The sequence below is a fragment of the Corvus kubaryi genome, unplaced genomic scaffold (genome assembly GCF_017639235.1).
Source record: "Corvus kubaryi isolate FWS band 111438036 unplaced genomic scaffold, C.kubaryi_AGA036_p1.0 137, whole genome shotgun sequence".
Lineage (NCBI taxonomy): Eukaryota > Metazoa > Chordata > Aves > Passeriformes > Corvidae > Corvus > Corvus kubaryi.
In genome coordinates, this window is record NW_024580671.1 from 8,050,356 (window position 1) to 8,122,105 (window position 71,750).

The following is a 71,750-nucleotide window of genomic DNA, read 5'->3' on the forward strand; positions in this document are numbered from 1 at the left end:
TACAGCGCTAGGAACCCCTTGGAGACACTCCAGCAGGCCAGGTCCAAGGGTGGGTTACCAGGGCAACCAGTCTCCTATTGGATGTACTAATTAGTTGAACTTATAAAAATTGTGAAAATTTAATGCTGCCTGGGGACATAGGGATAATCTGTGCACCTGAAAGCTTTCATTAAAAGACTGCTCTTTATGTTAGCCATTCTAATATTGTTTTTCTTCTGCTTTTAGGCAACAAGAAGTTAGCAGGAGAGCACCTGAAGAGCAGCACAAAGGAATTCCAGCTACTCCAGCCAGTGAGTTGGCTTCATCGGGGGGGTCCCACTTAAATGGCTCTATGCAAATGCACACAGCATGGGGAATAAACAACAGGAGTGAGAGATGTGCACATGCCTGCAGGGCTACAGTCTTACTGGAATCATGGAGACATGGTGGGATGGCTCCTATGACTGGAGTGTTAGAATGGAAGGATACAGACTCTCAGACATATCAGAAGGATGCATCTCTTCAGAGACAGGTAGGAGCACCCTCACGTTCACAAGCCCTCACCTTCACAAGGGACTTCAACCATAACAATATCTATTGGAAGGGCAACACAGCAGAGCATAAGCAATACAGGAGGTTGCTGAAGTGTGTTGATGATAACTTCCTTCTCCAAGTGACACAGAAGCCAACAAGAAGAGGTGCTTTGCTGGGCCTTGGTCTCACCAACAGGGAGGGGCTGCTGAGGCACATGAAGCTGAAGGGCAGCTTTGGCTGCAAGTGACCATGGAATGGTAGCTTTCAAGATACTTAGGGCAGTGAGGACAGTGCAGAGCAAGCTCACTGCCCTGGACTTCAGGAGAGGAGAGGGATCTCTTCAAGGATCTGCTTGGTAGAGTACCACTGACTGACATCAGAGCTGCATCTCTGCTGTGTGATGTAAAGCATAGTCTATGCTGACAGAATTACAGCTATGCAAGGAACAGGATTGGCTGGCTTTAAGATTGAGAAAACATTTAAGTGATTCAGAATCATTAAGTTACATTTTTATCCTGTGAAAACTCATGTCCTCCACATCTGCACAGCAAGTAGGTGTAGCTTATCATACATAATGATGCAAATCAGCAGTTCAACTTGTTTAAGTAGACTGAGAAGCAGTGATGGAACTATGCACATATATATTTTTCCCACACTGATCATAATTAGATTTTAGGATCTTGTTGGGGTTTAAACCCAGATGGCAACTAAGAACTCTGTAGTCGCTCACTTACCTCCTCCCCACCCTGGTGGAATGAGGAGGAAAATCAAAAGCAAAACTTGTAGGTTGAGATAAGAACAGTTTAATAATTGAAATAAAGTTAAAAAAAAATAGTAAGTAATAATAATGTCAATAAAAAGGAAAAACAAGTGATGCACAAAGCAATTGCTCACCATCTGCTGACCGATGCCAGACACCATCCCCGAACCCCAATTAGCCCCCAGTACAGGTAACTCCCTTAGCTTATACAACAGGGCATGATGGTCCATGGTGTGCAATATCCCTTTTGCCAGTTCAGATAAGCTGTCCAAACTATGTTCACTCACAGTTGTTTTGGGGCTGGGGTTTTTTTGGGTTGTTTTTTTTTTTGGTTGTGTACCTCCTCACTGGCAGAGCATGAGACCAAGAAAGTCCTTGGATAAACACAACTTAGCGACAACCAAAACACCAGGGTGTTATCAACATTATTCTCATACCGAATCCAAAACACAGCAATGTACCAGCTACCAAGAAAAAAATTATCCCAGCCTAAACCAGGACAGATCTTCAGCTCAAGAACTCTGTCACATTTACCTTTAGGGTGTTTAGCATACAATCCTGGTAAATACTGCTGAAGATTTAAGATTACTAACTTTCATTGTGCTTAAAATAATTTGTAAGAGATATTGGGAGGTGAGGCAGTCAACCAAAGCTAAATCTAGATATGGAATAAAATCTTAATAAAAAAATATCACCTCCAGTGACCTGGCCTGTATTCTTACAGGCTTGCCAAGAATTTTTTAATTTTTTTGGTCTTCTGGTTAGCAAGATCAAATGTAATGAGCTCAAAAAGACATCTGACTGCAGACATGACAGTTTTATCCATGACTTGAGAATCGCTGGGCATGTAGAAGACCAATGTTTACCAGTCTTTACTTGTCAGAACTAAGCAGAACAAGGATGGAAATTTGATTTACTATTTTAAACTATTCCAACCAGCAGACTAATGGCTTTTCTAGGGGATGTCCCTGTTACAAGAGTTTTGTTCACATTCTGTACTGACTTCAGAAGCTTTCCAACAAAACAAACAAACAAACAAACAAACAAAACCAAACAAAATCAGTCACAACAGGTATGTTTTGATATTAGCTCAGTAGCACTTAGCAAAAGGAAAAAAAATTTGTAATATTCCTAAACATTTATTCCTAATAGAGAATCCACATTAACAGGCTATCAAGTCCAACTATTTGTGAATTTATGTTTCGTTGTAGAGGTTCAAAATGTAGACCACTCTGTGAGTCACTGGAAGATGAAGAGAAATGGAAATGTGTGGCTCATTGCAAAAATAATCTCCTTAATAGGATGGTAAATTATGCTTTCTTTGAACAGTGGCTTGAGTACCAAAATGCTGTGTCTATGTAAATAGTTTTGGACTGAGACTTTTCAAGAAGTTGCTCATCATGTCTTTATCTGGATCTGAAATAAAAGGGCACTAAACTACACAATGGCTGCTTGAAGGGTAAACTCTGCCAGTGTAATCAATGGGTGATAGTGTTTCATCTGTCACGTCTCCAGTCCGGATATGAGTTTGTATCTTCCCCATTGCCTTTTGCCAACATTGTTTTCAGTTGCTCTAAACTACAGTGACTCCAGTTCTCTGCCTTTTCCATGTGAAGAGGGTGGGGTGTTTTAGTAAAAAAAGCAGACTTCATGGACTCTGGCATGAACCCTTTGAGGCTGTACAATGCTGCGATGCCATGCAAGTCAGGGAAGATGTGGTGATACTATGTGAAGACTGACCCAAAAACTCAAGAGAGATGATATCAACACCATCAAATGGATGAATAAAACCATATGATGAATCCTGATAGAAAAAATACAGTAACCATCACTTCACTTTGTCCACTTTTGACTGTAGTCCTCATTTATGACTGTTTCAGTTGATTAAGACTGGAAGCACAATAGAGGTTAGTGCATGTGTACTTAATTCAGTTCTGACTAGAAGTATAGAAGTATAGAAAGTATAGAAAAATAGTTGTCACACCTCTCTTCTGCAGTTATATTTATTAGATTAAATTTATAATCCATTATATAAAATCTACTAAAGCATGTAAAATGCCTCTTAAATCACCTTCAACTTGATTTCATCTTTTTATGTTATTGAAAGCATGGAATAGTTGAAAGTGAAGCATCAAAATTAATACGAATTTTAAACTGAATAAAGGCACTATTAGTGTTACCCACGGCTGGGTGTTATATACAGATGAGAGGCACAAGCATCAACTATGAAGACACAGCATAAATACTGAGGATATTGTGTCTTTCTGAATTAGCAAGTACTTTGTGTTTCTATAGCAGTTAATCATAAGAAGTTAAAAAAACTTCACAAATGGGCAAAGTTTAAGGAAAGGAAGTAATATTGGTCAATGCCTTGTTCCAGATCACATGAAAAACTTAATCTAACAACAGATTGATTAATCAAAAACAGATGATCTGCCTTTTTTTTTTAATACATTGTGAAACATTATATTAAACGTTTTATTGAACATTTGTAAAAGTTGCCTTGAGCCCTAATCAGAGTCTCTGGATCCTGTAATAAAATAAATTATAAAATTATTCTTCAGTGGTTACCCATAGAACTACCAAAGAAGTTGTAAGGCAAGTTCATGAGGGAAATATCCAGCTGTGGGATAAATGCAAATTCAAATCCACAGCTCAATGGGACCTTCCACATGTCATACAATGTAGAAACCTTGTATTGATTTGGTCTTGTGTCACAGAAGACCCTATACTTTAGTAGTAGCTTATTAAAAACTACTACAGACAGCAGTGGTGTCTCATGTTTATGAAGAGAATTATTTTTCTTACATACACTGCAGCATTATCATGAAGTTTATAATATAAATTAAACCTCATAATTCTTAGATTTACTGTAGATTGTAAATTTGTATTTGTAAGGTTGTATCTGAAAAATTATATGTTGTGTCTTACCTGGGCAGATGTTCAGTTTTTTGTTAAACCAGATAAATATTATTTCCTCAAAGAGATAAATATTAGAGGATAATGCACTTGCCAAGTGCGCTATAGATTTGGCTGCATTTTGCAGATAGACAAAAGCAGCAAGTACTTTGTGACCAATAAATTGGATTTTGGGAAATTTACTTTTAAATAAAGAATGTATTTTGCATAATTGAATATTTATTAAATCCATACATTTACTCATGCAAATACAATATTTTGACTTTGGCAGTACAGAATTTTGGTCCTGGTTCTCCCAGGGCAAATACCCAGAGATTCAACTTCAAACACTGCTAAGGAACTGAAGACTTTTTCAGTTTAGAAACTGGGTAATCAAGTATGAAATGTGGAAACAGCCTGGAAAACTAAAACTACAGAGTATGTAAGGAAAGTTTTACCTAAAAGAGGTGGCTACATGTGTACAAAAGTTAAGCAGAAATATCCCTTACCTTTTTCTCTTCAGTCCAGGTGCAGCAGAACTGGCGCAGAAAAAAGTATTTAAAAAGTAAGATGAGTTGAAGTCCTATGACAAAGAATTGCAGATTCCCAATGATTTCAGCAACTGAAGTATCTCATCAGAAAGAATATTGCACTGCCTATTCTGCTGTTTTTCCATGATAATTTATTCCCATTCTTTCAGACGACAACAGTAAAGTGATGCCACAAGAAATCATTCTGTCCTGAAGCAGATTAAAAATGGAGAAATCAAGACGGTAACAAACAGGGTGGAGCCCAATCCACTCCTCTCATGCCAAAACAGTGTCAATTAAAGATTTATTTTCTTGTTCTTCTGACTTCAGAGATCCACCCAGTGTCAGAAGTTGGTATTGAAGTCCCAGAACACCAGACACTGTACTAAACACTCCAAGGTAGCACCACTGTTTTAATCTCTGAAAAAAAATGTTTTGACAAGCTGGGGGTGGGGGGGTGGAAGAAGCACGTTCTTAATCTGGGAAAGGAATCTGCATTTATGCCTTATTTATGCCTTTGTCATAACAAACATAAACCTTGGTGCTCTGCTTTTCAGTATATGAAATCCTTCAGTTTTATGAAGTCTAGAACATCACCATACCAACAGGATGTTATCTCCCAGTTGCCAAGTCTTGCTACATTTATTTTTTCTTGATGACATTGACATTTGATAATATGGATGCAGAAATGAGAATGACTAGGATTCAAACAGAATCTTGTCAGAAGAAATCTAAATAAATTTTAAAAAGTGAACATTTTTAACATCCATAATTATTTCAGTAGAATGGATTATGATTTTAAAAAAAATATATTTTGCAGTCTTTTGTCTTGAGATTTTACCAGCCTGCTTTTATGTTAATTATTTGAGACTTCCCCTGTAAATATGTCCAGCTGTCTGGAATTCATCTTATATGTTTAATTTATGTCAGACACTGATTTAGCTGTAAGCCTTAGGCATGCTGGAGCTGGTTTTCATTTTTTCCCCCCAAAGATTCAAACCCAAAAGAACTTATGTCAAAAGCTGTGAAAATGAGAAACTCGAGAACTCTTCCGGAGTCAGATCTGCCACATGGAGAGCTTCTGAATTTGTTATTTTTCTTCCTGAAAACTGATCTTACAGTTCCACTAGAAAAGGCTCACATCCAAATATGACTAGTAATGAAAAGATTTTTGTACAATAAGCAGGCCACTAGTAACTGCTGGCTGACATAAGGTACTGAAACTTTTGCAGGAATGGCTCATGGCATGATGTTCAAGAATTCTTTGTCTTAGGACATTTTCATATATAGAGTCAATTTGAGGCTATAGATGTCATCATCCTCCTACTAATTAACACAATGAGATTCCTGCAATGTATCTCCTCTCTGAAATCACTTTACATTAGGGGAACTGAAACAACCAGTAAAGAAAGTTTTCTTTCTCCGTTCACTAAGAGAGAAGACTTCGATGATATATTTATACTGCTAAACGAAAAAAAAATAAATAGCAGCTGGGAGCAGCTGAAGCACTGACCTCTCAGTAATTGACACTGCTTAACTGTAAACTTACTCTCCAGATGTATTTGGACTCTTCTGAGGAGACGATTCCAGGAAGTCCCTAGAGAGTGGGCTAGTCCTAAGCACCAACTGGTCTTGAGGGACTGGATCTAAGCCCAGTTATTTGGCAGCACAGGCAAAGTCAAATATCAACCCTCTGTGCCTTAAACTGGGGCCTTTGTGACTACCATCCCCTTCAACTTGTTTCCTTGCCAAGTTAAGGTTCCTGAACTTTCCTGAAGATAGTATAAAGAAAAGATATTTGGAGCAGGACAAACATCTAAAATTCTTTGATTTTCCTACATATTTATAGTAGAGATTACATTTAAAAATAACAGTGAAGTGCTGCTCGAAAAGCTGACCCTCTGGCACTGAGGGTCATGTCACACCTCTTTACATATCAGTTTAATTCTCTTTCACAACTGTTTTGCAGGACCCAGCCCTGGGAGATGAAAACATTCCCTGGCTGTGCCAGTTACACCTTGATTCCTCATGGCCCTCCCCGGATAACCACCTTGTTGCACCTCAGGTTCTTCTCACTTACTTTGCTGGTGTCACTCACCTAGTGGCTCGCCTAGCAAGGGAGTGTGATTGCATCAGTACAACAAGCTTGGTTTGCCCCAAGTTTTCTGTAAGAGCGCAGCAATGCTGCAGCACTTTTCCAATTTAATTAGAGCTCACCTAATCCACCACATAGATCCAAGATACAGGTGAGCTCTAATAGTGGGAAGACTATACACTCACAGGTTGAAAAAAATCCTTCCAGAACTTGCCTCTGAATGTACCACCACTGGGGACCACAGACCTGAGTCTACACCCAGGTGACATATGCACGACTCAAGATCAACAGCATCAGATCCATCAACAATCCAGACTGTTTGTTCTGTCCTCAAACAGTTGAAAGTCTTTGTATCTTTGCATAAACTATTAAAATACCTTTCTTCTGTTGGCCTACCATTATGCTAAAGACTTAAATGTTTCAAAATGTTGGGTGTGTTCCAATATCCCTCTTCACTCTAGTGAAGGTGTCATCATGCTTCCCATAGCATGTAATTTGTCAGTAAAACAACCAATCTGAAAAACCCTGAAGGCAAAAATTCCTTTTCCAAGGTCACAAATGGGAACTGTTCTAAGCTGATCCAATAGAGATATGCATGAAGCTCCAACTCCTACCCACCACCTGGGATTAGTTGCATCTGGGAACACTTGTTACTTGAAAGCAAATGCAACATGCCACATGGGACAGAGTAATTCCCAAAACTGCAGGACATGATAGGATATTGCTTCTGTACGTTTCTACAGTGTTTTTAACAAAAAGAAGGGTATTGTACCTTCCATACATAGATGACAATGCTACAGTATAATTTCACACTCCTCATCAGAAAAAAAAGTCTCAGGAAATTATTGTGAAGTTTATTTTTTCACTTCTTTCTCCTTCCAGCATTCTGTATGGAACCAAATCCATTGCAGTATTTACCTGTCAAATAGAAAAGTTACAATTGCTTATATTATTTTAAATCATGCCAATTTGAGCTTTTAGTTTCAGACTTTATGTTTTGAGGAATATCTGAAGTGTTTAAAAAACACTGAGGAAAATACCAAAATAGTGGAAAGTGCTGCATTTGATCTACTATATATGTACTTGCATATCTATCCAAGCATGAAAAATTACCACAGCCACTTGATCTGTTAAATATCTCTAACTGGGCTGTAGCATCTGCACCCTATAAATAACAATATAAATAACTATTATCAATCATGTACACAATTTGAAGAATTAAGCAAGACCAAACATCCCATCAAAGGGCAAAAAAAAAGCATTACATACTCATCACAGTCTTTGGGGTTAACATTGGTCTAGGTGTCCAATGCAAGTACAAACTCAACAGAAGAAGCCCACAGTCTTCTTTGCCTTAAAGAGGGCACAAGTTCTATGGTTCAGTTTCTGACATTGCTTGCTTACTTCTCTTCAACATGTTGCTCACTTCTAGGAGTCCTTGCTCAAAGGCTTATGTAGGGTCTCAAGTACCAATGAAGATCCTCAGTTGAAAACCTCTGGGGATACAGGAAATGGTGCTGAGATTCCTGAGAGGGAATTGCCATTCTTTTTAGCAACATCTAACAGGAGGGAGTTAACTGCTACTTGAATGTGTTCCATCTGAAGTTATCTGCAGTGACTATTTCATGTTCCTAAAAATAAAACCTCTTCCAAAAGAAAAAAGCTTCTTGTATGCAGTTTGGGAAAGACAGAACTCTCAGCTCTTCCATCAGACTATTAGTACCTGAGGTGAAAACCTAAAATAACGTTTTGACATCTTCCAGATTTTAAAGAAGTCTTCTTTAGTAACTGATAGGTACTAAATAATTGCACAGTCATAAAAAGGAGATTTTTCTCATCACCAAGTGCATGTCTGAGAACATAACAATGTCACTGATTCATATTTTAGCATTAACTCACCATAAATACCAAAGTAAAGATTACAGACTACTTTTTTATTTGAAAAGCTTTTGTAAATAATCTTCTGTAAAATATCTCATTTTAATCTCCTATCTCAAACAAATATCTCGTACTTTTACCTCATTCAAGAAAAGATTCTTTTAGATATGTACTATACTCTGTTCAGATATATCTCTTGGTGAAATAATATTTGATTTTAAGCATGTCATGAGGCATTTCAATCTATCATTGTCCAGCTCTGCCTGCTATTTGAATGTGATCCTTTGTTCCGTTTTTCAAACTTATAGTCTCCTCTAATTTTTACTTCTTTTTACTTTCGTATGTATTTTGAATACATTGTGTTCAAGACACTGTGGTCAGACTGTTCAATAAGAACTTACCTACATTTAGTGTTTATTTTGAAACTGGGTGTTGGATGTTCCTGCTTGGATAGAAACTGCTCTCTTCTTTGGAAGATTGCACACAGGTTTCTGTTAAAAAAAGAATTAAAAAATCCAGAAGAAATTAGTTAAGAAACAGAACAATAAAATTATGTGAGATCATGCAACGAACATATCAAATTATCGATTAACTGGATAGCGTGTCAGCTGGCACAGGCACAGCACAGGATCAACCATGAAACTGCAGAAGAAATGCAAAGAATACATAAATCTTTGTTACCTCACCAACCAGGGGATCCACCCTGAACCTATGATTGTAATTGACACTTGCAAAACAAGAAGAGAAAAAAAAATTTTGCCTAAGCCATGTAGTACCAAAAGATACTGAACATCTTTTATATTCTGAAATCTGGCCCAGTCCTTATAACTCAGACTGTGCTTCTGTAAAAATAAAATTCACTTTACTTTTTATCATTGAATTTAATTTACATGGTAAACATGTTACTAATTTCCTGCCTCAAATTTTGAAACAAGTCAAATTCTGTGTTCCTGTATTAAAATGTATGGTCTTCTGTATTGTAAATGATTCTATTTGTCCTTTACTGAAAATATATTCAGTATTTAATACAAAAACTTTTTCTCCAGCATCAATATAATCTGTTTCAAAGGCATGAAGTCAAATGCAGCTAAAATAAAATTTCTTTATTTTTTGTCTTAAATTCACACATTGCAACGAAACCTCACAAAAAATTTCTTAATCTATTACTCATGTCATAAGCAAGGAAGTTTCTTCATATTTATTCTTTCTATTTGAATGACAGCTCCCTTGCAGTTTTCAAATATTTATGACCTTTGTTCAAATGTGTAGGTAGCAAAACCATCCGAAAAAAATATTCTTTTTACACATGATATTTTATACCCTTTACAGAAAAGAATTTAACACTATCAATTTCTCTATTGATTAACTGTGGTGAATCTGCTTGTTTCTGAAAATTTAAAATTCCTTGCATGATAACCCTAGATGATAGGAAAAAGCTAGGAGTATCAGATGACTGAAATGAAAGAAAGGATATATGATACCACAGGATATGCAAAACCACTGGAAGATTCTCAGGGTCTTCTTTTACAGATGGTTAAGCACAGATGGTTAAGTTTTCTCTTAGATAGAAATTTATAATACAGATCATGTAGCATTGTTGAATAAACTCAGCACACTTGTTGGATGAACAGTAGGCAAACATACAATAACAATCAACAGAGTGGGAATACCCACGTCAGGGTAATTTCCCATAAAAGAGCTGATGTTTTGCCAATACCTTACAGTTCTATAAACATTTTCCTTTCTAGTCTAAAAGATACTAATTTCCTGCTACTGGTGTGTGAAAACACTTAGAAATAAAGGTAACTGTACAAAGGCAACTGGAATCAGATGTATGCAAAGCTCCGGGATGGCCAAGTAAGGACATGTGTGGCAGGAGGGAAATTTCTGCAGCTTACATGTAGTGATACTGAAACTGCTTTGTAACTACAGTGGATTAGATTTCAGAGATGGACATAGGCACCTAGCAATGTTTAAGAGACCTGTCCAGCTGCTACTTGAAAAAGTTTTTAATATGTCCTATGTCACATTTGCGTGTTTTTAGTACTGTGAGATATGTAAAAATGTAAGCCTGATTCCTGGGGATATTCCTAGGGATACCAACTATTTGAACAGAAGTACTGACACAAATAGCACATTAATGTAGAATGATAAATATGTGGGGTGAGGAGGGGGAGTGAAACAGCAAACCTTTAACTTGCTTCCCTGTAAATATCTTCAAAGAATGCACAGTTTTAAACAGAAAAAAACTGAGAAATTTTGGATATTATGTACACATTACATTACTCTACCCTGTTTTGCATGAAGTCACTGGAATCTATTTTGAGTCATGTCGTTTGTCCAGTTAGACCAAAAAAAGGGTAGAAGTGTTTTGAGCAAAGAAAAGTAAGCTTGTTTAGCATATCATTTTGGACTTTACAAAGCATATGTATTATCCACTCCCTCTATACTTGTTGGATTTAAACTAAGTCTAGAGAGGAAGGCAAAGGAAAATAAATAGTAACATGATACCGAGTTTTATTTTGGTGCTTGTGATTTCATAGCATGTTACTCACTAAAAAATACCCAACAAAACATTCACTCTCAGGAAAGGCACAAAGATGCGCTCATCTTTCTCCAAGTTTAAAAATCATGGCAAATCTGCAAAGACATTTAGCATGCATAATGGAAAAGAATCTCTCATGTTTCTCAGTTTCAAAAGTCAGGTTTTGTGAGTTTTACAGGAGACACCGATCTAACCTAGAAAGGCTTTTTTTAAAATGAGGTTCCTTCTGCACAAGAAAGTCATCACTGCTCTCCAGTCAGCACTCTTGGTAGGATGTTGCATCCCTTAACAACCAACTAGGTAGCAACAGAATGCTACTTAGAGATATGAAAATAGAACAAATGATTGAAGTGAAGGTGTTTATGCAATTGCTTTACCCTTTCTGATGCTTGCTTGTCACTTACGTCACTGAAGGCATTAGGGCCAATCTGAACTTCTAGGCAATTACAGGTCTGGAAAGCTGCACAGAAACCTCCGTCTTAAAGATTTTAACACTAGCTTAGCTACTGGGAGGGTGCTGGGGGTTAATGCCTGAACACCCGCTGCTTTCCCTTCTTTAGCAGCCTGTGCACTGTTTGGGGGGAGCAGTAGGACACGGGCCCAAACAACACAGGAATGGTAGCCAGCACCCGCAATGAACACCCAGGAGGCCCAAGCCCCCGAAGCACCTTACTTGGCGCAGCCTGGACAGCGCCAAGGAGAGCTGCCGCTGACCGTCCAGCGGGAGATGAGAGGAGAGGAGAGGAGAGGAGAGGAGAGGAGAGGAGAGGAGAGGAGAGGAGAGGAGAGGAGAGGAGAGGAGAGGGCAAGGCAAGGCAAGGCAAGGCAAGGCAAGGCAAGGCAAGGCAAGGCAAGGCAGGGCAGGGCAGCCCGCAGCCGTGCCCCGCCACCACTCCCTGCCCACATAGAGCCGTGCCCTTCGGTAAGATGGCGGCCTCCTCGCTCCCCTCCTCTACCAACATGGCGGACCGCGCGCCCATTGGCGCCCGCCGCCGCCGCGCGATAGGCTGCGGCGCCGGCTATCCCCTTGCGAGGCCTCGCCCTGAGCGGGAAACTACATTACCCAGGATACCCCGCAATAAGGGCGTTGCCCCGCGCCTCTTCTTTTCTTACGCGTCGTATCTCTGTCCCCTTTGGGGTGGGAGGGACGGGGCGCGGTCTCGCGAGAGTTCGCGCGGGCCGGTGGAGGGGGTGCAGGGCGCGCCGAGACCGTTGTCGTGGGTCCATGGCGGCCGCGGAGGCGGCGGCCGCGCCCGACTCCAGCGGGCTCTCCCCGAAGGAGGAAGGGGAGCTGGAGGACGGCGAGATCAGCGACGATGACAACAACGGCTTCGGGCCCTGTGGCGGCGGCTCCGAGCGTGCCGGCGGCCTCGGCAGCAGCAGCAGCAGTAGCAGGCCGTACTCGAGGCGCCGGCCGCCCCCCGGGCTCCACGGGAGCAGCTCCGTGTCCTCCTCCGGGCGGCCCTTCCCGCGCTCGCGGCACCAGCCCCCGCCCGACACGGGACACGTGCACGGCCACGGCGGCTACCGGCCTAAGGACTCATTCCGTTCCCACCCACCGGCACCGCGGATGCCGCCGGGCTCGCACTCCGACACGGGCCCCCGGCTCTCTTTCTGGGAGCGCAGCCACAACGCCCTGGACCGGTTCCGCTTCCGAGGCCGGCCCTACCGGGGCGGTGGGCGCTGGGGCCGGAGCCGAGGCTGCAGCGATCGGCCAGGCAACCCTCCGGGGAGGCCGCCCGGAGGGGGAGGCAGCGGCGGGTTCAGTAGCAGCCAGGGCTGGAGGGAGCCCTCGCCTCGAAAATGTATCCTTGAGACGTGAGCGGGGGCGGGGGGCCTGTGCTGCTGCGGTGGGCCTGGGTGTGGCGGTGCCGCGCTACGTGGCCGAAAGCCCTGGGAAGGGTCGCGTTTCCCTCTCGCTCTGGCAGTGGGATTCCCGAAGCGGTAACGCAGAGGAAGGCTCTCAAGCTAATCCTGGGGGTTGGCTGGGGCAGCCGGCTCTGCTCAAGGAGAGGCTGCTGGGAAGTCGGATTACTGCCGTGATCTGGCTTGCGGCTTGGCCGATCCGTCGGGTGTAAGGAAAAAGAAAAAGCATAGCCTGAAAGGAAGCTTTTGTCGGTTGGATTCCAGGCGGCTGCTTTTCTAGCCCGAAGTGTGAAGATTGTGAGGTGGGGTCAGTCTTTGGTGCGGCAGTGTTAATATGTATAATTAGTGTCACAATTGTAAAGCTAAAACGCTAAGCTTGTTAACTTCCTATATTGTGCAATGAAGGATCTACTGTTTTTTTTCTTTCTCACTTTCATCCCTTCAGAGGCTATTGTACATAGGTTTAGCTTTAGTCAGTTTTAGCTAAGCTGAAGTGGGTCTGCATACACAAACTGTGGTTTATGTGGGCATTCAAATAAAAGCCATATTCATATTCCTTGTAGGATGTTCTCCACTGATTGCTCTTAAGAGGTTTAGGTGATTCTCAGAATTCTGATATTTCATCCTTTTAGGAGCAGGAATTGTGAAAGTGGTGGGAAAAGCTTCCCCAATTTTTCTTGTTTGCTGTAACAAGTAATGTAAAGAACTGACGCTGAGTGTAGCTTGGGGCAGCCTGGTTACTTCATGTCACTGCATTGTTGCCTAACTGAAGCTGTAGATGAGAGGTAAAAAACACTGAGCAAGAGAGATGGCGGTTAAATCCTGTTCTCCAGAATTTTGCAGTGTTTTATTGTCCTTCATATCAATATCAAAGGATGTGTGTTTGCTGGACTGTGCAGGTTGATCCCTCGGATCCTTGTGTTTTATATTATTATTTATGTCATTAATATTTTTTATTTGTTTAAATGTGGATGGAATATGTAAAATAGCAATAGAGATGTTTTTATTAAGTCTCGTGGTAAAGTTGCAGCATTATTGAAGGCTTCATCCGAACCTTTCATTCAAGGGTTTTATCTTGAGAGGCAACGAGTGAAGATGTGATTTGCCCAAGTTTTCACAGTAAGGCAATTCTAGTGCTGAAAATAGTTTTCAAGACACTTAATTTGCAGTGTTGCTCTGAGTAGCCAAAAGTGGTTACTTTCTGTATAAGCAGTAATTTGCAGAGCAAATGTTTGTATTGTCCTAAACAGACCTTGCAATGTTTCTTAATACTGATGCAGAGTCTCCTTCTCCCTTTTAATTAAAAGAGCATTCAGAAGCCAATAATTCCATTTTCAAACCAAAAGCAGAGAATGCGGATGTTAGATGTGTTTTTACTCCTGGCACTTAAGATTCGCTCTTCTGTTTAAACATGGTAGATAATGTTCTGTTACTCTTGCTCTTTAATAAGTGAACATTCAGTTGTTTATGGATCATGTAGTTAAGGAAGGTCCATGATTTTCTCTCAATATGAGCTACTTTCTGTGTTTGTCACATCCTTGCCACCTAATAGAGTCAGTATTAGAGAATTCATAAATATTAAGGCACCTCCATGTTGCTAACATTAATGGAGTACCAGTGTAGTTCATTGGCATGTGGCTTCAGAGGGGACTTTCATATCAACTGGTGCAAGGAGCCTCATGGCCTGGAATGGTATTAGAAGTTCCTCCCAGAAACTAAAATGTTTTAAGTGTATTGAGTCCTGGTTTTGGCTGGGATGGAGTTCCTTTTCTTCTTACTAGCTGGTGCAATGCTGTGTTTTGGATTTAGTATGAGAATAATGTTGATAGCACACTGATGTTTTAGGTGTTGAGTAGTGCCTACACTAAGTTGACTTCCAGTGTCCCATGCTCTGCCAGTGAGGAGGTGCCCAAGAAGCTGGTAGTGCGCAAAACTGAGACCCAAACTTAGCCAAAGTGGTGTTGCATACCGCAGAACGTCAAACCTAGTGTATAAACTGTGGCTGAGAGCCACTGATTGCTGCTTGGGGATGGGCTGGGCATCTCTCAGTGGGTGGTGAGCAATCGTATGTTGTATCACCCTCCTTCCTTGGGCGTTATTCCACTCTCTCTTTTTGTTATCTCCCTTTCTGTTGTTATTACTATTTTACTTGATTTCCATTATTAAACTGTTCTTTTTTCAACCCACTTTCCCTCAACCTACATTACCTTTTTCCAAGTTCTTTCCCCATCCCACCATGGAGGGGAGGGAGGAGTGAGAGTATGGCTGTGTGGTAATAAGTTGCTGACTGGTGTTAAACCAAGACAGTCTGGTAAGACAGATTTTTTTACTTGATTTAACCTATGAAGTTGTGCTTTTCACCACGTTTTGGCGGAATATATATGTAAGTGGAGTAAAGGACATGGTGGAGCACTTCAAGAATTCTTGTTACTTTTTTTGGGGTGTTAGCTTTTAATAGGCTTTTCTCTTTCAATTCTTGGCAGCGTTAGTGTGAAGCTGTTATATAGTAATTCTCCAGGAATTCTTGCATAGAGAAGTGTGGAATTTGAGTCTGAAGTATAGAACCTAAATGGGAGTTTCTGTTTCCATTGAATTCTGAATTTTTCACAGTGTACATTTTTCTTCATTTCTAATGCCCCATTTTTTCATTTTGGTTCTCAGATGAAGTTGGTTGAAGCACCATTGTTGTTTTAATATATATATGCCTGTCTGCCTTTCAAAGCACTTAATGGAGTCTTGCATTCTATATGTAGAACCACATAAAAATATTTCTACATATGTGAACCACAGAATTTCTGGTTAACACCATTGTGGGAGCTCCTAGCAATTGTATTATTGTGAGCACGAAAAACATCTCAAAACTGTCTTGTTAGCCATTTCCAGATGACTTTAGAAGCTGTTGAAGCATTTCAATAGCAAATAGCAGTGAGGCTTACTTTTATAAATTATGGTACGTCAATTAACTTCAGAATTTCCTGTGATTTACAAAATTACAAAAGTAGCTGGCTCTTTGAAAGTGGAAATGTGTTGGAACAGAATTTCACAAATATGCTTATTGCATGATTTGGTGTTATATTGCACATAGTTTTTAGTATTTTCAGCATATTTATAGATTGTTTGATTGCTTTTTGGATTCTATGTACTTTATCTTTGCTAGTTTCTGCTTTTTGTGCTGACACTTCAGAAAACACTGTATAGCAAAACATTTCCTGGTATTACGGAAGTAGCTTTTGTAGTATACATATCAAGATTCTTCATACTTATGTTAGAACTTAACATAGCAAAACATCCAAGTAGTTGATGCTTGTTATGAGCAGAAGACAAAAATGTTTTCTTCTGGATTCAGTATGTCTGTCTTCAGAGGATACCTATTTTAGCTTATAGTTTTACTCTGTTTATTGTTTTAAGACATGCTGTTGTTGAAGAAGTATTTCACGTAACTGGGTGTGAGTCAGCTATTATCACAGTGGGGTTGATACTGTGAGTCAAATGAGTAAAACCTGACTTGGTATCTTAAAAGATTTCCCCTTGAGCATGATTATTTTACAGGATAGTTTTCAAGTGTCAGGTTAAGGTAAGAGGAGTTGAACCTCTAATAGTGACAACTTTTGTTGTGGGTAGAGGTGCCGCATGGAATATTTCCACTGTTTGCCTTGGACATTCATAGGCAACCTTTTCTGAGTAATTCCCAGTCGTCTTCAGCATTTCTGAATGTTTTGATCACAAGTCTTAGTCCCTTTTTTTTATTCCCTTCAGTTGCTCATTGATTCTTCTGTGCCTTACCTCATTTGCTGTACTGCATATATGATAGTGTGTAATGGTGCTATGGCCAGACTTAGTATTGGCTAGACGTGGCATTTTATGAAAGGATAAAATGACTGAGAAGGAATTTAACCTGTCTTTTTCAGAATGTTAGATGGGGAGTCAATACTGGAGTTATGGACTCCGGAAGTCTGACTTTCTATGATAGAGAACCATCTCGGCATTATAGCTATTGTTTCCAGGAGGATGGTGTGAGTAAGAGATGAGACTTCTCAGCAATTCATGACCTTCTTGTCATAAGTAGGATATTTGAAATTGTTGGTTTGAGAAAATGTTTGTCAATATGTAATAATGGCTACAGCTTTTGCATGGTACTCGTATTTATTAAGGCTATTTTTCAAGCTAACCTTAAGATAAAATATACGAAAATGACCTATAAGTTAATGTTCGTCTTAATTTAGTCTTCCGTGGTAATAGTGCCACTGTTTTAAGATTATGCAAATTCTCGTCTTAAGTTTCTTGACCAGTAATTCAGCCAAAACTTTTGGAAGGTCCCCATCTAGAAAGCAGAACTACTCTTCTAAAAATGAAAGCTCTGTGGAAGAAAGTTTTGAGGATCTGCTCTTGAAATATAAACAGATACAATTAGAACTCGAACACATTAATAAAGATGAAAGACTAGCTTTGAGCAACAGGGAAGAAAATGAGAAACAAGATGATGAAAAAACAGTGGACACTGAGGACCAAATAACTGTAGAAAATGACAGTATTAAAACGGATGCTATAAAAGAAGTACCTCCTGAGGAGAAAAATCCGGTTATGGGCTTTCAAGCATTTGAACTGAAACCTCTCAGACAAAAACTGCCTACTCCAGCTGAGAGGAGCAGATTGAAAAAAGGCAAAGAAGGAATGAAGCAGTCCTCGCAAAAATCTGAACTAACAGAATCTGGCCAAGGTAAAGAAATACTTATAAAGTTATTTTAGCTTGTTAAGTTCTATTTACTTGCTATTATCTATTGTATTTATTAGGTGTCAGAGAAAACTTCCATTAAAATGTTAAAAGTTACAAGTTAAAGATTCAACATACTTAACTCTTGTGTTTTGTAATTCCTTGAATTACATAAACATCTTTGGAAGCATGTTTTTGCTTTGGATTTTAAATAATGTGGTTCTTTTAGACCGATTGGCAGAAAGCATGAGGACAAGACTTGAAGGTTTAAAGTGCTGTTCACAGCAGAAATCACCGATTTTTTTCCCTGAAAGTTTTACTTCTTTATTTGCCTTGTTCTTTTCTGCAGAAGCAATATGTGGTTATTTTTTAGCTGAAAAGAGAACATTTAGAGATCCCTTTTTCTGCATTTCATCTCTGTGTGTTTTCTGAAGTGGAGGACTAGGATCATGGAATATTCTGAGTTGGAAGGCACCCACAAAGATCATCAAGTCCAGCTCTTAAGTTAATGTCCCCTACAGGGATCAAACCCACGACCTTGGCATTATTAACACCATAAGATGTTTTCACAAGAATTGTTTTCATCGTTGTTGATATTCACAAATAGTCAAGAAATCATAGGCCAGAAATAGAAAGGATTTATAGAAGAAATGCAGCCAAAGAGTAGAATAAGTGTTTTGTCAAAGATTGTTCTGGACTGCTGACTGAAGAGGGTAATTGCTGAGATGCATTAGCCAGTTACTGAAAAAGAAGTGATCATATATATTCCAGCTGACTTGTGGTAAAAGCACTTGAGCTTACTACTAAGTCTGCTGCAAAATAAGGCAGCTGACTTAAGCTTCCTACTCTGAGGCTTCATTTAGTTTAGTAAGTGATTGCTGTGGTTGAGGGTGGTGCTTGAGGCTATCACTTGTCATCTAATGTTCCCTAATTTGCCAGTGTGTATAAACTATCAATTTGAGTGGGAAGAGACAAAGTAGTTAATGGATTGAATAAGACTCCAGGTGAGTAATTGGCAGGAATATGAAGAAAGGTTGGACTAGAGCACTGAAAGTCAGAATGATTTATGTGTAACTTCAGAATGAGAATTTAGGAGACAGATCTTATAAAGAAAACAAAAGAGAAAACTGATAATTAGTAGTCAAACCACCTTATTCTAGGTAATTTCTCCCCATCCTGTGTTTCCCATTAATAATAAACTTTTCTTGTGTTCTTTAAGAAGTCATACAGTTCTTATTGACAGAGATGAAGAAAACGAATAAATTTTCGTGATAAAAGAAAAACTAATAGCCTGTGGGAAGAGAACGTAGCAGGACAGGAGTAAAGCAGCTATTTAAAAAGCAAAACAGTCTCAAAAATCCAACTTCCAAACTTAAAAGCACTGGAGTTGAGAATACGGTTCATATGGTAGTGAAAAATAGATGCTGTAATATGCATATTAAGAGCATTTAATTTTTACATGATACTCAAATCTATGATACATGAATGATGTGAAAGCAGACAGGTTATGTATGACTGAATGTTTATGACAATATAAGGCAGGCTTCCAAAGAAGAATTCAGCTAATTGGAGTCATTGCAGATTCATGTGTATTAAGTGAATGTATACTACATTAATCTCCTTACTGCCACTATACATGCTGCATGTATTGGGAAATCAGCAAAATTTGATTTTCCCATTTTATTTATTTTTAAATGGTGTACTGGATGTTTCTACAGACCTGTAAAAGTTGAGGAACTTGTCTTAAAACTCAGGGAAGTTTGAGTCTCTCTCAAATGAATTCTCTGTGGTTCAGCTGCTCTGACAGGCTTTGACAGTATTCCGTACTTTCCTTCCCATGTTGTGCATTAGCTTTTTGTGTCCATGTTGTCCCCTTCTGGTGTGTACAGAATGTCCCTTCATATGCCTGCATCAAAAAAAACTACTATCTGTCTTCCTACTTCCATCCTGTGAACTGGATGGTTAGGAACTTTACTTAGTATAATAACTTTTTTGAATTTTCTTCTATAGTTCATATGGGTATTAGATATTACTCTTTCTTTTGTATGTGCATTTTTAACAAACACATGCATGTGCAAGGAGGTTCAGCATTTTTTAAGTTTCATATTCGTTTATGTATAAGATCTTGGTGTACTTTAAGCCATGGCTTTCTGAATGAAGCTTTCATAAAATGCTAGGAAGAATTAAAGCTGTACAGAATCCGAATTTATTTTCCACCAATTTGAATTGTGGGAAGGAATCTCTCTTTGAAGAAAGACTAATATAGGAAAAGAACTCCAAGTTTCTCTAAATGTTTCCTCCTTGCCTGATGCATATAAACATATATGTATGGTTATATAAAAAGTCCATAATTACTTTTTTTGCTGCCAATTATATTACTATAATATAATTGTGCTATAATAAAGTAGGTAATACTGCAATATATACAGCATTATATACTATGTGTAAAATATAATATGTTAATATGTGTGTATATACATATATACACTATGAGAATTGGCTGTATTTTGGGAAGTCTAAGAAATTAATATTTTAACATCTAAATGTTTAGTGGGAAAGGAGTACTGTACTATGCATTTCCATATTATAACTTTTTTCTGTTTTCCTTTGGTGTGAAATGGAGCAAATGTGTTCTTACTGCTGCTTTGGGCCTTTATATTCTGCAAAAGAATGACCAGTTACTCAAAATAGCTGCCAGTGAAATATGAGATGCCCAGGACAGCAGCTGCTATGAGATGGTAGTATAAAACACATGACAAGAAGTCTTCTTTTCCCCTTGTCTGCAAATCTCTTTTTCTCTGCTTCTTGAGGAACTACATGCGAACCTTAAGACAGGAGTTACTAAGAAATGACAAATCTTGCCTTAGGCTTATGGAGTTGTGAGGATGTGGATTTTATCAGACATACCAACTTTCTACAAATGTTTGTTCATGTAGTCTTACATGTACCACTGCTATTGTTTTATACTGTGTGTCAGTGATACTGGTAGAATATGTTTGTATAGATTAAATTTCATGTATCATTTTAATGTAGCTCTGTCTGAAGAGAAACAGCTTGTTCAAAAATACGGTATGTTTTCTCTTGGAAGGTACAGAAGACAAAGAACAAACATCAGTGCGAAAGCTTAGCAGTTCCGATGTTGCATCTGAAAAGGTAAGAAAGTATTCCTCCATAGATGAGGCATGATTGCATTATGAATTTCTGATGGCTTTTTCCAAATGGCAGTCCAGAAACAGTCCAGTAATAGGAACTGTCAATTTTTAACAAATTATACTTACCAGTAAAGTAGGATTTTTGAGCTTTCTTTTAGTAAAAATATTTGGGAAAGATTTCAAAGGACCTTGTGAAGAAAAAGTTGTTAAATTATGTTTCTTGACTTCTTGTCTTGTCCTTTCTTCTGTTTTCTTCTCAAGAAGCTGCTTGATGATGAGGAGGAGATGTCTGAATTGCAACTTAGGCTTCTTGCACTTCAGTCTGCTAGTAAAAAATGGCAGCAAAAAGAACAACAGGTGATGAAGGAAAGCAAGGAAAAATTAACAAAAACGAAAAGTGTAACACAGAAAGTCAAAGCCAGTACAAAAGCACATTCAACAAAAAAACCTAGCACTACAGGTAATAAGTTTAATGTTACTGAAATGGCTGTCAGTGTTGTGGCCTCAAAAAAAAAAAAGTTACGTGAGCAATGAGCCTTTAGTCATTCTAAACTCTTACATTTACTCAAAGCTCTTGAAGAATCTAGGAATAGGTGGAGCCAATTAGGTAAAATGGAGTTAATCACATACCTTTTTATTTAAAGGCAAGCAAACTTTGAGGAAGCAACAGACAAAGACATCAAAGAAGATGCAGCAGCAAAAGGAGCTAGACAGGCGGCAGAAAGAGGAAGACCAGAGGAAACAAGAAGAAGAGGAGGAGAGAAGAAAGAGAGAAGAAGAAATAAGAAAAATTAGGGACCTCTCAAATCAAGAAGAGCAGTACAATCGATTCATGAAGCTAGTTGGAGGAAAGAGGAGATCAAGAAGCAGGGTAACAAATTTCTTACATGGTGTTCTGGTGTTACATTTAGGATTCATGAATGATTTCTATCTTGCCCCACCTGGTTTTGTGTCACCATCCTGTCTGCATCCCCCTGTTCTTCTCCCTGCTTTCTCTACCCCTAGAATAATCAAAACAGAGCAATGAAAGAAAAGGTCAAAATACTTCAGCGTTTACCATGTTTTAATCCCATGCTAGACAAGCGTTTCCTTTGGATTTGGAAAAACAGTTTTGTATGAGTTGTACATTTGTAAGTTACTGGTAAAGCATTTTTCTCCTAAAGACATTTTGAACATTGTGATCAAAGAGCAGCCTGTAATTTAACACTAACCAATCAGTGAAACTTCTTTGGCTTTCTTCCCTTAGATTTCTGGGTTTTCTTCCCCACATTTTCAAACTTTTTCTGTGTATACAACTTCAGTGGCTTGCTTCTTTTGAAATGTCATTGGAGGGCTTGGTTGCTTTGTAGTATTTTTCAATTGTAGTATTTAATATATTTTGTTGAGGCATAAGATATGCCCAGACAAAAGATAATTAGTTCAACCTCACATAGCGTCAAATTGATTAAGTACTAGAGTCACTGCAGTGGTCATCATGCTACACTTGTAGGCTGTACTTGTTCTCTCATATTGAGATTAGCAAAAGGCACTTGAGTAACCAATGTTCTGTCTCTAAAACATTGGTACATTACAGAAAAAAAAGGACTGTTTCTTCAGCATTAATTGTTGCAGCCTGGAAGCAATACAGCTGCTGCAGCTGTATGCTTCAAGTGCTTGGTGCTTAATGCTGTAAGAAGAAACAGCATCTAAGGGAATTGGGGCTCCCTGTTTGAGCTTGTGTTGTAGAAGAATCATATTTACAGTAATACTGAGTGGAAAATTGAGACTAAAAATGTTTGACTGTAAACTAGATATTCTAAAAGCTACCAAAATGTCTTCTGTAGGCCTCTGAAAGATACAAGTTAAGGAGTCTAAGAGGTCATAGTTAGGTGTTCTGCATGTTTTCAGTCTGGAACATTGATTGGCATCTGTACAGTGTTAGGAGTTCTTTAAACAACCTGATTTATAAGTTGACAGTCTCTGGATTTGTCTCAGTGTGGTATATGCCTCCTTCTGGGACAATAAAAAGATTCTTCACCTGAGAGTTGTTTCTAGCAAGGGTAGTTCAAGCATTCTTGGTAGTTAACATGGCAGATTACCAGAAATAATAAAGCGTTTAATTCTCTTGCAGTCTTTCAGAAATATATAACCATGCCAATTTAACAGATATATAAGGACCTACTAGGTATTTAAAAATTCTTTCTTTCTATCATAACACGCCCCACCCCATCATCCTGGAAGAGATACAGTTTTAAAACTGCCTGTCAATTTGTCTAGTCGCTACTTGCAGTGGATTTGATTAAAAGGTAATATTCAGTTTCATCTTCTTGTACAAGATAAGTAAATTGTATTTATAAAGCAATTAGAGGAAAAAATTGTAAAGGCCTTTTTGCAAAATTTATTTCTTAGCGGTTTACTCTGAAATAATGATGTAAGACCAGCTAAATAAAATACTTTTTTTGTGTGTTTAGTCTTCAGATACAGACCTGAGATGGTCTTTGGATAAGCAGTCTACGGAGAGTGCAGGAGGCATATATCAGTATGATAATTATGATGAAGTTGCTATGGATACAGACAGTGAAACTAACTCACCAGGTAAGACTTAGTTACAATTTTCTGTTATGGTGATTGGTAAAAATAGGTAAGATGCTGGAAATAAGCCACTGTTCTAGAAAGGGTTTGTTTTGAGCTGTCTGAATTATAGAACTAAAATTTTAAGATGAGCCAATTGTTTTAACCCTGACTCTCTGTCTCTGCTGTAGTGGTATTTTTAAGGTCTTCAGGGTATTCTTTTCTCGTTGCAGTACTGTAGGTTTTATGCTTGTATATTCTCAATCAGCTGTGCAGAAAGTGAGGGCCCCAGGGTGTTGACTGGACAGGCAGCAGCTTTGCAGAAAAAAGGGCCTGGGTGTCTCAGTGGACATTGAGTGGCACATGGGTCAGCAGTGTGGCTTTCGGTGACAGGCAAACCGTAGCCTGGGTTGTAGCACTGTGACTGTCGGGGGGTCAGTGATTGGAGGGGGCTGTTAAACACTGTCAAGATTGCCAGTTTTCTGGTTTCATGGTACAAAAGAGTGACATTCTAAAATGAGCCTAGCAAAAGACCTTTTTGACTAAGGGAGACTGTTTCAGGCCTGGTTTTCAATAAAGTTCATTGGGAGACTGAAGCACTTGGCTTACAGCATGAGACTGAGAAAGCTGCATTTGTGTTGAGAATGCTAAGGAAGGCTTTTTGCTCTTGCCTTCAGCTACTTAGTGGACAGTTACAGAAAAGACAGGACCAAACTCTTCAGTCAAGTAGGCAACAGAAGGACAAGTAGCAACACTTAAATTGTAACAAAACAAATTCTGCATAGATAGAAGATGGTCAAGCACTAGAGCAGGTTTAAATATTGTGGAATCTCCATCGTCAGGTATACCTGGAACTTAATAACCTGACTTTGGGGGCAGCCCTGCTTTGGGCACTTGTGTTGGGTCATATATCTTCCAGAAGTCTCTTCCAGCCTAAATGATTAATTGACTCTTGAGTTTGAGGTACATTTAAGGTAGTCGGGTTTCTGTGTTCCATCTCAACATGTGGAGAGTTGAGAAAATTTCATTAAGCATACTACGTGATTGGCTACTTCTTTTCTCTTGCTTTTCATCTTCCACTCTTTTTTTTTTTTTTTTTTTCTTATTTTTTCTCCTTTCTGGTCAGCCTTCCTTATACCTTACATTGCTAAAATATGCACCTGGTGTTTTGTATGTGTAAGCTACAAATCTCTCTTGATAAAGCATCTCAATCTCTCATTTAATGTTTCAGAATTTATCAGCTGTGCTTTGGGTCTGCTTCTGTCCTAGTTTGTGTTGTATTGTCATTTTTGGTAGACAGTAGTCAGGCAACTGAGATACCTTGTTTTAGAAGGTAAATTCTTGCAATATAAATCCAGTATGAGGGCTGCGTTACCTCAGCAGTACTGGTTGGCTGCACTTATATTTTGTACGTAAAACAGGAAAAGCAAACATAACTACTCTTTTTTAAAATATACATATGTGTAAAAAAAAATGCGCTGTGCTGTGTCTGGTGTTAAGTTTGAAATTAGTGCATAGTAAAAACATTTGTCTCCTCCTGCTTCATTTAATCAGTTGACTTAAAGTGTGAGTTGTTGTTTAGTAAATACCTGTCAGATTTCTTACATTCAGTATTTTAATTACAGCTTCTTCCCCAGTGCAGCCTCCTTTCTTTGAATGTCCAATAGGATATTTTCCACCTCCAGTACCACCAATTTCCTTGCCACTACCTCCTCCAATTCCAGTAAGTAACCCTGATAATTCTCATTTGGTATCTGATTTCTAATGCTAAAGCTAGGATTAAATTTAGATTCTGGTTTTGATACAATTCTCTGTTTAATGATTCCCTTGAACTATCTGTTAGACTTGTGGTTGCTTTTTTAAAATTTTATTTCACCTATCTTTTGGCTGATGCAGTTGTTGGTTAATGGAGGTTTTCCCTATTGAATTGAAATTCTCTTCATTGTTAGAGCTGCGTTTTTTCATACAGAAAGCAAAACTTGTCTGAAGCACATAAAGAAAAACGAATTTGACTGTTAGCATAAGGCAACTTTGCCTCTTATCTCTAGGCCATGTATGTAGGTAGACAAGCTTATTCTCTGACTTGTTACCTAGAGGGGGGAAAAGCCAAGAAATACAGCTCATCACTCATTCAAACTTTGTGCTTTTTGGCTGTGTTTTCTGTCTTCTCACCTAAGAGTCCACATGGAAATTGAATTAGTGTGGGGGTTTTTTCACTACCAATTTTTTTCACTGAATGATTGTTACTCTTCTTAGAAAAGCGATAGAAATGTACCATTCTCTCTCACATACAGCTTCTGAATTTTTGACTAAAGGAAATTGTAATTTTGTTAGCTAAGACAGTTTCATAAAACCGTTTAAAGACTGCTGGTCAACTATGTTTCCCTGGCTAGACTATCTCTGGTTCCAGTTCTCATTTACATTTAGTTTGTATGTCTCCACAGCTTCCACTATCCAAATCTAACTTTATTGCTTCTGTTAACCACTGTGAGACATTACTAACAGTTCAGTGACAGCCTTTGACAGTCATGTAAATGCAGTTTGAATGTTAAACTGACACAGTTTACGTTACTTTTAAACCATGGAATAATTTAGGTCTAAACCTCTGCTAAAGTAGTAGTTATTTTCACATTTCAAACCCTTGTTTTACTTTTTTGTTCTCAGCCTGTACCATCTTTGAGCCATCTTTACATGGAGGGTATTCCCTGTGTTTCTCTTGAGCCACCTCCACCTCTTCCCCCTCTTCCCCCTGAAGAACCTGAACAGCCACCAAAACCTCCATTTGCTGATGAGGAAGAGGAGGAGGAGATGCTCTTACGAGAAGAATTACTCAAGTCTCTAGCCAACAAACGTGCTTTCAGAGCTGAGGTACTCTATTGTTTTTTGAATGTAAGCCTCTAGATGGCAATCTTGATCGAGATTTCAATGTGACTTGCTAACGTCAGGCTTACAGGGGTTTTATGCTGCATTTCTGGAGACTTAAAAAAAATCAAGAGCCACTCTGGAGTTGCAAATTGCACCTTGCCTGTTATTTCTGAAGCAATTAAGAAAGTTCAAGGTACTGATAATGGAGTAAGTTCAAGGGAGTGAGGGTTTTCTGCTAGAAAATGTTTACTACTTTTCAACTTTCAGTTAGAAAGTAAAACAAGTAAATTTGTTTCAGCCTTCCAGGAAAAGGAGTTGGGAGAGGTTAACTGTTTTGGTTTTTTGTTGTTTTGAGGGTTTCTTTTGGAGTGAGAAGCTAAGCTTGTAGTTTTGAAAGTATATGTTGATTTTGCCCTTATTTAAAGGTCTCTTGCAGTTGATCTGTGAATAACTGGCCTGTTCTTGTGTGCTGTTTTGATATTACTGCAGAATTGCAACATTTGTCTAATACATTTGGATAGTCTGCCTAAATCACATTTTCAAGTTCCAAAGCATGTATGAAACAGTCTCATTTATACTGATACTTTTTAAAATAGCTATGGATGGTGTGTATTTCTAAGACTATATTTTTATTTTTTAGGAAATGTCAAGTAACAGTGGTCCACCTTCCCCTCCTGTTCCAGACAACTTGCAACCTGTGCCAAGAAGCAATCTGTCTGCTGTCAGTATTAATACTGTGTCTCAGCCACGGGTGCAAAATACAAAGTTTGTTAGAGTACCGAGGCTTCCACGAGCAGTGATCACAGTAAGGAAATACTGGTGCTTCCTACTAATAAGACTATTAGTTGAAACTGAGCTCAGAAGTGAAGAGCAGACTTAGACTTAGGTTTTCTAGTGATACAGCACGGAAGAGTGAAGCTTCAGTTAAGCATCTGAATTATTAGTCACTTTGATAATCCATATTCTCTTCTAGAAAGAATTTGACACTGAAGCAAGAATTTATAGCTGAAGAGAGCATCAAAATATGCCAGCATGCAGTGAACTAAGAGATTGTAAATACAGTTCAGTTATTTTCTCATCCAGACTAGCACAGACACTGTTGCTGAAGCAGAGGTAGTCTTGCTCTTCCTCCTGCACCTGGTCAGTTGGTGTCTCCCTTCCTTTACAGTGGGGTCTGAAGCACCAGTCCCGTGCCTGAACTTACTTTAACATGCTAGATTGGTTAGAAAACTAACTTCTGTGGGGGGAAAAGTACTTTTCCTTCTAGGGGGAGTTGAATTTTTTCAGTGGATAGTATATGTATGTCAGAGTTAGCATGTCTGTGAGTGTGGCTGGAAGGGAGTATTTGTGAGAAAGGGACCAGTGCCTTGCATGAGCATAAACTAGAATTTCACCCGCCTGTCCTGTTGTGGTGAAAAATGATGCAGCTGGAGTACATTCAGAAGTAGTAAATACAGCCCATATCTTGAGAATTGCCCAGAAGGAGTATCAAAAAGAACTGATTGTGGAAATTTGAATATTTTTCATTTTTAAAAATGGTGGTTTTTTGATGGGGTTAATGCTTTAAAAGACACTTAGAGCTTTGATCAAGGTTCTATCCTGAGATAAAGGATGTAATGTATAATTACAGTTGTCCAGATCTACCGTGAGAGATCAGAGGAGCAGTCCTGGAAATGTGAAATAAGTTGTTTTTTTTCCAAGCTGTAACTCCTAGAGCATTTGAGGTTAATCTAGATTGTCTGTTTGTTTCTGCATTTTTCTTTGTGCTGGAATGGCAGTCACCTCATCTTCAGTGAGCTTTTAAAATTTATGTTGGCAAAAGGTGATTAATCATGATTTCATCTATTTGTTACATTCTATTGGTGTTCTGCCAATTAAACTGCCTGAGCAGCTTGCTGTGAGATCAGCTTAAGTACAGCTGTGGGACAAGAGACATTGCAACTGTGTAGCAGAAAGATGAGGGAGTTTTGGTATGTCTGCCACACCATTTCTAATGCAGATTTGATTGGTTGTTACTCCTGAGTTACTTGAAAAAATGCCTTCTAAGTGACGGATGATCATTTCAATTGCAATTAAAATAATTAATCACCTATAGGAGTTAGATGTTTGAGATTTGTGCTATGACCATGGAGCCATAAATGTGCTGCAGATACTTTTGGGGGTAGGTTGAAGATGTTGGAGTACCTTTCATGTTACAACGTCAAGACTATGTACAGTGTTACTGTCTTGTGGAGATGTTCAAGTGCTTATTTTTTTCTTACAATGTGGAATTGGTGTGTGTGATAACAAAAGGAGTTAACCTTCTTTTTTTCATCTTGTAAGTATGTCTTCTGTTACACCTGTATCTCTAACTTTTTCTTCTAACTACAAAACTTTTTACATTCTTGCTGCAGCTTCCAAAACACAAGTCTGTTGTGGTTACCTTAAATGACTCAGATGACAGTGAGTCTGATGGAGAGCCCTCTAACTCAACTAGCAGTGTGTTTGGAGGACTAGAATCTATGATAAAAGAAGCAAGGAGAAATGTTGAGGTAAATGCTGTCCGGATTTTAATAGGTTTATTTTGTAATCATTTTTCTTTGTATATAGAATCTAAAGTTTAGAATTTGGTCAAGAAATACTGAATTGCATCAGAAGGAGGTAAGAGTGTGTACATTACTCCTGTCTGGACAATTACCTTGTAATTTGGATTGCACAAGCAAATAAAAATTTTTTGTTGAAGATGGCATCCTGAAGATAGAACTTGTAATATATTTTGGTTTGATTTTTTTCAATTAAAATTCAGTGCATTATTAAGCAAAAAAGTACTGGCTTAAAAGATATAACTAGCCTTGAACAGCTTTAAGTTAGTGCTGAAATTCCTCTTATAAATACTACTTGATAGCTGTATTTTAAACTAGTGTGTCTGGTACTGACTTGAGTCTCATTGTAACAGGCATCAAAAATCAAAGCCCCTCCAAAATCAGAAAAAGAAAATGATCCAATGAGAACTCCAGAGGCTCTGCCAGAAGATAAGAAAATAGAATACAGACTTCTAAAAGAAGAGATTGCCAGGTGCAACTTAGATTAATTGTTAATGTAAAATGTGTTTTATTTGTAGCCCTTCACTAGTCTACTTTTGTAACTTGAAGGTAAATCTGATTTTGAAAACCTTGCCATCACCTTCAGGTTTTTCCCCCCATGCAATTTTTGGTAAGACAGCATAGAGGTCTAAAGAAAATCCTTGGATTTGAACTGATTTATAGTAATTGATTGCAGTTGTGGAAAGTACTTTTTCTTTTAACTTGAAATCTTGTCCTGCTACTCTCTTCAGAGATGTAAAAGCTCTTGGGAGTACACATTAAAATGAATGTTGAAGCTACTGAACATCTTTGTTTTGAACATTTCTGTTTCAGTCGTGAGAAACAGCGCTTAATTAAGTCTGATCCAGTGAAGAACAGTTCGTCCCCTGCAAATTCTGATGGTGAAGTTGATGGAATTGGGAGAATAGCAGTAGTGACAAAACAAGTCACAGAAGCGGAAGCAAAGCTGAAGAAAAACCGGTATGCATTTCACTGTCATAAGTCCTACCTTTTGCTTAGCAGGATGAAAAGAATAAATAGTATTTTTAAATGTGTAGCATTTAAAAAACAGCAAATGATTGATTTCCTGTTGTCTTGAACTATTCAGCCTTTAATCCTATTGCTGTGCAAAAGGAATTGTGTTGTAGTGCCAGTGTGGTGTTTGATAACTTTTGAGTATGATTTTTCATGCTAACTGTTTTCAGCTGTTTATGTTCAGTGACAAATATGATTTGTGTCACCTAATACAGCTTTTCTCTTGTGGCATGCCTTTTCCATGTTTCTCACCCTAATTTCAAGTTATGGTTGGAAGTAAAAGTGCTTTGCATCCTCTACTCAGCTTCTCTTGCCACTTGATTATTACGGTATGGTCTTTTGAACAAACTGGTTTGTGGTCAGTCATCAACTGAAGGACAGTATTCCCTCCTCTCTTTATCCACACTCATCTACCTAAGTGTTTATCTTGCTTCCTTTGATGCATAGCTTTTTGTATTTATCTACTCTATTGTTGTGCCATAATATTATGGCTTGTAATCCAATAATATGTGTATGTGCCCTAAGATGGAACTAGGTTGTTACTTAACAGAAAGCAAGAACATGTGTTTTGGTTGTCATTATATTAAAAACAGTATTAAAGATAGAACATTTGCTTACCTTCCTCTGTCCTTGTAACTACATCTGCATTATACTTACATGCTGAACTTGGGATGATGAAATGTGCTGTATTGACAGTATTTACTGTCTTACGGATGTTAGGACTATCTGGAGAGGCTTAACGTGTAGTCTCTTTATAAGTGAGGAGAGCTGTGTTCTTAATTAACTGGAGTTTTGGAGGAGCAGCAGTAGCTCTAAGCAACTTACCTTTGGAAAAAATTGTTATGTTCCTTTTCTACTTTCAGAATGCTGTTGATGAAGGATGAGTCTGTCTTGAAAAATTTATTGCAACAACAGGCCAAGAAGAGAGAGAATGTTCGAATTGCTGAAAATAAAATTAACAAACTGTCTGAACAGCTACAAGCAACAGAGAAGATCTTGAATGCTAACAAGGCATTTCTCAAGAGGATTCAGGAACATGTAACTTGCACTCTGAAATGTTTTTGTTTCCTAGAGCTGGAAATCTTGAAAAGGGATGCCTGATTTTTGGAGGCAGTAGGCTTTCTTTGAATTAATTATTAATTCCCATCTAGTTATATTATGTCTCATTAATTCCATGTAATTATATTTTTATTATCTGGTCATATCTGTAAATTTGAATCTTGCTGTAATATTTAGTTTTTATTTTTATTTTTTCAGATACATAAAGTTCAACAACGAGTTACAGTAAAAAAAGCTCTGGCATTAAAATATGGAGAAGAACTTGCTCGAGCAAAAGCAGTAGCAAGTAAGGAAATTGGGAAACGGAAGCTAGAGCAAGATCATCTTGGTGTAAGTTAGCATGCTTTTAAACCAAACTACTTGGAAAAGAGTATAAATTTTGATTAACAAAGTTCAAGTGGAATTTCAGGAAAACATTTCAGAAACATTGTAGGGAGTGTTCCTACTGGATTTTGTGCGTTTTTGAGAATTCAACAAAAAAGGCATTAATGATTTGAGGAAGAAAACTCTTCAAAACCTTTATTTCTGTGCTAGGGGAATGTCATTCATAGATAAGTAATAAGAGGAGCTGTATGGCTGTGAAAGAAGGAAGAAAATACTTTGCTGTCTGTAGACATCAATAATCTTGTTAAAACTATCAGGCAAAGTTGCTGCAGAGGGGATCAGATATTGTTTTGAAAAAATATACGAAAACAAGGCTAAAATATTTTTGTCAATTTTAATGCTGCCACTCCCAACATCACTGTGTGTACTTGTTTTATAGCTCGCCTTTTAAGTGGGGCCAGAACTTCTGTTGAAGCCCCGTACATGATGCAGGATAATTTTTACTGCAAAACCTGCAAATCTGCCAGTTGAATTGTGGCAAACTCCTACATGATTTTTCTGCTGTTTGGTGAAATCTTCAGGCAGGAGCTTAAAATGTTATTATAAGCTCTGAATTAAATATCTTGCTTATGTTTTTGCCTCCTGTCGATAGATCAGTAGATGAGAAAATTGAAATAAAGAGAATTTTTTTCTTTTCAGCCAAGCAAAATACTGAAATTGGATACCTCCCCTGCATCAAGTCCAAAAAAGCCTTCAGCAGAATTGATTGCACTAGAGAAAAAACGACTGCAGCAACTAGAGTATGAATATGCTCTAAAGATTCAGAAGTTGAAGGAGGCCCGTGCACTTCAAACCAAGGAGCAATCAAACACTGCACCTCATGTAGAAGAAGAATCTGAGTTTGCGTTACCTCAGCCATCGCTTCATGATCTTACACAGGACAAATTGACTTTGGACAGTGAAGAAAATTACTTTGATGATGAAGTTTTGTCTAATACAAACAGAGAACGAAGGAGATCTTTCAGAGAATCAAATTCTTTTACTAAACCAAATCTTAAACACATGGACACTCCAAAACAAGAAAGTATAAACAAACTTTCTAAAAAGGCTTCAGAGGAGCCTGAGCTGTTCCTTGGGTTGAATATTGATGAACTGAAAAAACTTTATGCTAAAGCTGACAGCTTGAAAGAACTGCTAATGAAAAGTACTGCCTTTATTGTGCCTAAGGAAGATCTGTTGTGTGGTCAGGTAAATGTTTTACAACTAAACATGAAGCTTGTCTTTATTAGGTGGTATTGCAATTGCTGTATATCTGTTTATCTATTTCCTAGGAAATTTCAGTGGACATGGATTTTTTTACATCACAAAGTAAACAAGCTGAAGTGAAACCATTTCCATTTGGACCATATCATAGTCCTCTTCTACTGTTTAAATCCTACAGGTATGAAGACTGTATCAGCTCTTTGACTAATGCATAGATGTTCTTGTTCAAATGTTCTTCAGGGCTGTTCCTTGATACCCAGGCATGTACACAAAGACAAGTCCTAGTGAGAAACGTGGCTATCCCTAAACAATATTGTCTGGTCTAGGGAATCTCATCATTTTATTCAGTCATTTTTTCCATGCAATATGCTGCTTTTACATTGTATTGCACATTGTTTGATACAACTAAGCTAAAAAAATAGTTAAGTGTTTGAGAACAGGATTTTTATATCCAGTATGAATAATGCAAATCTAAGAAGCATATTTCAATTATGCAGTCTTTGAACTTGGCTAGGATTTACATTGTCTGAGTCAAAATTGGCTCAATCATCTATTTTTGGATTCCTGCTCAGTGGAAAGAGGCATAATCACAGTGATTCATCTTGACTTGACAGTAACATCTGCAAGTGTAATCAATTTGGAACATCTGTCTTTTGACTAGAGAGAACTTTGTTCCTGCACATCAAATTTTAGAAAACAAAAGTCTGGAATTTAAACTGGAGTAGTTGTATCCTACCATGTGCTTCAGGTTTTTTATTGCTTTGCTCTTAAGTAGTGGAAGATGGAGTATGCCATCTTTGCAGGAGTATTCATTTTGACTTCCAGGTTATGATTTCAATTCCTGAAGGAGCTAGAAATCCCAAAATTGCTGTAGTCAAGCTTCAGCTAAAGATTTAAAATAAGCATTAGTCTGCTTAGCTACGACTGGTTTCATTTTTTTATACATTCTAAGGCTGATATGTTTTGTCTTTTTTCCCCACTGTTTCTTCAAGTTCATCTTTAACAGTTCTCTTTACACTTTTATTTGATGTTGGTCATCCTGACTAGAGGATGAGATTTTCTATAAACTACTGAAATGCACTTTCATTAGTTTGCTTTCTGTACTGGGTTTTTACTGCACTTCCTGTTTTCATATTCCTGAAGTTCTGCACCTAAAGAAGAGAATGCTAGAGGAGAGCTTGATTAGATTGAGAAGTACTCCTTTGTTCCCTTCCTCTCCCTCTTGTTCTTAGCCTGTAGGTTAATGATGCTTTTGATTAGTAGCAGGGTTTTGGAAATAATGAGATTTAATACAGAAAGTGATTTTTAATTACTTTTTTTAGAAAACTGATGTCTTGCCTTGTGTACTTTTATGACAATAATTCACTGTTTCATTTTAGGTTTAGTCCTTATTTTCGTACGAAGGAAAAGCTGTTCCTCAGTTCAATAACGTATAGTAATATGATAGAGCCCAAACAGTGTTTCTGCCGCTTTGATTTAACAGGCACGTGTAACGATGATGACTGTCAGTGGTGAGTACTTTTTAATTTTCTTGACTTAAACTAAACCTCTCTTCTAAATGTCTGACTCTTGAGTCCGAAATAAGTATGGTTTTCTTTTCTTTGAAAGATCTGGGTATGTGATCCTATGCACAAGTTCTAGACAAGGTTATTTTTAATACTCTATTGCAGATACTAAGTTGGAAGAAAAACTCCTTTCATCTAAGCCATGAAAAAAGAGGAGGCTCTTTAGATGTACATTTAGAAAAGTAGTATGGCCTGTTATAGAATATTTCACCTTTCTAGTAGTTTAAATGGAACCGGTCTCATACAACTTCAGCATAACTTCAACTCATTGTAGAGCCTCACATAGTGGTTGATACTGTTAAGCACACTTGAGATGAAACGTGTATATCAAATACATGATTAATTAAAAATATAATAATATTGTAATTCTAGTTCCATCGGAAAATACTGGCTAAGTTTGTTTCCTTAAAGGCTGGTGTTAAATTTTATTAAAAATTAATTTGTTTAACAGTGTTGTGCAGTGTATTTACAAGTGGATATGAATTGGTTAGGAATGAACTCAATATGAAAACTTAGCTACTGGAAAAATAGGAGTGAGCTTTATTCTGGATCAGCTTTTAGCTGTTGTCATCAAACCATTGTTTGACTCTTTAAAATACAAAGCGATAACTAATTCTTATAATTACCTTATTTGAAGTGGAAGGTTCTAAGTGCTGTGGTTTTGTGTTATTGCAAAATGAGTGTGTAGACATGTAATTTAAAGAGTAAGGCTGTAGTGAAATAATGAGGACTAGGAATAAGTTACTTACGTAGGTTTAAGTTTAGAAAAGGCCTAGGTATATTTAACCAAACATCAAAGCAAACAATAGGTTTTTTTGTGAGTATTGTTTTCTTTATGCCTCACCCAAGTGTGTACTAAAACTTTCATAATAATTCGTTGCTATGATAAACGTATTAATTGCTTATTTATTCGTTTTAGGCAGCACATGAAAGATTGCACTCTTAGCCGTAAGCAGCTCTTTCAGGATATTCTGTCTTACAACTTGGAACTGATTGGCTGTTCAGAAAAAAGCACTGATGAGGAAATTAGCGCTGCCACAGGTTATTAAGAGTCTTTTATTCTCTTTTGTATCTAAAAATTCATTTCTGAAGGAATAGGTTTCAGTAAAAGCTGTGGGTGCAAGGACTTTGATGTGAAGCAATGTATAAGATACAGCTATATGAAGTTTCTTTTGTTGTCCATTTCTGCCCTTTGTAGTGGGTAGTTACTTAGTTACCTTGTTATCTTACAAAACGAAAACAATCACTGATCTGAAAAACATTTCACTCTAAAAAATATAATTGCTGCAATTCAGGGTGTTGGGGAGCAGTGAGCATGGAATCTTTACTCTCCTCTTCCTCCGTTCTTTCTGCAACTACTGGACTGACCTGTTTTGGTGGAGCTGGAATTTTATAACAATGCCTTTGCCATATAGGCAAGTTGCGAAACAGCACTTCCTTCTTTTTCATTTCTTTGTGCTAGTGTGTTAAATCGCCATGCATCTTAAAGCAGTCATAGTTCATAATTTTAGCATAGATTGTATTAAGTTGCTGTTAAGTTGCATAACTGTTTTCATCCATATGCTTATCTTAAGCTACACATATTCTTGTTTCAGAAAAATATGTTGAAAAACTTTTTGGTATAAACCGAGATCGTATGTCAGTGGATCAGATGGCTGTTCTTCTGGCCAGCAATGTCAACGAGAGTAAAAGTCACAGTAAGTAACTTGGTAGATTAAATGCAATATATATAAACTTTTAAAAATTATGTAAGTACCCCGATGATTTTGTAAACCAAGAATATTTTTTCTTATTGTTGCTTAGTTTATTTATCTTAGTATTATAAATTCTGATAATGGTGAATTCAAGACAACACAGAGTTTGTTTTAAGGCAATAATGTAATAGCTTTTGAGTTCCATTTGTAGACTTTATTTATGCACTTAAGCACAATAAATTTTAAATGAGTGGTATTGAAGTTTATACACTTCTGTTGAACTCACAGAATCTTTTTATCTAAAACCTTTATCAGGAAAAATATTTTACTCTTGAATACAGAAAAGTGAAAGAGTTTCTACTACTTTGTTTACAGCACCTCCACATACAACTTGGAAAGAGAAACGGAAATGGAGACCAAAGTACTGGAGAAAACCTCTGTTAGATAGTAGCAGCAGTGAAGAGGAACAGTTTGTTGGACCTATTAAATATGGTAATCTGGATGTGTGGTGGCCTTTAAAAAGAGTACTGGAGGAAAATACCCACCCACTTCTTTCTAACACTTGGTTTTTAAAGTGGTTCTTGAGAAAATCAGTGCTTTTAATAGTTCTCTTGACTTTATACTTCCTGTATGCAAACTTTATTTTACATAAATTTATGGGTAAAGGTTGACCTACACTTGTAATTCTATTAGATTTTTTCCTTTAATGTGACGGGAAATTAAGGTGGAATTTGTAATTACCTGTTCTCAAAAGGAACATAAAGACCTTTTTCCCTAGAATGTTTCAGCCTTGCCAATACACTTCTGGGATTAAAAAAAAAAAAATTATTTTCCCTCAGCATCTCCACCTTCTCCTTCCCCCTCCCCCCGAACTTTAAGTGGAAGAACATCCTAAATTTTTACAGAGTTAGTATTTTCTGTGACCTCAGGAGTTAAAAAAAGCTGCTGTTAAACAGCATTTTGAAGCTGCTGGAGCATCAGTAACCTGCCAGTGTTTCACACGTGACTCTTGCAAGTAGGAGCTTTAGCATTTGTTAGCAGATCGCCTAAAAAGGATTTTTTGAGACTCAGAATTGAGAAAAATTTTTCTTTGTCAAATGTGTCTAGTTCCTAATGGTGCCTAATGATCTGCCTCAGCTGGTGTCTGTTGATCAAGGCAGCCTTTGCTGCTATTTGTTTCATTCCTTCACATTTGAAATATAACCAGTTCTCTACAGGCAATACAGTTTGAAGGATGCTGGATAATGCTATTTAGTTCTGATCAATGGCTATGCTTGAAATATATAGATGCCACCTCTTGTGAGAGTTACAGATCACTACTGTTTTGAAAAGGAAAATTTTTTTTTCTAAAATTTGTATATTATTTACAGCCCATCCCACAGAACATAAAAAAAGAGTTCCAGTGCTTGATGCTGTGGTGACTCCAGATGATGTCCGGTATTTTACAAGTGAGACTGATGACATTTCCAACTTGGAAGCAAGTGTCCAAGAAAACCCCTGTGATGTACAGCTTTGGATTAAACTTGCATATAAATACTTGAATCAAAATGAAGGGTATGTCGCTACATTTTAGACACTTGCTACCTATTAGCTATGTACCTATAATGCTATGATAAAGTTTCCTACTTAATGTTAAAGAACTTCCTCCAACAATGGCACAAATAATTGATTACTTTAATTCAGGTTAAAAAATAGATTATATTTCCTACTGTATTTAGTGTAGTATATGAGTAATAAATTACACTGATGGTTTATCTTTGGGTAGGTTCTGATTCAGAGTGGAAGTTGATGGAAGGTAGTGTGGGAGAAGTAATTGTTCATGTTTGAAAAGTGCTCAGTGGAATGTTGCAGTAAAGGTGGACCAGTGAACTCAAATCATTCTCTGCAGAGTGGATGGTTGGAATAATGTTTGAAATTACTTTCATCAGCAAACTTTCTTATAAGAACAGTTCTGCTAGTTGGTTTTATCCCTGTAGAAATGGTCTAATTGAGCACTTGGTTTCTTAGTTTGTGATATTTTTTTTTAATGTTGGTTTTCTAAGTTTCTCTAGCTTCTCTTCCTTAAACTTACACTGCAGGGTACCGTGTTTCTGTTGGCAATCAGATCATTTCAATAGGAATTCTGTCATGGTGGTTTCATCCGTTACGACGATTAACCTCAGTTTTAAGTGAGGTACAGCTGAGCAACTGCAACAGGAAGCAAGGGGAATGGAGAGGAGCAGATCTACTTTAAAAGCCTTGTTTAAACTGTGGATAATGGAAAATGTAGGAAAAAATCAGTTTAGCTGTATCAATAGGTGCCTGAGCAGTAGAAGGAGTAGAACTGGAAAGACCAGTAATCAAAGTATTACCAGCAAGTGGCAGCATGAGAAGAGCATGCCTTCTAAAAATAAGTGTACTTGGGAAACAACCAAGAAAAGGGAGAAAACCTGGTGGAAGATATGCATCCTTTTCATAAAACAGCCACCTCTCTCATTCCCCACTTCCTCAGCACTCTGAAGAAATTTGACTGCTGTAGCAGGTGAAAGTAGTGGCATTGGGAAAGCTTCAGACATATGCATGGTTAACTGTGTTAAGGTTTTTTTTGAGACTTGTGTTTTTCTTCTCATAAATGTCCATGCAAAATAATTTCTAAAGATGATTTCAGAGCAAATGGGACCTCAGAAGTATTCTGTGGTTTTATGCAAGATGTATTTATGAATTAAAGCTCAGCTCTGTGGTTTGCAGTATAGTCAGTTATTTCAGCTAATCATATATTACTTGGTGGGTGTCATCTCATGATTCGTTATCTCAAAAAAGCAAATTTCTTTTTTTTAATGTCTTAGAGAACCTGCATGGTATGCTGAAGTAAAGGCTTTTGTTTAGTGACTGTAGAAAATTTCATCCTTTTACTATTACTTATTAAATATTTAACAAAAATACAGCTTACTTTACTACATTCTTAAAATCCCTACTTAAGTCCTTAAGCCTGTATGACGTAAATGCCTTTATATCCTTGCAGCTTGAGAACTTTGCTTATAGATGAATCTTACCCATTTTCAATAATTTGGACTCTTTTATTAGAATTGGCAGTCTTCATAGAATACTTATTTCCGTGCACTATGATAATTGCACCTGATAACTTCTGAAGGTTGAAAACTTGCTGCAGCTTTGAAACCTGGTGATAGTAAAGGACAACGTGTAAAAAAGATGGCGTACTGTGTGTGACTTTAATTCTAATTAAAAGCATCTATTTCATATTTGATGTTGTGCAAGTCGTAATACCAACACAGTTGATAAGAGTGCTTTTTTAAAATTTTTATTTTTTACAGCTCGTCATCTGAGTGTTTAGATTCTACTTTAAATGTTTTGGCTCGAGCCCTTGAGAACAACAAAGAAAATCCTGAAATTTGGTGTCATTACCTCAGACTTTTCTCAAAAAGAGGAACCAAGGAGGAAATACAGGAAATGTGTGAAACAGCAGTGGAATATGCTCCCTCTTATCAAATCTGGTGGACAGTAAGTAAAAATTTCGAAGTATATGTGAAATGTTCCTGTAAGTGTATTTCTACTGTATAAAGTCAGTATGTATGATAGGGAAACTGTAGAATAAAAAGCACTGTACCTTTTTAAAAACTCAGAAGTTGAAAATGAAACAAATCAAGTTCCTGCAGGTTATTTGTAGAAATCATCACTTTTCCTTAGGTAGTAAAAGTTATTTAAAATCAAGATGTTACATTGATTGCAAAATTTGGGTGTTCTTGTACATATTAAATTAATATGTTTAATATGTTTAATATGGAACTTTGTGAGGGAGGGTAACACGGTTCATAAGCTAGCAAAAGATACGATTCGAAGTTTGTGATCTGTATGATTTTTAACCTAGAGCCTTACTTGTATTGTGATTGTTATTACTATGATTTATTTCTCTCTAGTTTTTGAATTTGGAGAATTCCTTTGATGGAAAGGACTATGTTTGTGGGAGGATGCTGCAGTTCCTAATGGAAGTGAGAGAAGGAGGAGAAAATCCAAATCTTGTGTCCTTTCAGCTGCTGGAGACTCTGCTCTACAGGGTTCATTTAAGCCTGTTTACAGGAAGACATCAGAATGCTCTTGTTCTGCTGCAGGTAACTTCCAAGTTACCACCTCAGGAGTGTTTCCATAGCTTTACCTTTTTAATGCCTGTGACTGTGATAGTTTGAACTTTAGAGGAACTGTGCCTTCCTTTAGGAGAATTCCTTCAACAAATAGAGGCTTCTGTGTTGAGCTATGATGCTGTTGTAATCTGGATATACCTTTGGGGGTTTCGTTGCCTACTTTTTTTGTTTGAGTAGCTAATAGCCTAGATTACTATGTCTCAAAATAATGCCCTGGGAGATGCTTTATTTTTTGGTTTCTAGTAAGCCAGAGATCAGGTTTTTGCAGTGAAGGGCCTGTTAGTAATGCCTTAGGTATTCAAAATTGCCACAGAAATTATCAAACCGGTAGTTCTTGGGAAAGAATATAGTAGTTATCTAACAGTATTGCCCTGCTCTCCAATCTGGAGACTGTTAAATCAGATTTTATTTCTCCTATGAACTCCGAAGTCATTGAGTTATCTCAGGCCAGAACTATGTAGAAATAATTTAGGTGACTGTTAACTGTTGCGTAGATGATAAAAGTGGTGGCTGAGGGTGAGAAATGGACATTATCCTCTCCCAAAATGGGAGCTCTGTCCTTTCAGTTGCAAGGTGTTTCATTCCTGCCAGCAGGTGCCGCCTATTGCTTGCTGCAGCCTGTCCTTAGACAGAGTTTTAGGCCTTCAGGCTTTTGTCTGGCTCCAGTTAGAATGGGAGAGTGCAATGCTGTGCTGGCTTTCTCCAAAGGTACTGAGACACATAAGTCTGAATTAATAAAAAAAACAGAGGGAGAAAAAACTCCTTGTGTCAAATCAACATGGGAATCCAGGGAGAATAACACTGGTTGGTTACCCTTACCTTTCTGTAAAGCATCATCACAAAGCTAAACTTTTTTTTTTCTAAATGAATCTGAAATGTGTAATTGAAAAGAATGGCTTGAATAATCTCTTGCCAAAGAATGGCAAGAGATTATTTAATCATATTTCAGAGGAAATAATTTCAAAGTAACTGCTACTTCAGAGTAAATAGCAGTGTGTATTGGAAAACTTGAAAGCAATTTCTAAGTATTTTGTGGCGTGAATAAGTGAAATGCTTTTGAAACACCAGTTTTCACCTACTTCAGGGCATGTGTCCTGCTGAATTTTGCATAAATTTGCAAGTACATTCATTCCCTTGAAAAATGCATTCTTTGATCATACTGTGTTTGTCCAGGAAAATGTTGACACATCACTAGTCATGAGGTTCTATTGAATTTATGTTTAGACTTTATTTAATTGCGTGCTCTAATTATTTTATTTGGGATCTGCTTGTTTAACTGGACTGTTCTATCTTTGCATGTGACTAGTAGAAAAATTTGAAATAGTATCCTTGTTCTCAGTAAGGATTTCAAAACATTTTTTAAAACATCATGTCTAGAGATGGTGGCCTTTTCAGTAGACTTGAATAGCTGTAACTTAGTACCTTTACAACTAGAATTTAATACATAAAAATGCCAAGGTGAACAGACAACCCCAAACGCACAAAACCTAGTTGAATCCAGGTTGTAGATGAGTTGTATCTGGTGTTACTGTATTAATTCTATGGAATTGGAGGTAATAGGAGAATAGAGAAGGAAAAGGGAACATATATGTTGGGAGATGCATGTTTTCAAAGTGTCTCTCTTCACTTTTTGCAATAAGAATCTTCTGTGGTTTTTCCAAACCTTTTACTAGAAATGGCATAATTTGAATAGCCACCCTTTCACATAAGCTGAATATAATCCTGATTTACATAAAGAATTAGTTCCTGTCTTTTCTATGGAAAAAATTGGAGAATATTGAAACCTACTCTTCCTGTTTTCTTTTCTCATTCTTAAATTCTAAAGACTTTGTGGTTGAGGTGCATTGTATTTCTTTTAACTTTTACAGAATGCTTTAAGATCAGCAAATGAAAAGATAATATCAGAACACCTTACTGCAAGTGACCGTTGTTTGGCTTGGCTGGCTTACATACATTTAATTGAATTTGGTGTTCTCCCAGTCAAGTTCTATGATCCAGCTAATGTCAGTCCTTCAAGGATTGTGCACAAAGAGGCGTTTTTAATACCATGGCAGACAGTTCAAGATGTGAAGACTGATCCTGATACACTCTTAGCTATGTTTGAAGGTAAGATTAAGGCAGTAAATATTTAATACATTCTTCACACGTTGTAATTCAAGAAGTATTATTCAGCTTCTGGAATTTCAAGGCAGTGCAATATTGCTGATGACTTTGTTAAGCCATTGAATTAATCCAGTGTATTCATTTTGATTTGAACAGAATAGTGCGGAAAATCCACGTTCTTGGGTGCTTAACAAACATGAGGTTTGCGTCTGTGGTTCCAAGCCACAGCTTTAGCTTGATAGAATATGATCGTTCAGAGAAAAAGACCAGACAGTGGCTTGTAATTGTATGACATTGCTATTTTTTTGGGCTTATGCAAGCATAAAGCCAAGCTTCAGTTGTCATTCTTTCTTACCCTTCCCCCTTTCTCTCGCTAGGATGTATTTATTGGAAAGTTACTTTCCTGAAATATTAGTGTATTTCCTTAAAAGAGGCAGAACAATCCATGTGTTTATCTTAATTCACAGTTTAAAAAATTTATTCAATTTACTTAAAGTGTAAAATGGAGATATTAGAAGAAATCGAGATTTTAACTTATGGTGGTGCTGTCAGAGGTAGACTTCACAGTAGCAGGCAAGTGCTGTTATATAGTATTTATAAATGTCAGTATTTAGTGTGTTAGCCAGCAGCAGTATTGAGTTGCCACTGAGAATATACCTATGCTTCCAGTGGTAGTGCAGTGTTGAAATACTCAAGGATCAATGGAGTAGCCCAGCTGTGTGAGTGAGGGCAGTCTAGCTATGGTAATGGGGTGTTCATTGTTGGGTAACTTTTTATTATGCTGAGGAGAAAAATAATATCCTGCATTAGTGTTTGTCTCAATAGCTTTCAGCAGCTACACTGGAAATCCTGGTGTGTGATTTTAAATCTAGGCATATGCTTCTATCTGAAACATTGCTTTAATGTCATTGTTAGGATGTTTCCTGTTTTTAAAATGAGTAAGAGATGAAACAAAGATTTTTGTTTTTGTACTGTGGTGATAAGTGTGAAGAGAGCTTTTCCAAAGATGATCATCTATTTCTAATAACTTGCAAAACCAGCACCTTCAGAAGTAATCTTTTCAGATTATGTATTTTCCTGATGTTAAAGGAGACATTTTATTATGTTAAGGCTTCACATAACTTTGACACTGCTTGAGGTGTAAAGGCTTCACTTTTTACTTTTGTTTTGAAGATGCAGTCAAAACATGTACTGATGAAAGCCTTGAGGCTGACAAAAGAATAGCTGTCTGCTTCCCTCTCTACAGAAACATGATAGCTTTGCTGAAACTGCTTGAAAGGTAAGTTGTTTCAAGACATTCTTAACTGAAGTATTTGACTCACTTTTTTTTTTTTTTTAACTGACCTTTACTTTTCTTTAAGGTGGGAATCTGCTGCAGAACTTTGTAGATCTTTACTGGAGCTCTGCCCTAACAACTGTCAGCTCTTGGAGAGTTTGGCCACCTTGTATTTGCAGATGGAGCAGAGTGAAAATGCGCACAAGGTGTGGATTGGAGCTTTTGAGAGGAATCCTCAGAATGCAGAAGTTTTTTATCAGTTGTGTAAATTTCTTGTTTCACAGGTAATACTCCATGTCAAAACTTGTTTGCTGGTCTGCTAGCTCTATAAAATTTGGGGTTTTTGTTGTTTGAAAAGCTTGTCAAAGTGATTCAACTTAGTGATATTTTTGTAATGTCTAGTACTCCTTTATATAAATAGGAAAAGTATAATTGTCAAGACAAGTGAAATGATAAAAGATAATCTTAGAAATTACATAAAATCATTAATTTGTAGTTTGGGTTGTTCTAATTCAGTGTTAATCTTAAGAAAGAGTAACAGAAAGTAAAAAAACCACCCTGTAATATTTTTTCAGCTTCTTCCTACTGCTGACTTCCCCATTTAAACTTCATTCTTGAGAGAATGAAGACAGTGGAGCATTGCAGAGATAAACACGCCACTTATTTATTTTGCTTAAATTACTCTCACCATATTCCAGGTTGATGTTTGATTTTAATTTTTTTATTTTTAAAAAAAACCCCCAAACAACAAAACAGGAAAGGTCAAGCAGTATTCTTCCACTGTTGCAAGATTTCGTGGCAGCTTTCTTTGAGAATACATGCCAACAGCATGGTCCCATGGATCTCTTAAGGTATGTTTAGAATAATTTTTAATTTAAATTTTGGCAATATTGGCATTTTCATGAATAACATGGTAGCCTAGAACTTTCAAACTCTATTTTTTAGCATGGTGTGTTTTGCCAGAACTTCAGTGAATGATGGTTTAGTATAAGGTTTACGCTTGTTTTTGCATAGACGCTAATTTATAAAACCATGAGCATCTAAAAATAAAACAGCAAGCAAGTCAAATGTCTGGATCTGGGCAATGAAAGTCAATCATATATATACCAAAGTTGGTTTTGGTTTTTTTTTTCCCCCCTAAAGCTAGGAGCCTAAAATGGCGTATCTGAAATACACTGTTTAGGCACTTGTAAAAGACCTCAGTCAAGACATCCAGCATGTTATTAATCACATTAGTATTGATTAAAAGATACAGGTTTCGTATATAGCCTGATGATTTTCCCCTTGAATGTTAGCACCTAACTGAAAGACAAAAGTTTTGGAATCTGCAAGTTCCCTATGAGCAAAATAGATGCCTCTGAAGGTCTTCAAAGCAAAAACCTTCCGTGCTAGAGCTCATTCAGATGAGCTTTTGAAATGTTTTTATCTCTTAAGTTAGGTGTTAGATTTTGTTCTTGCTTACGTTTGTTATGTACTTGATGTATTTTATGAAGGAAGGGGAAAGTCTGTAATATAAGGCAATATTTAACTTCGTGCATAATGAGAGAGTAAATGCCTTCTGTATTAATTCTACATTTCTGTGTAATGCTTTCTGTACAGATTTTGCCTGGATAGAGTTAAACTGAAATCTAGGAAAAGTGCATGTTTTTTTAGTATTTTTTGTGAACTGGACTTCGTAACTGAACATTGCGTCTACATAGAATTCTTCCATGTAGAAGCATATTCTTGTTTACTACTCCTTTTTTCTCTTGTAGATATCTCTTGAATTTTCCAATGCCAATTGAATTTACATCACCTCTCTATAAAGAACATCTTACAGATGATGTTGTTAACCAGCAAATCCCATATCTGTGGCAGATCTACTGGTGAGATTTTTCTAAGGAATTTCTGAGAAACAGCTGTTGGGTCTGAGTAAATAGCATTTTCAAAAGCAGAGTATTCATAACTTGCCTAAGGGTGTATCACTTTCAGTTCTCTCAATAAGTGATTGGCCAGTCTTTAGAGAACCTACTGGCCTGCTGCACATTGGAGATAATTTTATGAAACTGAGTTGCACGTCAGCTTAAATTTTCCACTTGAGAAATCTTTCAGAAGTTCTGACCTACGGGAATGGTAAAAGGTGTGTTCATCTCAAAATGATTTTTTTGTTTGTTTTACTTTTGGTTTAGGTTACTGCTGCTAGTAGTGTTCCTCTTCCTTGTGGCTTTCAGTTGTCTCCCTTCTATTTTACAATAGTTCTACTTTGCAAAGTTTCCATTCTGTTTAGTCCTGATCTCCCCAGCTCCTTGACTCATTGTTTCAGCTGTTCATGGAGAAGCTCCACAGCAGAGTTAATGCAGGAGGGTGACCTGTTCCTCTGCAAGAGGTTGTAAAGGAACATGTCTTTGTCATGTATACACAATCTTTTTTCCTTTTTCTTTTTTTCTTTTTCTTCCATCATTCCTTTTGATAGCAGCCTTATACAGGATTGCCAGACACCACAGTATTAGCCATCTGTAACTTATACTAGCTACTTAACTGTGGTTACTAAGGTGCTTGCTTAGGCTGTTTAGGAAGTTTACCACTTTGTGGTCTGGGTTTGTCAGTCTACACAAGTACCTATTTGGCTTTTCAGATAAGTAAAAAGGCAAAGATGGTATTGCTTCACATACTGAGTGAAGACTCCTCAGAACTTCTTCAACACTGTTGCTTATTGTTTTTAGTTGGTGGACAACCTACAGGTAAAATGAATGGTTTTCAAGAAAATTTAATCTAAACCTTTTTTAAAGATTACCTTTATGGGGTTTTTCTTACATTGTCTATTAATATCAACTTAAATTAATTTTTTTTTTTTTAACCAAAATATCTCTTGAGAAGTTCAGTTTTGGGTTTTCCCACTTACACAGTAGAAGTATTGTTACTAAGACACTTGAGATCACTATTTAGTCATAAGGTACCTTGACTTAAACTCAGATTCTCCTGTATTTTTAACACCTGCTTCTAAGAGGAAAAGTAAGTGTTCGTGAAAGAAGTGCCTAAATTACTTTCAGAGATAATGGGAGTGTTTCTCTGTTTGAGTTTTGCTACAGTAAGTCTCTAGGTACCTGGGCCTGTGTATCTATATTTCCTTTCTTCAGGTATGGAGGACAAAAGATGTAAAAGTTCACTTTTACCAACTGAAAATAGATTGAAATCAGCAAAGTCTTAAAGGTCTTGTAACAATGTTTTACTTGGAAAGATCCTATTGTGTGTGCACACAAATGTATACACACTATTTTAGAGTAGCAAATTGGTGATTTAGTTCATAATTCCTGGGGAAAGCAGGAGTAGAATCAGGCACTGATTATGTGACTTCAGTCAGGAGGGTTCTACAGCAAGGTAGCAAGGTCAGCCCTATCTTATTTTATATATTTCTGTATTCTGCTTCTTTATGAGGTTGTTAGATTTCCCCCTGCCCCCCATTACTTACTGGAAGTCTTGCCTTTTTTTTATTGTTACTTTACACTTTGAAATACGGATTTTTCGCCATGTCTTGATCTAAGAGTGTGTCTGCTCTTGTCTTTGATGAGGTCTTGTATGTTGGTCTAGCTGTATGTTTCTTTGAGAAGCTGTTTAACAAAATTAAGGGGGGGGGGTTTGACCTTTTCTTGTCAGTTTTCTTTTTCCTCTGACACAATTGGTATGTTTCTACCCCAGATCTTGATAATATTTGTTTCAGAATACTAACTTTGTTGCCAGAGACTGATACTATTTCCCAAGTGGCTTTAATCAGACTTTGAAATTTATCACTTGGAGCTTTCCCAATGGAAATTCAAGACTTGTCTCCAGTTAGAGCATTCCTATTAGAAGGATTAGTAAAGGGTACTTTACAAGAGTAGAAGACAGTTTGTAATATTTAATTTGTTCTTAAGGATTGCATTTTAAACTTCATGGTTGCTTTATTATTCCTTGTTACTTGCTTGCGAGACTTACCCATTCTAATAAATTGACTGATAGATTAGTCCATGATGCTGTTAAACTGAAAGCACTGTTTTTTTTTCTTGCATCTGAGAATGGGAAAGTCTTAATTGTATCTTACTGTTAATATGTAATTACACATACTGTTTATGACATACAACAGTTCTTATCTTTTTATATAAACAGTTTGTGCCAGTCTCTTCATGCAAGTGTTGGTGAAGCACTGGATGCTTATGAAGCAGCTCTGGGGGCAGTGATGCAGCAGGAAACTGTTCAGAACATTTGGTTGGAGTAAGTTCTTAAGGGAAGAAGGTTAATTAATCTCAATTATTAAGTGAAGGCTACCAGAACCATCTTTTTTCTTTTCTTTTTTTTTTTTTTCTTCCAGTTACCTTGTTTTTCTCAATAGCAAAGTTGTTGAATCCACCAACAAAGTTCAAGAATTCAAGCTTTTTACTGATCTAGTGAACAGATGTCTGGTGACAATCCCCACAAGATACCCAATTCCGTTTAGTACTGCTGATTATTGGACCAATTATGAGTTTCATAATAAGGTAAAAATGTGTCTGTGGACAGTTTTAGGTAAACAACGAGGCTGATGACCTGTTAGCAGGTACCTGTAATCTATTTATTCAAGTACAGCATCAGTATATGAACACTGAGAGCTAGAAAAAGAAAGAAGTGTCTGAGTATAGTAGTGTTTTGAGCAGAAGAGTATCTAGCAGTGACCTTTTCAAATAAAGGTCATGTAATGCAAAGAGAAACTTTATGGCATGTTAATGACAAATGATTTTTTTTCTAGAGAAAAGAGAAAATGTGTAAGGGAGGGAAGATAAGGTTAAGCAAGAGTACCACTGGCAGGTGGAAACAGTTTTGATCATAGAAATTATAATGGTTGAGAAACAGAAGGAATAAAGTAGGAGGAAGAAATTGAGCACTTGTAACAGACAGAATAAAGCTTATAGAAATCCTGGATCCCATTTTGCTAACAAGCAGTGCATTGATCTTTATGCACGACATGCAGGCTAGAAGGACTAAAATATGTGGTGCTAGCAATTTGACACTGTATTATACAAATTGATTTCTGTATCCTTGAGGGATATAAGGTTTGAAGGTGGCAACTCATTTTAGTCATAGTGTTCATAGTGTGTGATACCATTGTTCTTAGCAAAATAAGAGCTGTAAAGTGGTTTAATGCTTATAATTCAAATTCTACAGGTAATTCTTTTTTATTTGAGCTGCATTCCAAAATCTCAGCATTCCAAAACCTTGGAACGGTTTTGTTCTACCATGCCTACTAATCCTGGACTTGCACTGAGGTATGTAAAAATACTTTTAATCAAGGCAGATGGTTAACATAACAATCGTTTTTTTGTGCAAGTCATGCATGATTTGCTTTCTACTACGGAAGTAAAACTGTTCCTCTATTATTGCATATTGCTTGAGGCATATTGTGCCTTCTGATGTCATCTCAATCTTAGATTTGACAATGTTCTGTTCTATCTACAGACAGGTTATAATTATACAGGAACTAACTCTGCATTGTACATGATGACTACAAATGGTCAAAATTTCAAGTGGGTAGAGAAACATCAGATATATATTAAAATCTTGTTGTTACTTGATGATCTATTACAAGTTGTAGTGCTAGCTAACCCATGACACAAGTATAGTTCCAGAACAAATAAAAATGGATATACCAGTCTATAACAATGCTACCTTAAGGCTTAACTTGACATTTATTTATCAATGATAAATCATAATTTAAACAAAATCTGATGGGAAACAACCACTGACTCTTGCACTGACTCTTACTTGAACAGTATTTCAAAACATGCTCTTCCAGGATGAGAGTTGATATTTTACTGTGTTCAGGTGCACTGAACACATGAATATTTGAGTAATATTGAAAAGTCCCAAAACACTATTCATCATCAACAGTGACCCCAAAGAACTCAAAGCAAGGCTTGAAGTGAGTGTGTGGTTGTGAGCATGGGGAGAGTGTGACACACCTGCCTTAGGCAGGTTGGAGTTGAATGGCTTCATTTTAAACCAAGTTGCGATTCTGTCTAGATGGAACTTGCAGCTCCTTTAGACAATGTTGATACTGCATGAAATGGGTGAGCAGAACTGACTGAGTAGCATCTCTGGCCACATGACTATAAAACTAATTTGTCTCCTTTCAAATGTGCAGTTACCTTGTGCATGCTCAAAGTGGATGTGTAATCCACTTGGAATCTTGTAATATGCCAAGATTGTATTTTCTCTCTGATTTCACACTTCTTAGTTACTCTCTGAAAGTGTATCTTACCTTGTTTTGTTTTGTTCTGAGAGCATGATCAGTCAGTATTGTATATGGTGGCTTGGGCTTTTTCCTGCTTACAGCTCTTGTCTCAGATTAGGTATAATACATTTTGTGTAATGTGTTTGTATCTTTGGATAGCTTTTCTGTTCCAAGTGATTAGAACAGTGTTCCTTTCTCATGAATGCCTTTTACAGACTGCTTCTGCAATACTGGGAGGAGAGCAATGTTCAGATTCTGAAACTACAAGCCAAGATGTTTACATATAATATCCCAACATGCCTGGCCATCTGGAAAATGTAATGCAACAGTCATACATCTGTTTTCATAGATATTGCTTTTGTTTGTAAGGTTTACTTCACAAAGGTAAATCAGAAGTGTCCTTCCAGTTGGGCTTGTACTGGAAACTTCTCTTTCGTTAGCTTGTTATTTAGAGAGTAATATTAGTTCATTACAGCAGACAGAGATACTGTCACCTCTTTAAAATGAGAAATGAAATTTCCCTCTTGGGGAAAACTTAAGTGAATGGATATTATGCAGATAAATATGAATGATGTATTTACAAGTTGCTTTTTAAAATTCAACTATTGACTTCTGTCTCCCCCTCTCTACCCCTCCCCTTTATATATCACAATAGCAGTATTCTCCATTATCCAGTGATGCTGAACTGATCTTTTTCTTCAGTGTTTGTTCATAATGGGGAACCACTGAAATGTCTTGCTCATGTAAGGTTGTTTTTAAAAAATGGCTATTTTTATCTTTTCACAATAGATTTAACTTCATTGGAAGTTAGTTTCTTCTCAAGAAATTAGTAATTCCATTCCACAGTCAGTATTTTGCCATTAATGGCATTTAAAATACTTCAAGAATAAATGTTTTTATATATTTCTTTTCCTCAGAGCCATTGCTGCCGAATGCTTTCTAATGGGACAAAGAGAAGTAAGTCAATACAGTGTACTAAAACAAGTGATTATGAAATACTGTAAAACTTCTCATACCTTGGCTTTACCCAAAGCAATGGTCATCTCGTAAATCCAAGATTTCTAGTTAGTTGAAGTACTCTAGTTTATGAACACCAAAATATTTGCCTCAAGTGTGAGAAATGTTTTTGTCAGTCAGGGTAGAATGGATTATATAATGAGTGCACAGTCTTTCTGTGTATCTTTCCCATACTGGGAAGGCTGTATTCTTCTCCCATTTTACTTTTTTTTACCTGGAGGAGATTGTTGTATTTTAAGTTCTAGCAGAGGGAAGCAAGACTTGTGCTGGAAGATGCTAGTTACTATCTTTACAAGTGGACAAGAGAGCTGGAGAGGAACTTTTTGCAAGGTCATGTCATACTAGGACAAGAAGGAATAGCCTCAAGCTGACAGAGAGGAGGTTTAGATTGGATATTAGGAAAAACAGCTTTACTGTGAGGTGGTGAGACACAAACAGGTTGCCCAGAGAAGTTGTAGATCTCTTGTAGGGATGAGGTTTCTAGGCCAGACTGGGTGCGGTTTTGAGCAACCTGGTCTAGTCTAGTGGAAGATGTCCCTGCTGACGATGGGGTTTGTGAACTAGATGATCTGTAAGGTCCCTTCCAACCCAAACCATTCTTTGGTTCTGGGAAGTAGTTGGAGGGGTGGGTCTGCCATACTAATGTATGGAAAGAGTTTGCATAGTTCCTGACACAAAAGATGCCAGTTCCTTTTTTGCCAAAAATAATAGGTTTACTTATTAGTACTTAGGGTAGGGAAATACCACTCTATGTACAAACACAGAAGAGGTTTTTGGGTACAGCAACTGAATCACTTTTCAAACAGAATGCTCTTCCTGGTATTGTTGCTGTTACCTTCAAAATACTCTTCTGCCTGTGGAAAGATGTGTATTTGAGGGTGGGGGTTGTCATGAGGCCCTGGATTTGTGATTCATCACTTGCTTGTGGTGTTTGATCTACTTCTGTGCTTGTATCTGGTTTTGTGTCATTGTTGTGACTTATTCTTAGCATCCTTCTGGTTTTGTCAGTGGTCTTCTGAATCAATACTAAAGCTTTAGCTGATCCATAAAGGGTAGCATGGCTGTTGTTAGACTCACATACGAAATATTTTCCTTCCTTTTTTACGGTCTCCTAGAATGTTTAAAAAGAACGTCCCCTAAGCAGAATTATTTGTTTCGCTAGATCAAATAGCTCAAAGTCAGGAGATACCAAAGACTGGGTTGCCTCTTCAACCTTAATTCTGTCTCTGTGTTGGTTTGGTGTAATCTGTAATAAGTCACAGATCCCTGCTTCAGTCATTGTATTAGATGGACTACATCTTAAGACACTGCCTCTAGTAAGGCTGGTGGCTGGTTTGTTTGGTTAGAAAAATACATGTCAAATGCATAAAAAAGAGGGCCCTTAGAGAAAATGAACCAATTAAAATGGAGACATATGTGAAACATTGTAGCTGGATTACACCCAGAAGAAATCTTGCGATTTTCTTCTGCAACCACCTCACTAATTATACGGTATGTGGTAAAATCACTTCAGTAGGCACACACAATGCAGTTGGGTTTTTGTGGGGGTCTTGGCTTGGAGTGTAGTGAGCACTTACAACTGTTTACACAAATCAGTGATTGGTCCAGATAACTGGATTTTCTAGTAAACAAGTAGGATATTGGTTTAAAATTGAATTGTGATTCAGATTATGGATTTCCTGTTCCTGGAGAACCCGTCATTTATTTCCTTCAGAGGTCATGTAAAGGTTTGTTAAAAGAGTATGAAAATGAGTACAAGTATTTAAAATGCCAGCAAATACCTCCCCTAGTGACTCTGATTGAAGTTGGGACTTTAGATACCAGTAGTTGAAGGACACTTGAGTAAGTACTAGTATTAAATATTTTGGTCCTCTATTTTGAACCATAAAATGGTAAAACCATTTTTTTTGAGAGTTGCTAATACTCATACTGATGGTTAAAGCATAGATAGATAGATGCTGAAGGAAAAAAAGCCCATGAAACAGTTATTTTCATTGCAGGATTGTGATGATATGCAATAAACAAGACTTGAGACTACATATTGAGTGGTGAAATATTCAGTAAGCTTCTTCATTCCCTGAACATGTTCCATCCTGTGCAATGAATGAGGCAAGAATCTTGTGAAGAAAAATAGCATGTCCTTATGTAACTAGTCATGTTCATACAAGGGTCAGAATTAAGGTCAGACATAAACTTGCCTTTGCTTTTAGTACCAGTTTAAGGCTTGACTTCAAAACTATTTTAAAAATTATTGCAAGAGATTTTTGTACTTCAGATATTTCATTTTGAGTGCATGAAATTGTGCTGACTTTTAATACTTGCCTTTATTTTACAGGTCCATCATTTATATCAGAGAGCCCTTCAGAAGTTACCTCTATGTGCAACACTGTGGAAAGATGTAATGTTTTCTCCTTATGATTCAGTTTGAGGTTTCATATAAATTCTCTGCATATCCCATATCCATAGATGTGGTGATGCTCAGGCTCTGGCTAAATCTTATATCTGCTTCCCCATCTCTTTCAGCAACTCTTGTTTGAAGCATCAGGAGGAGGTAAAACTGATAACCTGAGAAAACTAGTTTCCAAGTGCCAAGAGGTTGGAGTCAGCCTAGATGAGCTTTTAAATTTAAACACTTACAGAACAGAAAACAAGAATCACTGAACGCTGGGTATGGTCAGCCCTAAGTCCTATAAAATGCCAAAATCAGTTGAATGGTTCTTCAGGCTGATCCATGCCCTAAGATCTATGTAAGGCAGATGAGTATTGCTGAGCGTATCAAGTCTCCAGTCTGCTTTCCTTGAACCTGGAAACAATTAACATGACCTTCTTCTGGAAACATGAACTCCCTGTCTGGCCTTGCTTCTGGGCCCTGCCAGATTCTCATAACGTCATCTACGTAAGTATAGTTAATCAAAATGACAGACTTTATTTTTTTATGTTTTCTTTTTATTTACTGTTTTTGTTTTGCTGTTCCTGATTCACTTGACACTCTCGCTGATGCCTGAGAGATCTGTGTTTGGGATTAATTTACTGGGCTGTGTTTACAGTAAAAAGCAACTAGTCCATTTTGGGTTTTTCCTTTTTTAAACCTTTTTTGAGACCTTTTCATTACAGGATTTAAAACAAAAGCAGCCGCTCTTAAGGAAAGTGTAACTGCCGTGGCCACAAGTATGCTTCTTGCACTTGAAGGCTCTAAGAGGGTTGCTTACTGCCCTTTTCTGCATTGGACTCATGGCAGAGACTATTAAACTTGAAGATTAAAGAAACTTTTGCAAATGCCAGTGCATCAGAACCTAAGAGTGGTCAATTATGTGCAATTTTTTTGTAAAGAAATTTTAATTTATAATAAAGTTTAACAGTTTAAAGAAAGATAATATTCATCTGTTTTGTTTTGGTACTACTTCGTGCTATTACAGGTGTTCTTGCAGAGATATTTTCAATACAAGCCGACCTTTCAAAAAAAATCTGTTGTCTTTTGTTATTTTCATCAAGAGATAAGCAAATGTGGTTGAGCTGCCTATTGTGGAGGTAGAATAACTGTCCCTTTGGGGTTTTTTTTCATCCCCTTGCCTCAGGTACACAGCTGTTTGTCCTGTAACAGCTATTCTTATCAATAATACCACTTCAGTAATGGAAAATGCATTTTATATTGTCCTTTTTGCCCTTAATGAAATGAGGCCCATTTTCCAAAGTTGCTACGTGTACATTGGAGAGAGAGATGAAATATGTGCCAAATCGTATCAAAAGGTGGCTGTAGTACCTGTTGCACTGGTGTTTCATTAAGGTGCCAGTAAATGAGTGGTCTTCATGGTAGGAGAGGGAAGCAAAGTAGTTTGTGACATATAGTTCCCAGTAACTTTCAAACCCCTTACTTTTTCTAAAGCTAAACATGAAGCAGCTCTTAAAGGAGGTAAAAGTGGGAAACACTGATTTTCATCCAGGGGAATGGAGAGTGTTTCTGTACCTTAAGTCCTATTAAACAACTCATACTTAATTTTATCAGTCATGCTTAAATAAAAAACTTCAAGTACTCACTTTAATGGCCAAGTTTTCCTGCAGACTACACGACCAGTATTGTAAAACTGACTCAAACCTGTTCTTCTCTGGAGTAGGGTGGTATCCTGATTTTTGTTCACACTTATGTAATATGGCACAGACCACAAAAGTGTAGTATTTAATTTTTTCTATTAAAAACCCCCTTAAGTTTGATGAATGCTGGCTTACATACAGTGGCCAAGTATTTTTTCACAGTTTGTTTTAAAACTTTTCAGATAAACAGTTGATATTTTTCTGCAGCAGTGTTTATTTTAGTGGGATACCATTTTACCTTTTCCACTATTAAAAGTGGAAAAGCTGTCAAGGGTTACGGTGCTTGTTATGCTACCCTGTATGACTCTTACCTTAGTCTCATCTTGCCCTTAGGTCACAAAGTAACAGCCTTTTCTTGCCCTTTTGTACAGTGACTTGATAGCAAAAGACCTTTATAAAGAAGACATTAAGCTTTACATTTTCATCAAGGATTAATCATGTATACTGCCTTAATGGCTTCTCTAAATACTTGGAGATAGGGCAGGGGAAACCAAAAGCCCACAATGTTCTGATTTCCATTGGCCTTAATTCATATTTTTCTGGTTAAAATACTCATGGTTTATGCATGTGGCCTTTTGACCCAAACTTGCTTGACAGTATATAAAAGTGGCTAATCATAATAGGAATTGTTAAGTTAGAAACTGAAATGAAAAAATATGAAGAAGCTGTATGGTCTTCAGAGCAGCACAAATTTTTTTTGTTTGGGTTTTTTTTTTTCCAAGAAAGAAGAAAAATGCCCTGCTGGCTAATGTAGAAGTTCCAGGAAGGAGTTAGTGCTTCCACAGGTCTGCACTTAGCATGGAATCCTCTCCAGGCTCTGGTATTCTACTAAGTGGGCTTTCTGTTCCAGAAACAAGGGGATTTCTAGCTATCATTTGCAAAACTTCATTAATTATTCACCAGGAGGAATTAAATTTACCAAGGGCATTAATTTAATCTACATACTAATCTTTCAAATTGGTGATCTTTCCTAAGGACTTCTCTTCTACAAGCAGTTTTTTATTACAGGCAGTAGTGGTGAAGAACTGGGAATAAAGGGTAATTCCGGTCAATCGAGCAAACTACTAGCTGCTTAAGAGGAAAAATAACAGGAAACCACAGTAATTTATACCATAAATTTGTGCTGCTACTTGTTCTGTGCTCAGAACAGTTACTTTATGAAGAGTGAGTTGATTATTTGGTCTTTAGTTTAAGTCTTTCTGGAAATAAAGTCTAGATCTTTAATAATACTGCACCAAAGTACTCCCACTACAATATTTTTCATTTCCTGGCCCCTTGTAAAGACACATCAGGATGAGCAAAACATTCAACTGCATTTATTAGGAAGAATAAATGGAAATTGGTGTTTGTTTTGTTTATCTTCATGTAGGTCTACATTGAATCTACTAGTCTCATTTGGTGTTATTTTAGTGCTCACTACTAATGCATGTGGGACAGCTCTTAACATTCTTACATTGGTGCTCTTATGTTGTGCTGTGGCAAAGGCCATTGTCCCCCTGCTCGTCTCCATTAGGAAAGACATCTCCAGCAGGTCCAGGGAGGTGATCCTTCTCATCAGCACTGATGAAGCCATTCCTGCAGCCATGCACCCTCGTCTGGCTTCCCAGTTCAAAAGAGATACGGAGTTACTGAAGAGAGCCCACTGAGTGGCCACAAAGACGAATAAGGGATGAGCATCCCATATATATGGACAGGCTGCAAGAGCTGGGACTCCTCAGCCTGAAGAAATCTAAGGGGAAGAGCTTATCAATGTGTACAAAAGGAGGCTGTAAAGAGCCAAGCTCTTAGTGGTGCCCAGTAGTAGGGCTAAAACCATTGGGCATAAACTGAAATGTGGGAGGTTTTGGGTGAATGTCAGGAGACACTTTTACTGTGAAAGTGACTGAGTACTGGCACAGGTGGCAAGAGAGGCTGTGGAGACATGAAAAAGCTGCCTGGCTGTGTTTCTGGACAACTGGCTCTAGATCTCCCTGCTTGAGTGGGGAGTTGGAGCAGGTGATTTCCAGAGATCCCTTCCAGCTTCAGTGATTTTATGATGCTGTCATATTCCTGGTGTACGTAAACCTGTGTGCTTTCACCACCTTTGTCTTACCAACCTCACCTTCCACCCTGGTTGTCTCTATGCTCCTGTAGTCAAGGGCAAAAAGTACAGGGCCAGGCCAGCAGTGTTGGTCCTTTCTGACCATCTCTGGTCAAGACTGAGCTATGAGTGTGTGGTCTTCTGCACTTCTCTAACTTTGTGAATACTTCTTGCCGTAGTATATCCAGGAGCTGAAGAGCTAGCTATGGACTTCATGGTGTCTTTAATGTTTTTATTGAGGTCTTCCCCCACTGCACCTTTTGTTTTATGTAGTGAGTGCACTGATTGCAGTTAGTGGTAGAGACTTCCTGCCTGGCTTTATTAATTCTAGATGAAAGTTGTATTTTAGGGTGTTTTTTTTTATTTTTTGTTAGTTTTTGTTAAGATGATTGTCAGAAACAATAAATGGACGCTTTAAATTGAGAAGATTAAGGAGGTGTGTTGATCTTGTACAGCAGGTGTCTGAGACCTTACCTCATCTCTGAGAGGGGAAGGTATAGAACAGGCTTATTCAAAATCCTTCAGGCATATTCCTTGTGCACCTGTACTGCTGTTGCTGTGCTCAGTAACTACTACTCAAAGGAGTAGCTAACTTCTCAAAGTGGCAATATCCCACCAAACATTAGAAATACACATCATCTTCAGAGGAGCTAAGTGAAAAGGGGCTGTGAAAACTTCCACATCCTGCAGCTTCCCTGAAGAGCCCAGTACAGCTCAAACTGCCATACATTCACTGGTCTGTGGTGCTGTCCTGCATTTATACCACGTCCAATTGGATGCTTGGATCCAATTTCACAGTATACCACGGTCAAGACTGTGCTGATAATGAAGACAGGGTGTTTTTCCTTAGCTCCCTTTTCTCCTGGATTTTAGTATAAATGTTCTGTGAGATGAGTTTGTGTCCCTGAGGATCAAGAGCACTCACATTGACTTGTTAAGGTTGGAAAAGACCTGCAAGATCATCAAGATCAACCTTTGCCCTCATACTAGCATGCCCACTAAACCGTTACCACAAAGTGCCAAGTCCACTCATTTATTTGAACACTTCCAGGGATGGTGACTCCACCACTTCCCTGGGGAGCCTGAATCTCTCCTTATGCTGGTCAGACCTTGACTAAGCCCATTCCTCCTCACAGGTAATTTCAGTTGACATCCCGTTAAATGTCATTTGGAATTACAGAGCAGTGAGCTGCATCTTACCTGCGGAATCTAGACTGTGTCCTTACATGACCTCCCATTCCCCTGAGACTGGGAAGCATCCTACCGCTTATTTTAGGGAGCAGTCAGAAGCGAGGTGAGAGCAGAAAAGGTTTGTCTTCCAGAACAGAGCAGGAGTGTTAGCCATCTGTGAGATGGCTTAATGTTTGCAAGGAGCCCAAGATCAAAATTTGGCTTAAAAGTGGATATAAACGTTAACTGCTACTTTTCTTTTTTATTGCATGCAACTATTTGTTACTGTCTTACCAGAGTAGCAGATAATGGCCCGTAACTGAAACTTAAACCTTGTAAAGCTGTTAGCAATGAATTATCAATGTGTCTGTTTGTTCTCTGTTAATGGGAGCATAAAATGCCACCATAAAGTTTGCACTGCTGCACCTGGGGTACTGGCAGCAGTGACCATATCATGGCTCAGTAAAACGTTGACAAAGATTAAATGGGAAGAAGCCTTTCAGTGCAGTCAGGAGGGCCTCATCTGGCAGAAAATAGCACAGAAAACACACTTATGTTGTTCTGTAAGTGACTTGCTTCAAAGAGCCTGAGCTGGGAAAAACTCTATGTCTTTGGAAAAGGTAATGATTTTTAATTTCTCACTGTTGCCACAACATGTGATGGCCACAGGTGATCTGTGAGGAACTGCTCTTTTAGATAATGCTCATTGATTTCTCTATTTTCATGACAGCTGTCAATCCGGCTCTCATTTGTGACCCTTGGAGTTAGGTTTTCTGGTCAGTTTGAGAAAGCTGTGGCTGAGGAAAGGTTCTTGGGGAACTTTTAAGAATGAGTCTTGAGGGCAGTGATGTTTTTGCTTGTATTGACCAGAGTTAATACAGCATAAATAGGAAGACAGAAGAACTGCTTCTACTAGCTTCCATGAGGAAGTTTTAGTTGTGATTTTATGTGATGTGGAAATAGCCCATATTTTTTCAGCACCTACTTTCTGTAATCACATCAGCTCTCACCTTTCCCTCCTGAGGCTTTCTTCTTCCTCTGTGTTATGGTTTAACCCCAGTCAGCAACCAAGTACTACACAGCCACTTGCTAATACTGCTCCCTTTCCCATTGGGTTGGGGAGAAAAATGGGAAAGAAGGTAAAATCCATGGGTTGAGATAAAAACAGTTTAATAATGTATAATAGTTTTTATTATTTTCCTTCCTTTCTCAAAAGATTCCGCTGCTTAGTGCTTCACATGATGACATCATCAATGTCATCAATGCAGGTGTTCCAGAGTTTGGAAGGTGATCCCAGCTGCTCTAATTCCTATCTAATTCCACGGTACTAGCCCTGTTACTCAGCATTTGGGCAGTCAGGTGGTCACATGCTCACCCATTCTGCTTCTTCCTCCTGTTCTTGTGATGGCCCTGCTTTGTTCTCCTTTACTAAACAAGCTCTCTTGTGTCCATTTCTTCTGGTGGAAAGGGGTGACTGATATCGGCAGGGGTTGGTGCTCTGGTTCAGCCACAGGGCCTGGGGCCAGGGTTGGAGTAGCTGCAGCGCCTGTCACTTTGTCATCAAATCCAGGGAGATTCTTTTCCCTTGAGGATCCTCAATAGTGTTGAATAGGGCTCGGTAGGCCTGGGCCAGGACCCAGCGCGTTGCAGTGATTCGTGTCACTCTGGAATTGCCAGGCTGATGTCATCCTTTTCCCAAATATTTTCCTTTTTTTTTTTTGGACCCTGCACTTGTTCAGGGGAAGTTCCAAAATGCTGGAGGTACCCACTGTCCTAGCCATTTGTCCATACTATCCCACACACCCATCCACTCAGAGCTGCCCAATCTCAGTGCAGATTTCTGGGTGGTTTTCTTAAAGAATTGTTCAACAAGACCTGGAACACAATCAGAAGACAGCAATAAAACCGTGCTGGTTTGAACATCCCAAGGATATTTGAAATTTGCAAGAGCTGTAGTAATTAGCCTGGAGGAGAAGAGGAAGATGAATGGAGGTATCTCTCCCACGGATTGGGTCTCACAAAGAGAAAAGGTAAAAGATACCATTATAAATAATTTCCAATAGATGGCTCACACAGTATGAAGATGACAGCAGTGCTGAGTACAAATAACAGATCAGTTTCACAACCAGCAATTCTGTCATATCATAAGCCAGCATTAAAGTACAACATGATGCAACTCAGATAACAAGCACAACAACTCTGAGAGCAAGTAAATCAACATTGTGATCAGTGACTATTAGTAATGAATGTTTGTAACAGGTTTGTTCTAACTTGTTGTGATCATATTTGTCGTTATCTCAATCCTTCATTGCCCCATGTCGGGTGCCAAAAAAAAAAGGGACTGTTGTGGTTTAACACCAGCCAGCAACTCAGTACCACCTAACTGCTCAGTCACGCCCCCTCCCTCCCTGGAGTGGAGGAGAATCAGGAAGAAGGTAAAACCCATGGGCTGGTGTAAGAACAGCTTAAGAACAAATTGACTAATAATTGAAATAAAATATAGTATGCTAACAATAACAGTGACATGTTGTAATAAAAAGGGAGAAAACGAGAAATAACCCACTCCCCCCCATCCCCCCACCCAAACTCCCAAGTGATGTACAATGCAGTTGCTCATCACCCACTGATAGATGGCCAGCCCGCCCCTGAGCAGGGATCCCCCCATCCCGACCAGTTACAGTTTTATTGTTCAGCACGAAACCATACAGTCTGGAATATCCATTTGGCCAGTTTGGGTCAGCTGTCCTGGCTGACCAGGAGAAGCCGAAAAGTCCTTGACTTTGTATAAGCATTACTGGGCAACAACCAAAACACCAATGTGTTACCAATATTATTCTCATACTACATCCAAAACACACCATACCAGCTACTAAGAAGAAAATTAACTCTACCCCAGCCAAAACCAGGACTTTGAAACATTCTGTGAACTTAATTTTTCTTCTAGAAGACATCTTAAGGCACCTTTCTCTGACAGGATAGATTAGATAGATTTCAATAAGAAGATTAACGCCATGAGCTGCACTGTTCAAACCTCTGTAGAGTCAAGAAAAGTCAAACTTTGTCTGAAAACTCTTGTTGGGACAGCAGGAAAGAGTGGCAGTACATTCCTTACATCACCGTACGTAGACCAAGAAGACTGAAGCACGCTTTCAAAAGAACAGTGGCTCCAAACAATGCAATTTTAAGTGTGATACCATCATTTCTAAAGTGATTGTGAGAGGATCAACTAAAAATCTCTACCCAGAGGACAAACTCCACAGTTAAAAAAGTTATTATCACAGAAGTCTTAGGGCAGCTGAGGCTATGCCTAAAGACAGCCATGCAGTCTGTGCTGAGGGTTTAATGATGGATGGAGGAGATGGCATATAGCAAGACCAAGTCCTGTAACAGGTGCATCCTACAGTACTATGTTGTCAGAAGCCAAATGTAGGAGACTTGGATAAAGCTAAAGGCTGAATTGTGGGTAACAACCTTGTTCAGACTGCAAAGAACTTGGTTTTAGAGTGCATCTGTTTACTTCAGCTGAGAAATGCCAAGGACTGGCATGTGGTGCTTGTGCACCAGCTCAGTGGAGTAGTTTTGACTCTGTAAGTAGGAAGTCCTGCTTCCTCATGTTTTCTGGCTGTAAAGGCACAGCATAATCTGATGGATTATCTGGAGATTACTGTGGAGAGAGAAAGATGCCACACCATATATAATGTAAATGGATTTATAATTACATGGTGGGAGGCAAGAAAATGACCAGTGGAATTCATCTTGGAAGCAAAAAGTAAATATTTTTGTCTGAAATCAGCACATGAGAGGGTCAGGGTCTGTAAAGTGCCAATGAACATAAATGCTTTTATGCTTTAATACGAAAGTGCTTTTATCACTTGGTCAGCATAATCCTTCCAGAGTTCTATATTGAGTTGTTTTTGAAAGCCTTGTGCCAGCACTTTATCAGATGAACTGAGATCAAAGGTTAGGCTTGATTATTATTTTTGTGTGTCTTTCTGCCTTTTTTTCTGCCCAATTCTACTAGGCAGTCCAGAGGCTTCAAGTAATGAAAAGCTTTTGTGGAAATGGAGAAATGAAAACTGTTTCAGCCTGACCTTCTCAACTAGCACTTAGCACAGAACATGCAGGTACAACGCCAGGACCTGAGCTCACTCTGTGTATTGAACACTGATTTTTGATGTAGTGGAAGTCGTAAATTGTAATATGTAGAAATGGCTGCATAGAGAATCATCCATAGAAACCTGGAGTCAAGAAGCCTTGATCCAGTCACATAGCACCCACTGATGAGGCTGGCTACTGGGCCTTATCCAGCACTGGGTTTTGTGTTTCCTAGATTGCAGGCAACTGGACAATTGAGTGGGCTGGAAAGTCTCTAAGCCAAGTCAAGAAATACACCCAGTAGCCTTGGATATCCTGCATCCAGTTCTGCTTGACAAACTGATAGAATACTAAGCCTACACCCTGGACTCTAGTCCTCTGAACCACTGGATTTGTGCCAGGAACTCCAGACACATCGGTTGTAATAATGGGATTGGGCAAGATACAGACTTAAGCTGAGGCTAATAGTTCAACCTGCCGTTAGCAGGCTCCCTGACATGGTTTTGGGCCGTACAGCATCTGTCCCAGTTTTGTTTGGTGAACTAATGTGTAGATCAGACACTGTTCCTGAGATTGTTTATGGACAAGACCATTCTATTTTGGGGGAAAGAGGGATTGGAGTGAGCGTGTGTAGACCTGGATAATGCTTTGAGGGCAGACAATAACCCCAGACAGTTTAATTCACAGTACAGAAGTAGCCACTGTGTCTAGAGGCAGGTGGCAAGATGTGTGGTGGGACCCCAGAGCCAGAGGAGCTCACAGAACCAAGCACACTGACTGAAGCCTCCTGGCTTTTTGCTGGAGGGAACTGGGATCCTGGAAGTCCTGAGTGCCCAAAGTGCTGAAGATGGGATCCTGATGCCTTTTCCTGGAGGCAGCAGCTGGGCCATTGGCACTGCCTGAGTGCTCTTTCAGCTGAAGCTCTCCAGTGCAGCTCACATCTCTTTTCCTCTGAGCTAGCATGACATGTCAACCTTCCCAGGACTGTAGGGTTAAAAGAACAAGTATGTTAACAGTTATACAGGGTGAAAGAGGGGATGCTTTCCTAATAAAATGATTGTTTTTCTGTAAGGCCTATAGAAACTGTGGCGGTGGTGATGGCAATAAGATTCCAGTTTGACTGAGCAGTCAAATGTGTGCAGATTGAGCTCTTTTCTAGGACATTTCTGCTTCTGAGGAGTGTAGGACTCTCTGGTTATACATCCTTACTATAATTTGCCCACCTGCACATTTGCTGGGCTGCCAGTATTTAGGTTGTGCACATGGGCTCTCAAAGTCAGCTGCAGTATTGACCATCTCCTTGGCTTCTCCAACACGCTTTCTAATGTCCCACCTGCTGTATGCTTTTGGAATCGTGAGCTGTAACACATCAGTAGATTCAGGACATCCCTGTCCTACCTTCAGCCTTCCAAATACTCTGGATTTACAGCTTACCTTTTTAGATAGCTGAAGAAAATAGGAATGTGTGCCTTTTATAGAATAATAAATACATAGATATGAATAACAGTGTCAATACACTTAGTTTCCTTGATTTCCTGACCATTCTTCTGTATGGACATGGGAGTCCTCTGCACATGATTTCCTAGCCACTGCTTTCCCAGATCTACTTGGTTGGGGTCTGTTTTCTGTGCCTTTGACTTTCTTGATGTAATTTTCCTTGTGCTGCTTATGAGATCCTTTTCTCTTATAATGCTGGAGCCCTTTGATCAGTTTATCAGTTGATCTATTCTTTGATTGTTTCCCTTCTGCATGTAAAAGGTTTTGCTGTGACTTGAAACCATCTTGCCGATCAAGGATGCTGTGTTTCAGATTGGAAAACCATTGAAGCGGAAGGGCTCCCATTGCCAGCCTTTTGTCCGTCTCCACCACCACCAAGGCAGGAGAGGCTGGGAGCCTGCCTTCTCCCAGAATTCCTCAAATTTGCACAGGGAGTTTTCTCAAACTGTCCCTCTGACCCTTTCAGAAAAGGGAGGACTCGCTGAATCAGAAACCGAAAAGGAAAATAAGTGTTTCCCAGCGGCAGTGAGGCACACTTGGGCACGTGGTGGCACTAAGTGCCTGGCAAAAAAAGGCTGACTTTCTCCATCCAGCCCTGACTGCCTGCGACCTCAGAGCTACACCCCTGATGGAAGAGGCAAAAGGCGGAGTATTGCAGGGCAAGACAAAGTAAGAAATCTAAGGTTCCAGTAGGATGTCTGGGAATACTCTCTTAGCAAGTGTCTTCCTCTGTCTGTCATCTGTCTTGCAAATTCTGCTTCTGGTCATATTACACCCTCAAATCCCTTGGGGCAAGCTTTTCCTGGAGTGTTTTCTCATGTCTGCCTTGAAAATAAAGCCAGGGCACATTTCTGCTACCTTATTAAATGATCTATGACATTTATTGAAAATCTTGCTCACATTTTAAAAATACATTATTTTTAAAAGGTGATGGCTTACTTTTTAGTCTGAGTCCTTCTTCTGAACTTTTAATGGCTGGTTAACATCACATTGGCAGCCTAAACTTCTGAGCCATAAAATGTGAAACTTTAAAATCTTTCCCTTATGACAGAGGTATTTGGGGTAGAAAATCTGAATGACACGAAAGGAGAAATTTGCCAGGGAGCTCTAAGAGGGAAATAGAGCTGAACAATCTTTTTCTAATTATTGTAATAAGAGTGCCATTATCAGAAATGCTCTGTGCTCTGTTGGGAAAGAGAGCTATGTTAATAGGAAACAAAGATATTTGATCCTTCATAGATCAAAGCACTTTTAAGATGCTGCTGTCATTATGGAAGGTTCTTGGTGTAAGAATGGTACTTAGTGGACAATAGCTCTATTGTTTGTCATTTATTTAAAAAAAAAATTAAAAATCAGACCTAATGTTTTATTTCTGAGGTCCAACATTTGATGAGAAATGCTTCACTCTACCATAAAGCAACAGTTTTTAGGACTATGGTGTAGTTAACTGCCTATAAACGTGAGAAATTTTACTGTGCAAATAGGAATATTTGGTGTGGGAATAAACACTTGCTGAAATCCACTGAAGGGAAGAAGGTCCTTGGAAAGCTTCTGAATTCTACACTGCAAAGGTCTGTGGACTTTTTTACCCATTTTTCTCCTTTCTCTTTATGCTCACGTGTGTTCAGGATATAGCTCTGAGAGCTTCCGAACAGGCTTTTTCTTTTTGTGTTTTTGCAGTGCTTAGACCACTCAGATTCTGGTCTGAGACCAAGGCTCCAAAGTGCTCTCCTAACACAGATAATAATAAAAGTAGAGAGAAATTGATACTGATTCACCTATGGATCACAAAATGGATTTCTTACAGTTGTAAAATTCTTGGGGGGGGTGGGGTGGTGGGAAATTGCTTAAAGACCTGGAAAGACCTACATACACCCACAGTCTTGTGTAAAGAATAGTGTCAAGAGAATATTTTTCTGATATGCAGTCTCTATTTTTCTAAGGTAATTGCAAAAGCTTTCTGGCCCATGGTGATCCTAGAGAGTTTCCAGTCTGCCCTGACTTTACCTCTCTGCCAAGTGAAAGTGTATTTTTCTCTGACAGAGCACATTGACTCCTTGTCTTTGTGCTAATGAACATATGCCAAACTCTGCTGTCCATCCTGTGTGCTTTATTGCCTTATTTCAGCTCAGCAAGAATGTCATTGTCCCTTAGAGACATATTCTTCAATGTCTTAGGACTTGGTGTCTTTAGCTCTCCAAGTCCTCCAGAATGGAGGACTCCAGGATGGAGAAGCCCACCTGGGTGGCCAGGTTGAGCAGGACTGGGTATCCGGGGGAGTGGAAGATTTTCTAGAATATGTCCTGTTGTCCAAACCTACCAAAAAACCGAGAAAAAACACAAATCCCAGCAAAACCCCCCTAACAAAAAACCCATGGGAAATTCCAACAATTTTGGGAATTATCTGCATACTGGGGCAAATATGTATCAAATAAAGCAAAACTCCTCATACTTTGCATTCACAGTAAGGCATTCAATTATGTCAGGAAACTGTTTTCCCACTTTGGGTATTAAGATGTTGTTGTGTCCCAATCCATTCCATGGGTTTAGGGGAACATCATTTGATTCACTCTGGATGGTGCACAGGAGAAACAACAAAGTTCTCAGGAGGTTCAATAACAAGCATTTGCTTGCAAACTTTAGATTAAGGTGGACTAAGGTACTTGTTACATTTCAAAACAAAATCCAGACGAAGTAAGGAACTTCACAAACTTTAGCTTTGCAAACTTAAAGGTAGCCACCTTTAACTTATCCAGACAAAACAAGGCACTTACTAAAGCATTGACTCGAATTTTTTAGTCTGGCTTACAGAATGTTTGGAGAAGTTAGGAGAAGAAAGGGAGAGAAAAAGAAAGAAAAAGTAGAGAGGAAGAAAAAGAAGGGAGAAAGGTATACAGTCACCATCCTCAGATGCAGCAATGAGACTTGATTGCTGCAATTTAGACATCTGTTGGTTGAATTGATGGTGGCAGTCTTGATCTGCCAGGGGTGGGAGAAGCCCGTGAAACAAAAAGGCCAATGTGTTAATATACACTCAGGCTCAGTGGCAACCCCCAGGTACCTCCCCGGGGGGAGGGGGGGGCAGTTTTACAATGTCTGATGCAACGCTGTGGGTCATGTGGCACTTCAGGGGTCTTTGATGGTTTATGACACCTTCTAAGACATGACAGCTGCCTCTCACATCAGCACAATTGAGCCAATTATGCCCATCACAAGGGATGAACCTTCAGACCTACCTGTGAATGTCCCATTATCTCTCTCAGAGGGAAGTTTTACACCTGAGCCAGTTATGTAATGTAGGATATTGGCATGATAAAAAGCACTATCCCATCTCCCAGGATCTGCTTCTTACAGGCCTCTTCCCCTGTGTGGTTCAAAACCCTGTTTGTAGCCTCTGGTGGAGGGTGTGCACTCCCTCTGCACCTGGGCTGTTCCCTTGCATGTCATTGTCAGCAAATCGCCCACTACTTTTGCAAGTGGCCAATTGTTTGAGCCATTCACCATCAGCATTTCAGTGTCTCACACTGAAGCACTGATTTCATATTCTAGAAATCATTCTCTGGCCACACAAACCTCTCTGGAATTAATTTTCATAGTCAACCAGAAAAGAGACCTAGAAGGACTTCCCAGAAGGCTGTGGTACTTCCTATGGGAGATGAAACACCTGTTTTGAGTAGAAAAATCTCCCCTATTACTTTTTTCTTGGAAGGCTGGGAGAACTCCTTCCTCCAGGAATAGGTTAGATCATAAATGGGAAATGCTGATAATAACTGCAGTGACCTCTATAGATAGTCCTGAGAAGCTGTTGTTATGCATGGAACCAAATTAGTAACTGCAGACACCTGTCAAAACAGTGATTGCATATAGAGAATGATACCAGATGCAGAAGGAGATGTTTGAAACTTCCTTCAAGAATTAGTTTTGGAGTCCTGAGACCTTCAAGGCTGACTGCAGAAGACTCTGGTATGTGCATGCATAAAACTTAGTGGAAGTATTTAGATTCACAGATGGACAGTCTTCCTCTTGTAAACAAAGCATATTTTTTTACTTGACAAGTGGAAATGTTGCCACCTGTGAAAAAATTAAGTAGGGATTTTGAGTGGACTCTTTGTGACTAAGAATTTTAAAAATCCTGGCTGAAGGCCAGCTCTCAAGAGGAATATTCTTAATGTTTTTTTTTTCTTATGACTGAGATCGGACTTTAGATAATTTTGACAATGCCACAACAGATTTTTTTTTTTTATGGAGAGAACATACTCAGGTTTCCTATGTCTCCAGAGTCACTGGAGCACAAGTCTGTGATTCTCATTATATGAACAAGATGTTCTTAATGTTGATACTGCCTTTTCTTCCCAGTATACTTGTAAGGGTTGGGTATAACACATGGAGTCTCTTCTGCTTTACTTATTAGCATGGGTAAATTTGCATTTTTCTTTAAAATGTCTAATCTAATGTAGCTGGCATTTGGTTCAAGCAAAGACATATAAAGAGTTCAGTCAGTGTTCTAGGCTTAGCTTCACATTATTTTTTACAATAACATTGTTGCAGAAGGACAGACTAGTCCCTTATATGGCACATGTTAATGAAAGAGAACATGAGGTGGTTATTATGGCTGGTGGAGATACTGGTCCCTCCCTTGCTGGTGGAAGCAGTACAGCTCTCCTGGAGTTTGAGAGCTGTCTTCTGCAGCACCTGAGCATCTGCACAATTACTATGCGTCATGGATCTGGAAAGAATTTTCTGACACTACTACTGCTGCCAGTGTGATCCTACTTCTGTTTTTATATTGTTAGCTTTTCATATCCATGTTCTTACTCCTCTGTCTCCACTTCCTTTGTATTCCAGTGTCTTCCTATGGAAGACATTACTTTTGCTACATTTTTAAATTATTTGAGCCCTTCTTAAGTGATTGATCAATGAAATTTTCAGCACCTTAACTTTCATATAGCAACCTAAACTGATGACAGAGAAATGTCTCATTATGATATTGTACTTCATACAATAGTCAGAGGAAGTAAGTGGTGCCCCTGTGCTGAAATTCCTATTACAGATGATTTGGATAGGAGATAGTTTGATACTTCATATGGTAGTAGCTCTCTCACTGTCTAGTATATATAGGTCACTGCTGTCTAGTGTATATAGGTCATGGAGACAGGAAGCAAATATGGAGCAGCAGCAACAGCAAGGACTGCACAAGTGGCTGGTCTCCATTTGAGTTCAATTATGACCACCAGATTAGTCAGGGATGTTCTCCCCTCTTTTAGGGGTGGAGACTGAAGCTGCACACCCACATGGTACAGCATTACTTGTGTGGTGTCATTCTCTGTGCTTCTCTGCTAGTGTCTGCTAAGGCTTGGCCTTTATCCCCATCCATTCTTTTACAGGTGATCCCATGTTCTTTATGGCTTTCACTGTATCTCTTACTAGCTCTTTTTTCTTGGCCATCTGAAACTTCTCTGAGGACAGAGTTCCCGAATAAAACTCAGTAATGTATCTAGTGAGCCAGAGTAATGGCATGCTCTGGCTTCTCTCCCTAAATAACCTGTTGTATGAGCCTGCAGTAAACTCTCCTTCAGTTGTTACTGCAGAGAGCACTACATGTCTGTGGCACGAGTGCTTTCAGGGAGAAGTCCCCTGTGCATGTGTGATAGCACATTGCCCAGAACACTGAAGTTGTGACCTCAGGCACTACTGCTCACTATTCGGTACATAAATTAATACGAGTCTTTCTTCCATGTATCAAGATGTATAACCTTGGTGCCTGTTTTTCCCTTCTGCATTGAAGCTCTCATCAACCAGCTCATTCTTCCTTTGTAGGTATTCTCTTTCCCTTCATTATTCAAGTTGTAATATTTTCCTCCTAAAATAACACAATTTCATTCTTCTTCCTTATGGTTCCTGGCTCTAATGTTGCTTACCCTGTGGTGCACACATGCATGTAAAATCATCTTTACTTGCTTGTTTTCTCACCATTTCAATGTCCCAGCCATCACAATGCTTCCATCTTTTTGTATCCACTTCGAGCTCTCCACCCTTCACAAAACTCCATCACGCTTCTTAGTACCTCATAAAACTCAACCCATTTGCATCCTGTCTCTTGAAGCCCTCTGTTCTCCCTGAGTTATGCACTCCCCTATGCTTTGTCACGCTTCTGGTTTTTTCTCCTAAAGATAATTAATGGCTTTCTTATTCCTGTTCTCTGCTGGTCCTGTCCTACCTCAATAAGACTATTCTAAAACTCACCCAACAAACTTCTTCTCCACAGGCCCTTCTGACAGAAATGATCTTCCCCAAACTAGCCTCCTCATCTACTCTGGGAACCTGCATGCTCCTTGCTAAAATCCATTTACATATAGGATAATTTTACTTTCTTTTTTTAAAATCTTTGTAATTTGTTACTTGCCATATGAAGTCCTGACTAAACAATTGCTTTCTGAGAGTTTTTGCTTCATTGGTATTTTACCTCTGTCTTTCAAGTACATCATAGAAATGAATTAAAATCCCCATCTCTGAAAAACCAAGCACATCTAACTGTCCTGTGCTGCAGAGCCTCTTAACAAGAATGCATGCACTGTTTCATCTCTCCCTCCTCCCTATAAAATGACAAGGCTGTGCTTAGCTGCTGCCTGCCTTTAATTCAACTGAGCTGGAAGTTCTGGTGCAGCCTGAGCAACCTGGCTCTTGCCAAGTCCTGTGTTTTAAGCCCCACCTTTCATTTGCCCTTAGCAACTCCATCCACTTCAAACCTGATGGTGCTACTGCCTCTCTGCCAAGATGAACTTTGCCAGCCTCTTTGGTTATCCCCTCACCTGCTTCACCTGCCAGATTAGGGGTCAGAGAGAAAATAAAGAAGGATGCAGGAGAATTTGCTGTCTCATTAGAAGCAGCAGCCTAGTGCAGTTGAATTGCACCTCTCATGTCTGTGGTCTGAAGGTTGTGGGTAACTTGTGCCTGACCTGATGCACACCCCTGTCACACAGCTGGAGATGCTGGTCTCACCTGTGGCAATTTTGAGAGGTCATCAGCGAGACACGGCAGCATGCACAGGGAGCAGGATCTGTTCGTAAGGGTCTGCGAGTGAAATTTTGGTAAAAGATTTAGTATGTGTTGAAATGAAACACTATTATTCTTTTGTTGTTCTGGTGTTTTTTTTTTTTTTTTTTTTTTTACAGCACACAACCTGTAACTTATACTTTGTGAAGAATTTCAGACACCTAGGGAGGTTAGTGTAAGTATTACAATAACTCAGGAAGGATTAATTGAGAATGCACACCATTTTGTGAGGTGTTAGGTCAGGATTAAATGCTCTTTACTGTGGAGTCACATTTTATTACAACTTTCATATGTTCAGAACACATAGAAAAGAAAGCATGTCACCTATTTACAATCACTACACATTTACATTATATTATTTACAGATAATGAATTTAGTAACATATATGAGCAGAAAATATAGCAAATATCAATAAGAAACTGTACAGCGCTTAATCTCATGTCCTTTACTGTAGTTGCATTTCACTGTAATAATAAATACAGTTCTATATTTACACATTTTACTTTAAAAATCTATTAAATGAATTTTAACAATTTCAAGTTTAAAATATCTGATCAAAATATTTCAAACATGCTTATAAAAATAAGACACAAAGCCTTTAGGACCTTCTGCAAGCTATAAAAGTTCTGATAAAAGAAGCTTTCTTTAACTGGTCTTTAGAATTATAACATTATTTTGCTTCTCAAATTTCTTTACAAACTTCTTAAATATAGCAAGCTGAAAGGAACCTCACTGACATCAAGCAGAGCAGCACAGATGGACCCCAGTTAAATTAAAGCTAAGTAAACATGGTAATAGGTATTGTGCAATGGTTGACTGATCCTCTGTTTAATCCAAAGTGGTTTCAGGCATCATTTCTGCAGCTGTGTGCTGCACTGCTTCAAAAGCCACAACAGATAAGGATTAAGATAAGTACCCAGCTGACTTTATCATACACAATTCCAGAACTGGTTCATTTTTTTTCCCTGAAGGATGAATATGTCAGCCAAAGTCAACTGATGCCATCTGTAACTGCAAAACTAAAAATACGCCAGTGTGAATAGACAGGAAAATCAAGGCATATGCATTGTTGGCAGCAAATTCTTCATTGTGAAAATCCATCCTTGGAGTCCCAGTAATTTTTATATACAGGAACAGATGAACAACAGA

The 71,750-nt window shown here is 38.4% G+C and overlaps 3 protein-coding genes across 10 annotated transcripts in view; 1 reads left to right on the forward strand and 2 right to left on the reverse strand.

Annotated features, from left to right (window-relative positions):
- Window positions 1-5,075, reverse strand: part of TMEM19 (transmembrane protein 19) — a 21,375-nt gene extending 16,300 nt beyond the window's left edge. The window contains exon 1 of one of the 2 annotated variants that reach the window (XM_042017763.1): window positions 4,681-5,075. The gene's annotated coding sequence lies outside the window, so the exon portion shown is untranslated. The remainder of the gene's footprint in view (window positions 1-4,680) is intronic. The other variant, XM_042017762.1, reaches the window with a different exon arrangement.
- A 7,311-nt stretch (window positions 5,076-12,386) lies between these two features.
- Window positions 12,387-53,985, forward strand: ZFC3H1 (zinc finger C3H1-type containing). 7 transcript variants are annotated; one of them, XM_042017753.1, is made up of 35 exons: window positions 12,387-13,024; window positions 17,383-17,802; window positions 20,885-20,949; window positions 21,210-21,408; window positions 21,593-21,819; window positions 23,399-23,522; window positions 25,124-25,221; window positions 26,163-26,366; window positions 27,004-27,168; window positions 28,757-28,894; window positions 29,299-29,417; window positions 29,759-29,905; window positions 30,823-30,997; window positions 31,217-31,348; window positions 32,042-32,590; window positions 32,674-32,783; window positions 33,985-34,116; window positions 35,090-35,211; window positions 35,766-35,867; window positions 36,240-36,356; window positions 37,235-37,418; window positions 39,176-39,362; window positions 39,779-39,970; window positions 41,869-42,106; window positions 43,277-43,382; window positions 43,465-43,663; window positions 44,136-44,230; window positions 45,134-45,244; window positions 47,502-47,606; window positions 47,704-47,869; window positions 48,534-48,634; window positions 49,815-49,916; window positions 50,517-50,556; window positions 52,952-53,014; window positions 53,140-53,985. In XM_042017753.1, the coding sequence occupies exons 1-35, from the start codon at window positions 12,445-12,447 to the stop codon at window positions 53,275-53,277; spliced, it is 5,952 nt and encodes a 1,983-aa protein (XP_041873687.1). In that variant the 5' UTR covers window positions 12,387-12,444; the 3' UTR covers window positions 53,278-53,985. The 7 variants fall into 7 exon arrangements, 6 of the variants coding, with proteins under 6 accessions (XP_041873687.1, XP_041873692.1, XP_041873688.1 ...); XM_042017758.1 differs by having other exon boundaries at window positions 25,136-25,221; XM_042017754.1 differs by having other exon boundaries at window positions 21,213-21,408.
- Window positions 53,986-70,827: 16,842 nt separating this feature from the next.
- LGR5 (leucine rich repeat containing G protein-coupled receptor 5) overlaps window positions 70,828-71,750 on the reverse strand; it is a 90,219-nt gene continuing 89,296 nt past the window's right edge. The window contains exon 18 of the mRNA XM_042017765.1: window positions 70,828-71,750. This exon is cut by the window's right edge and continues 3,073 nt beyond it. The gene's annotated coding sequence lies outside the window, so the exon portion shown is untranslated.

Bases quoted from the DNA above. Each gene is read 5' to 3' on its own strand.
- ZFC3H1 (XM_042017753.1), top strand. From the start codon at position 12,445: ATGGCGGCCGCGGAGGCGGCGGCCGCGCCCGACTCCAGCGGGCTCTCC. The intron at 21,409-21,592 runs GTAATAAGTTTA...TTTTATTTAAAG, and splicing joins AAAAAAACCTAGCACTACAG to GCAAGCAAACTTTGAGGAAG. The intron at 48,635-49,814 runs GTATGTAAAAAT...TGCCTTTTACAG, and splicing joins AATCCTGGACTTGCACTGAG to ACTGCTTCTGCAATACTGGG.